A 72089-nucleotide genomic window follows, 5' to 3' on the forward strand; every position below is an offset into this window, starting at 1 on the left:
ACGGTATGCGAGGGTTCAACTCAAGGAGCTCCTTCCTTCTTTTGTGACTTATGCCAGAAATGGTTTCATCATCAGTGCAATCTACCTTTCACGATTAAGCCACCGCAAGTTAGCGCGTGCGTAAACTGCAATTGCAATATATTCCCTTTCAGTATTTGTCACGATATCGATGACGAAAGTTTCAGGTTCAACTATTTTCATCCTTCTTTTTCTGATCTAACAACTATAGAAGAAATTCGAGAAACTAATTCAGAGTACAATTTAAACACTATTGATTGTAGGTATCTAGATTGTGACGACTTTAACTTTGCTTTTTCTAATACATCTTCACACCTCTCTTTTCTTCACTTAAATATCTGCTCTTTACCGAAACATTTTGATGAGTATAATAACCTCTTAGAAACATTAAATCACGAATTCAAAGTCTTAGGAATTTCGGAATCTAGGCTTACAGATTCGTCTATCCCACACAGGCTTGTGATAGATGGCTATAAATCATTCTTTACTAATACAAAGGCGAGTGCCGGCGGCACTGCCCTCTTCATTTCTGACAAGCTAAAATCCAAACCTAGAAAAGACCTTTCTAATCTTCTCAACTCAGAAAAGGAGCTTGAATCTACTTTTTGCGAACTCTTGTTTGAGAAGCAAGAAAATGTAATTGTTGGATGTATCTATAAACATCCAACAATGAAAATCGAAACTTTTACAAACGACTTCTTCATTCCCTTCTTACAAAAAGCTAACAAGGAAAATAAGCGCCTTGTGCTTATGGGTGATTTTAATATCAACTTGCTAGAATGTGGTACCTCTCCACATGTAAATAACTTCGTAGACTCTCTTGAATCCTTTTTTCTTTTACCTAGTATTTCTCTACCTACCAGAATCACTGATAGGTCTAGGACACTCATTGATAACATTTTCTTCACTCCTTCTAAATACAAACCTTTAACAGGAAATCTTCTTTCAGGTATTTCTGACCACTTGCCTCAATTTCTGATATTTGAGAATTTTCATTTTAACTCCTGCAAGGAAACAAAATATTACAGGAGATGGAAAAATTTTGATAACAATAAATTCAAAGAATCCTTTTACAGAGTAGATTGGAATGACATCTTGCATTCTGACTCGGATAATCTAGATCTTCTTTTTAACAGCTTTTTTGATCGAATGAATACCCTAATAGATATACACGCACCTCTGCAAAAACTCACCAATAAGCAAATTAAAAAGGGAGCTAAATCTTGGATAACTAAAGGCATTAAAACCTCTATTGCTAAACGAGATCAACTCTTAAAGGCTTACACGCGAGAGAAGGACAATACTATTAAACACCAACTCCACATCAGATATAAATTTTACAGAAATCAAATTGTTAAGCTCTGTAGAAGAAGTAAGAATAACCATTATAAAAAGTACTTTCAAACAAATATAAAGAACAGTAAAAATATCTGGAAAGGCGTATACGAATTGATCGAAAGTAAAAAATGCCGTAGTAGCACAACAATATCTCTAAATATTGACGGACAAGTAACATCTGATCCTAAAGTAACAAGCGAGGAATTGAATAAATATTTTACTTCAATAGCCGATAAAATACGTCAAACTATAAATGTTAATAATGAGGAAGCGAACTTTCATCAAACTCTTGTAAATTCACCAATAAATTCTCTGTTTTTCGAGGAGATACAAGCTGAGGAAATCGTAAAAATTATCAATGCTCTTAAACCTAAGGCAAATGGACCATTCAGCATTCCACCAAAAATCTTAAAATCGGTTCTTGGTGAGGTAGCTCAACTCCTTGCTAAAATTTTCAATTTATCAATACAGACAGGCAAGTTCATAACAACTCTTAAAGTAGCAAAAGTAATACCCGTGTATAAAAATAAAGGTTCCCCATACGATCCTAACAACTTTAGACCAATTTCGCTCCTCTCTAATATTGATAAAATTTTTGAAAAATTAATTAAATTCAGAGTTGTAAATTTTCTTAACATTAACAACAGCATCTTCAAAAACCAATTTGGATTCCGTAATAAACACTCTACTTCTCACGCATTAATAAATCTAACAGAAAAAATTCGGTCAAATATTGACAAAGGGTTGTATTCTTGCGGGGTATTCATTGATCTTCAAAAAGCTTTCGATACAGTAGATCATGAAATTCTTCTATCAAAACTTCATCACTATGGCATACGTGGCGTTGCGAACCTCTGGTTTCGATCTTACCTGACTGAGAGGAAACAATATGTTTCAATTTCTGGGCATGATTCCTCAAAACGATCTATCAGACACGGAGTCCCCCAGGGCTCTGTCCTAGGGCCTCTACTTTTTCTAATATATATAAATGACATTCCTGAAGCCATTCTGAATAGCGAAACAAACCTCTTTGCTGACGACACCTGTCTTCTCTCTTCCGATTCGAATCTAAATTCACTTGAGACGAAAGTGAATTCTGACTTAATCAGACTCTCCTCTTGGCTTCGTGCCAACAAAATCTCTCTTAATACTACAAAAACTGAGGTTATCCTGTTTAGAAGTAAAAATAAACCTGTACCATATACAATGAATCTCAATCTTGATGGGCATGTCTTGAAATTTTCGAAATGTGTCAAATATCTTGGTCTTTTTCTCGATGAATGTCTAGCGTGGAATTTCCATTTTGATCATTTATCCGCAAAACTTAGAAGGTCAAATGGCATTTTATCCAAACTGCGTCACTTTGTTCCACAGACCATTCTTAAAACTTTATACTATGCTATTTTTCACTCTCATTTGTCATACGCAATAATCGTATGGGGGCAAAGTCTCACTCAAAACTCTAGAATAGGCAAACTTCAAAAAAGATGCGTGCGCATCTTGACTTTTTCAGATTTTAATGCAGAATCTGCTCCTCTTTTCATTAACCTGGATATTCCAACTTTGCCACATACTGTAACAAAGTTCAATATCCGACTCGTACATCAAACTCTCACTAATCTTTCTCCTGAAGCTGTTACGAACATTTTAAACTTCAAAACTCTGTCTCATAATTATCTTACTAGAAATAACGAACTGAAACTTTTGGAGCGCCCAAAAGCCAAAACATTAAACTATGGATTGAAATCGATTAAGTACCAATCTCTTTTAAACTGGAACCAGCTAATATTACATACTAAAATCGATCTACAACCATTATCTGGATATATGATCAAAAAAAAGATAAGCGAGTTCCTTCAAAATTGACCTCTTGCATACCAGAAAAATGAAAGTCCATATAGATATAGAAATACTCTAATTTGATTTATTAAAACAAAAGATTACTTATATAACTATATTTTTTTTTGTCGATAGTTACGTTGAGTTTTTTTTTTTTTTTTTTTTTTTTTTTTTTTTTTTTTTTTTTTTTTTACTTTGTTATTTGGAATATTGTTACTCTAATAGTTATATCAACCCCACAGAAAAAAAATCTGCGTCCAGGTAGCCATTCCATATGATTAGACGGAAACGTCTATTGGATGGACTCCTGGCCTGCCTCCCCTCCCCTAATTTATACAAACTTAAATATGTAAATTTTTAATGACATGCAGGCGAATAAATAAGTTTTGAATTTGAATTTGAATTTGAAATCTTTTGACGACAAGTCAATGAGTAGTGCTAAAAACTTTTTCTTTTCATTGTAGCTTTCTTCCAAATTTCAACCATGACTAAAAGTGGAGTTTGTGTACTCATTCCTTTTCTATACTATATCCAAATTGTCTATTGCTCAAAATGTTGTTAAAGTGGGTTGACAGGCTCGGATACAGAGGGAGGTTATAACCAATGGAGGAGAGTGCACTTTATTATCGTATTACCTTATATGGAAACTAATTACTCTCCATGATAATAAGATAGCCTACCTCCTGTATCCGACCCTGGTTGAGACTATGTATGACTTTTTCATAAATTTTGACAAAACTGGGAGAATACTAACCGGTCTGAAATTGCCTTTGTCATTTTTTGAACCTTTTCTCTCATACACAGGTGTTATATCGGCAAAATTCAATTCTTTTGGAAAAGAGTTTGACTCGAAAGACGCATTTATTGCTGCGCGTAAAAATTCGGAAAACATATCACAATATCCCTTTATTATTTTTACTGGAATGTCTGAACTCGGCTGTGATTTGGCTTTGACTAAGTCCTTAATGATTTTCCCTACTTCCCCTTTTGTTGTTGGTACAAAAGTACATAAAGTAAGCATATATCACTATGGTCAAATGTTTGGTTTACGTCAAACGAAATTTGATGCCCGTTATACACGCTTTTTTATAAGAATATCTTCTATAAGAATATCAGGGTGAAAATTGGCTAAATCGTAAGAATTCCCAAAGAATAACCTCTATCACAGAATTTGATAAGAATACAGTCATTTTGTATTTGGTTAATAGAAAAAAACTGCTTCCTTTGTTAGACTTGAATTTAAACTTTGAGGCAGAAATGTAATTTTAGCTCGAAATGTTCATTCAAAATTCCAAAACTCTCAAATTGATCATTTCCCATGTTTTTAAAAAAGTCAAGTCTAAAAAAGTAAGAATATTTAACCCTCAATTTTGGCAATTTCTTAAGAATACTTGACCTTCATCCAAAGTACACTATTCTTATTAAAAAAAGAGCGTGTGTAAATTTAAGGAGGATACTTATGATTTATCTTTGGCTTTTTGATGTTTTTTTTTCAAACAAGACCAAGTGAGCAGTAAGGTTTAGTCGTTTTTTCGGTTGTAGTAATAATTGGTTTTAGTAATATTGTTCCATAGTATGCATGTAAACGATTAGAGTTTCTTGTTTATTGTTTATGGCACAGATCGACTAATCGAGTAACATTAGTGTATCGAGTACTGTTCTAATATTTGTTTTTAACGATGACATAATCAAGCAAAATCAAAAAGTTACGTTTTTCGAGCTACCAGTTTGCTCTCAATTTTTAAATTCCAAATATAAGAAAATAACCATGTATTTTTTTGAATGCAAAATAATTGATTCTTATAGCACCACCTTATTAATTTGAGAATCTTCTTAGATTCGGAGGGGATTTAATTTAGTGAATTGCCACCAAATACCCCCCCCCCCGCACCAATTTTCTCTTGTTCAAGACCCCGTGCACCTATCGTATCAAAAAAAACTTGATATTTATAGAGCGTGAAAAATAAAAAAAAGTGAATAAAAAATTATTGTCTGGTGTATAAAAGTGAGAACAACCACTAGATTTAAATAATCACAATACAACCATAACAATCTTAACTTTAGAAAATCCTACTACTTATCTGGAAATTGCCCCAACCTGCAAAATGTATAATCGACCATTACTGAGTACAATTTTGCTGATCCTACCGACATTGAATCTTGCATGCAACTTCACCGAGATTGATCCTATCACACCAGTACACAAACCCCTTCAACTGACTATCCACACAACTGGATTTGTAACGAGAAACTTGTTGGGCGACCCGCTAAAATATTTCAAATCACTTCCAGAGAAATTGGTTTACAAAAAAGAAGCAAAACCAGGGGTTATGGATAGTATTCTTCTTTCCCTTCCGGTTGGTTTAATTTGCACAATTAACGTGTACTTGAGTGGAACTAAAAACATTTCCTTTGCTTATAACTTTGTCGAAGACTATCGTGGGGATGTCACAAAACCGATTTGCACTCGAATAAAATACACGTACGAGCTCAATCAAACTCAAGATTTTGTCTATTCTAAAGCATTTGCAGGGGATCATAGACATATCAGAACATATTATATTCTAAAATTTAAACTAGAAGATATGAAATCATCAGGCTGTTACAGAAATGTTCCTCAGTCATTTATTCTCCTAGGATTTAACCTGTTTGTAATTTGTTTTTGTGTCTTTTAACCCTCTTTAGACGTATGCCGAATCTGTTAACATTGTGGTAGGAGTAACAACGTGATGGGTTGGCAAAAGCTGGCGAGGCGATTTTGTAGTTAAAAAACTATTATTTTAAGGCCCAATAGACCTTTTCATAAATTACGCCACGAACATCACTTGCCTCGTATTGAAACAATCACCATGGTGATTATATCCCTTAAGACAATAACCCTTTAAGTGCCAATATTGTATACATCAGACATGGGCTATGTAGGAGGGCGAAACCCTCCTGTAATGCCCAGTTTGAGTTAAAAATCGTCATTTTTGGTCTAACTCGTAAGAAGCGGATTGGGCTTCATGACCAAGCAAAAAAAAAAATTCAAAAGTGAGTCTTTTCAGCGAGATTTTAAGCTAAAAAGTCAAAAAAACCGTTGATTGTTTTTTGACCATATTTGGTCAACGAGTGATCCAAGAACCTCCAAATTTGGCCCTGATTAACTTGATTTTGTCCTCCAGCGAATTAGTTTGAAGTTTTACCACTCGGCACCTTTCTATTATTTTTAGTCAGGGCCGCGCAGCGGTGATCCGGAGATATAAGCCTTTAAAGTTTGAACTAGCGATTTTCTGTCAATCCCAGTCTTTTGACGCTCCTAGAAAAATAAGCCGCCAAGAGGGAATAGTTGCTCTCTCTACTTCCCCTGATATCAGCCAGTACTAAGAATCTATGTTACCCTTTTTACTCTTTTTTACCCGAAAGTTTAATACATTTTTAAAATTAGTTTTTATATTTAAATTATATAAAAAAACAACATTCTTTTAAATTTCAATTATGAGATATTATATTCTTCTCTTTTTCTATTTCGTCCATAGTCATTTGAGAGGGCAACTAAATAAAAAATAATTTAATACCTATTTACACAGTCACAAAGTCTTAAATTTTGTCCAATTGATAAAACCTTTGAACTTTAAAAATGTGCCAAAAAAGCCAAAAATAAAAAAAAATTCTTTTTAAATTTCTTTTCCAACGGCGGGCCGGAAAATAATATTTTTGATAAATGCGTCCACTTTTTTGGAGGGATAATGAGTTAAACATAACAAAAAATTAATTCAAACAGATCCTGACTACTTTGCGCATGGCACGTGTTTAAACTAAACACCATGGCTCCGTAAGAGAAGTATTGCAGAGGAATATTGATGCAACAAGGGAAAATTAATTCTTATGACCCTAATCACTAGGGCAAAATGGGTTACGGGAATGCACCACTGGCACTGGTACCTTTTTTAACATCCACGAGTCCCAGGTAGGGTCGCAAAAACATCAAAATAGAAAAATCAGTCCCTCGTATGGTGCCTTTTTTGAAAAATTTGGGAGAAAAAGTAGAAAACTTTGGGAATTGCAGTCCCATTCAGGGTCACCTTTTTCGCAAATTTCGGCAAAATTTTTAAAAAACGAATGAGTCCCATGTAGGGTCCATTTTTCGAGCCTCAGCAGAGCACCCCCGTCGGTCGGCAAGGGTAGTACCCCCCGGGACAATCTGTGCACACAATCATCAATATTATACAAATTTAAAAGAAACATTTTGGTGTAACGGCTTATTGATCTTCCGGTTCCGTGATAAACCCAACCTCAATCGAGACATTGGTGTCACATTGTTTGGCACCACTCGAAACTTGTTGAAATGTTGTCCCTTTTGAGCAGAAGTCTCTGAGGATGCAAACAAAAGAGAAATGGATTGAATAAACAAGTTTTGTCGTCCCTTCAGTTAAAAATGCCTTATAAACCTTACTCCGTAACTCGAATTTTCCTTAACTCGAACAAATTTGTGTTCCCCATGCATGCTAACGCATTATAGATACTCTAATATCAAAGTAAAATTACTGTATAATAAATAAATGGAAAGGGCAAGTAGAAATCAACCATTATATCATCTGGTATAGCCGCTTGAAATCCTCCTGATCTTCTACCGGTAAGAAAAAATCACCGAAGGAAAAAAAACATGAAATCTATTCAAATTAGTCCTATTGAAATTATATTTTAAGGCCCCTTGCAGGTAATAACAACAGCGGTAATAAAGAATATCTTATACATACCATTTCTTTTAAGCGGTGACACATTGTCTTCTTTGTCAGATAACGGTGCTGAGCCCAAGAATTTCGAGACTTTGGTGAACGGTGTATCCTTCTTAGTTTTTGTAGAGCGCTTAATCGGACGTTTAACGGGCGAATTTTCTTTGTCCGTTTCTTCAATAGTTGCAGTGGCTGAAAAGGAAATTAAAGAATAAAATGAAAATCCATTCTTAATTTGTATTCTTTGCAACAGGATGACGTCAGAACTGTGTGACAAATAGTACCATGGATTAACCTGTCATGCTGCCCCTATTTTATAAAGGTCAGTGGTCATACCACCTATTTAACCAACCTCAACATTGACGAGTGCGGTAAATAAAGGTAAAAAAGCGCTTACTATCACAGGACTGTCCATTCTCCTTTTCAACGCTTATCGAAGATTTTGACTTCAATTTCTTTTCCATAATCTCTTCATCCTTAACACATATTTCTTCGTCCGATTCCACAACGCGTGTCCGGCGACGCCCGCTTGTTTTAGATCTCTTCCGGACAGGGTCATCTTCGGAATCTGTCGTTTTCGCAGATTTATGAGACATAAAGTCATCCTCGTCATTAGCTTGTTGTGAAGAGTCATCAGTAGTGTTTACTGGATTGTTGGCAGGTAGAGGTTGTTGTTGTAATTTTTGAGGTGAAATATTGTTTTGAATAGGCAGTGTGTCCGCAAACGCCGAGCCTTCGCTTTCAGTGCCTATAATAAGAAAATGTTGGATTCAAAATGTCAATAATTATGATGACACGCCGGCCCGTGAGAGCCGTTTGAAAAGAAAATCTTGGAAAAAGAATTGCCGCCAATAACCATGGTTGGGCGACAAAGAAAATTTGCACCTTCTAATCAACATAAGACGCTATTCAATTTGATAATTGTTTTTGACAAAATCCACATCAGCAATGATCGTTTGTAGCGACTTTAAGTGCCTGTGTTTTCTGTCATCACGTATAAAGAGAATTTTCCAAGCCATGGTAAAATTTCCATGGTAAAAGAAAAAGTGATGCCCTCCCTCAAGATTCTTACTGTACTGCACATTTTCTCGTAATATGGCACCAAATATTACCTTCAATCCAAGAATCGTGCGAAAAACAAGCAGGCTTCAGAGCTTATTTTAGGAAATGAGTGGTATAAAAACAGGGGATAAGCTGGAGTTTTTACAAGATGTTTAACTGAATGGTTATTTTCTAACAATAGGGATGACGCGTTCTTTAGAAAAAGTAATAAAATCGTTTGTCTCAACATTTAACGACCAACAGAGTCATCAAAGAACTTGTAAAAACTCCAGCTTGACCCAAAAACAGACATACCCGATTTCTTACAAGTCAGCATTTTCATAATTCTTTCTTCGCTGCTATCAACATCATCATCGTCATCGATCGTAATCACATCGCTGACGTCAGCATTATTTGCTTTATGATTAGTGTTTCCATCAGTGGGAATTTTCTTTGATTCTTGCAATGCAGCGTTTAATTCTTCTTCGTAGATGCGTTCCGCGTTGGATGTCCTGGACAAAGAAATAACGAAATATTATCACGCTTGGTAGCTTTTGGTTACTAGTTATTTCGAACAATAAAACTTTTTGTGTTATGTTATTCTCTGGCTGCAGGTCTCCTCGCTCAGCTTCAGGAGCTTTTCACCTCTTGAAATATCTATACATACCTATTGTAATAAAATTCTTTAAGAAATTGTTAGTGAAATAAGATTATTTTCGGAATAAAAGTTGACTTTCACAATAAAACCACCAAATATTTAGCAATTATAAATGATTCCATGGATGTGGAAGGGACAAATTTTTCAGTGCAAAAACGTCATTTTAGTCTACGTCTCACGAAATCTGGAGATTATTTCAGTAAACAAATAGGACCATATTATTTAATAAAATAGTAAAATCGGTACATTTCTTTTCCAAAGAATTTTTCCGAAGTAGTTGAATTAGGAAATTTGGGACCCCTGCTTTGAAGAACGTTCAGTAAAATAGGCCCTTCCAAAAAAAATCCGTTGCTAGGGGTAGGGGGATACATTATCTATAAGTTTAGGAAACAGTGGAATCTCAGACAGAGGTTTATCACGTTCCACCGATCACCCCACTTTCAAAATTCACTAAAGGGTGTCTTTGAAATGATGGTGAAATTCTCCCCGAAGCCAGCTTATTGACTGAGCACTGAACCCATGATTCATTCATTCATTATTTGCACCTAGTGATTTTCAAAAATACTGTTTATCCATTATCACCAAAGGTACCAAATTATTCGTATAGAGGTGAAGGGAAACGGACCATCAAAAATGGCAGATGGGCACAAACCTAAAAAACTCATCAAGCCACAACACCGACCGGATTTAGCAAAACCAATGGGAAAACCATATTCGTGTAAAAATTGAAAGGAAAACAATTTAATGTAACATCATCCTTTGCACCTGCACAAATTAGAAAAAAAGGCTGATAACATTCACTGTTTGAATGGAGAAAAAAAAATTGACTACTGTGATTTTAAAGAATTTTATTGATTTTCCATCCCGATGTTTTCTCGGAAGGTTTAACTTCTCAATCAAATTTTACAACAGGAAAAAGCTCCACTTATTGGAGGGATTTCAATACAATAAAACTTTAATCATAATCTAAAGGTTGTATGCACGTGTAAATGTTAATGCAGAGAAAATTTCGTTACCTCAAAGAACAAGTTGATTTGAAATGGCCCACAAACTTTACTTTTAAGATAATGAATTGAAAACAGCTTGGATTGTTGAAGAATATGTTACTATGTTTTAAGCATCCATTAAGACGTAGCAGTGAGTGAAGCAAGATCACAGGTACAAACTACATCTCACTCGCAAAAACGATGGGAGTTGAATTGATAGCCTTTAGTATTTTGTTTACTCATTATGTGCTTACATCAAGGTCGACGCTTGTATTTCAAAACATTGGTATTTATTCAGAATGTCTCAATCAGAGTCAAACCAATCGATCAGAGTTCAACTGAAACTCAACAATCATAAAAGAGGACTTCAATACTCTCACTAGCTGGATTATGGGCAATTTACGAAAGCGACTGCATTAAAATAAACTCTTCTATTAATAATCATGGTGTTTGTTACAATTCCTTGCCACGGAAAGTCACGTGACATCTTTTTCAACCAATAAGATTTAATAATTTCGAGGGTAAAACAAACACTATGGTTTAACTCACTAAAAGATTATGTTTACTGAAAACACATAATTAATATTTAGTAAGTGTTCTGTTGTACCCCAGTTCTGACGTCATGCCATGGCGAAGAATGAAGAAAAACTCCTTAAAGTTGTCGTTGAACTAATGCTTGATGAGAAATATTTCATTAGACAAAAAAACACGAAACTAGCGATAACAGTCATTGGTACATCATGGCTTATCTGCCAAACAAAATGTCAAAACGGCTGAAATCTATTGTACATGTTATACCAATCCACGAAGAAACTTTGGAAAACGAATTTAACCTGTATGCAAAATACTTCGCAAAGATCTTAAAAACCTCAGAATGGAATAACGTTTAGATGGTTTCTTTGCAAACTGACAAGTCACAAAACCCTCTGTATAATGAATATCATCAAACAAGTTTGGCGACACTCAAAAGTGAAGAGTGTTGTGTTCATTTCGAAAGCATCCATAATTTGACAGACCTGTGGCCTGGTAATAATGCAGAGATGGAAGATTGGTTGACGCAAACAAAACCAATTGTCGTATTGTACGGTCTGTCAGCTCTGCAATATCAATTTTTGAAAATCAGCTTTGAGTCATTGAACGGAAACGGTATTACAATTATTATAGCCCAAGACCTTGGCCCTCCAAACGAAATGAAATATTATCCTAACTTGAATGTCTTGTTTGACAGTAATCGAATGTATTTCGGTATACAGCTCTGCTAACGTACCCATTGATACCCCTTCCAACTCATGTTAAGATAAACAACGCAATAAGATCATACTTAACTTTTCATATGGAGATAATAACTTGCTTTCCACAACCCTATTTCAAAATGACGTTTTTAGATCTCCGACAAACTGCATCAGAGAATATTTTTGGTGGTAAAAGATTACTATGGTGGGAAACTGTAAATTATGGCTCAAAGTTATATTATTCAACAGTACGTCAGGATATGCAAATTTCGTCGAAGAAGCAAAACAGAAAATGCAACTGCCTGCCAGTGCCCTAATATAACATGTGCACCTGGTTTTTATAAAATTTATGGAAATGTAAGCAGATCACTACAAATCATTCTATGGGAATACCGAATGTCGCCCATGTACTGGAATATTTAGCATTGATAATGGATATCGAACTGCTTGTATCGACCCCTACAAAACAAAGCCTTTGCCAGTAAATGGTGAACGAATCTTTGTCATTTCAATATGTGCCATTGGTATATTAACGACGGTTCTAAATATGGTCATTTTTGCTAAAAAGAGAAACACCCCAATAGTCGCTCTTTCTGATTACAAACTGCGTCGTTAGGTCACATGACACTCCTTGTCTTGATATTTTCCGTTAGTCGCAATGACATCAGAAGCAAAGCATCATGGGTATTGTGTTGCTAAGGTGGAACTAACCAGCACTATGTATGTTTTGAATATTGGTATCGTTTTTATTCGCTCACAGAAATTACTTCAAGCATTCCTGAGTAAAGTGCGTTTAACTCCTGGACAAACCAAACGAACAGTCTATGTTCAAAGATTTATTATATTCATTTTCTTAACCTCTGTCAATGGAATTCTGGGAGTGGCAATGTTGAAAAAGCCGATAAAAGTCATTAAAATCAGGGATGCATTTGCATTAACAAAACAGTATGCTTGTAATACATACTTTCATACAAATTTCTTCATCGGCTCAACAATGGTCATTCAACTGTTATGCTCCATACAAGCCTTCCGAGGACGAAATCTACCAAGTGTAATGAATGATAGTATCATCTTGACCTACACAACATTTACTTTGAGCATCGTTTTCGGCGTTAGTTTCCCGATTGTGTATTTTCAAAAGGATATTAATAAAGATGTGTTCCAGTTTGGAGCTATTGTTATCAATACATTTATTGTCAGCTTTTTATTATACGGCCAAAAAGCTGTCCGCACGATATTGTACCCTGGGAGGAACACAAGAACTTATTTTCAAAGTCGCAGATCATCAGAGATGCGAGCAAGAGCAAAGGAAAAAATTCAGATAACAGCAGAACTATGATTTGGTTACCAAATCATAGTTCTGCTGTTATATAGGTTCACTATGAATAAAGAAATTTCTTATGCTAAACTATAAAAGATTAATTCACAGTAAGATATTTATTATGAAAACTATAATTATGTAATTATTTAAAGAAAGCCTTGAAACCCTAAGTGCAACGTTGGGGGAGGCTAAGATGAAAAAGATTTTTAACAAGTTATAAAATTAAGAAGAAAAAAAACAAGTGCTTGTAGAATTGTCCATTGATTATCATTTTCATACTAGATACATTTTCAATGTTGTAGGGTTATCCCTGTGGAAAAATTTGGTTAAAAAGTCAATTAGTGATAAACTTTGGGCTAAATCTTTTGATTGAATAAATATTTCGGAAATTACTGTTGTGAAAATGGTAAATACAGCGGCACAGTTCTTCACAAAAGTTAATTTTTTCTTCTCTTCATTTTAATCTTAATATTCCACTATTGAATATATTTTCAACAAGTTTAAAACAGCTAATTAATTCAAATGTTATCCAATCAAAAGTTACAGCCTTTTTTGTCTCCACTGCAGATTATTTTGAGACAGACTTACTTGTTTTGACTTGGTAGATTTTTTGACCCAATTTTTGTCTTCAAGACAAGCAACATCGAATACTAGGTATGTTACATTTTTTTATAACTTCTCAAAAAGCAGTGAAAACACTCAAAAGTATAAGGATAATCCATAGATTTATAAAAGCCCGAAGGGCTAGATAGAGTGCTTTTGCTGAAAAGTGTGCCGAGGTTAGTAGGAATCCTACCAAGGTCACGTGACATTAAAATACAATTTCAGCGCTTGACCAATCAGAAGCATCGAGATTTCGAAAACAATAGCAGCAATATTTTTTGTGATATTCACTTTTTTTGCTTGAAAGAGCTTAAAGCACGCCATCTAGCCCTTTGGGCTTTATAAATTAATGGGATAATCTATATGAACACAAAAGGAAAAGTTTGTTTACATTCATTAAACTTTACACAGACATTCAACTTTTACGTATAGACCAAAACCTGGAAAATGTAGTCAAAGCATTTTCCTGAAAAAGTAGCAAATTTCTGCATACTTCGAAAAAATAACAAGCTTAACTGACAGGATGACCCATTTTTAAAAACTCTGATAACGTTTTGATAACGTGTTTTGCAGATTATCTGCCAGCTTGTTTTTGTCTTATTGTCTGGACGTGTCATACACGTTTTTTTTTTTAAGAAACACACTTTTAAGAAACATGACGCTCAGAATGCCTAAGAACTAAGAAACATCTAAGAAACATACTGAGGCTGAGAATGAGAAAATAACATTTTTTAATTCGTTTTTTTTAAGAACCTTCCAACCCAGCCTTCCATGAGGCTGATTATGTTAAAAAATTTAGAAACATGTAAGAAACATTTAAGGCTCAAAAGGCCGATTTCTTAAGAAACATTGAGGCTGCTTGGTAAAACTAGTTTCTTAAAAAAAAAAAAACGTGTAGCACTATTCAAATTTTTGTCACTTGCGCGTTTGACTTATTAAACGAAAAATAGCTTGAGTATGCATGGTAGCGTACTAAAATCTCATGATTGTGCTTGCTCCATGCTTTTTGGGACTACGCCCCAAATACGCCCAGAATACGCCTTGAAATGAATTCTAACATTGCATGAGTTTTGAGGATGTTTTATTTTTATAAATCTGTTCAGAATTTTTATAGACACACTGTGTTGTTTTTAGTCTGACTAGTACAAGATGGTCATCATTTTGTCTAATCACACGATCGGTTAATTTTTCTTACTTTTTTTTCTTTTTTACTCGTAATCACATCAAAATCACACTCGTGTAATAATTTCCAAATTGCACCCGTCGTCATGTGATTACATCTACAAATTCCACTTATTTTTGCCGAAGAATCTGTCATTTGGACTTCAGCCCTGTTCTGATTGTTTTGATAAATTTGTATGAAAAGTTAAAACAATTTTTGACCCACCATAAATTATTAAACTGTGCATGTTAACAGATTGGCTAAATTTTTCAACAAATTTTAGAAGAAAACAGAAAAACAAAACAAGGAAAATTTTTTTCTCATAATTGTCACCAAGCTAAAGCTTTTCAAACTCCTAACGTATTACAATTGTTTTATCATTTATTTATCATGCTTAAAAGCTTTCCAAATGTTAACCGCACTGGCTTAACTGCAGTATTTTTCAAGTCACTTTTAATGCCCAATTATAAAATTGATGAAAAAAACAAGTGAAAAGTTTTAAAAAAATGCAAAATTTTGAAAAAATAACAAAACCAAGGAGTTTATTCAAAAATTTTGTCATTTTTCCAGGGGATATCAAACAAGAATTTTTTTGGGTTAAAAAGAGTCATTAAGCCCACTCCCTTGGAATTTTTAACGGGAACAGCCCATTTACATTGAAATACTCTAATAAATACCCTGAAAAAGAAGAAGAAATAAATTTCTGATTTGCATAGGACATAGGAAAGGTATGGGACATGTTTCAATTAACAAGGCAAATGGGGCAATGTAGTTCAAGATATAACTATTTAACTAGAATAATTTTTTTTTAAATAAGTCTTTAACCACAGTGAACCACATCATAGTTCTGATGTTGTCTGAATAGTTTCCTTTGCTCTTGCTTGCATTTCTGATAATCTGCAACTTTGAAAATACGCTTTTGTGTTTCTCCCAGGGTACAATATCATGCGGACAGCTTTTTGGCCGTATAATAAAAAGCTGACGATAAATGTATTGATAACAATAGCTCCAAACTGGAACACCTCTTTATTAACATCCTTTTGAAAATACACAATCGGGAAACTAACGCCGAAAACGATGCTCAAAGTAAATGTTGTGTAGGTCAAGATTATACCATCATTCATTACACTTGGTAGATTTCGTCCTCGGAAGGCTTGTATGGAGCATAACAGTTGAATGATCATTGTTGAGCCGATAAAGAAATTTGTATGAAAGTATGTATTACAAGCATACTGTTTTGTTAATGCAAATGCATCCCTAATTTCAATGACTTTTATCGGCGCTTTCAACATTGCCACTCCCAAAATTCCATTGACAGAGGTTAAGAAAATGAATATAATAAAGCTTTGAACATAAACTGTACGTTTAGTTTGTCCAGGAGTTAAACGCACTTTACTCAGGAATGCTTGAAGTAATTTCTGTGAGCGAATAAAAACGATACCAATATTCAAAACATACATAGTGCTGGTTAGTTCCACCTTAACAACACAATACCCATGATGCTTTGCTTCTGTTGCCATTGCGACTAACACAACGGAAAATATCAAGACAAGGAGTGTCGTGTGACCTAACGACAATTTGTAATCAGAAAGAGCGACTATCGGGGTGTTTCTCTTTTTAGCAAAAATGACCATATTTAGAACCGTCATTAATATACCAATGGCACATATTGAAATGACAAAGATTCGTTCACCATTTACTGGCAAAGGCATTGTTTTGTAGGGTTCGATACAAGCAGTTCGATATCCATTATCAATGCTAAATATTCCAGTACATGGGCGACATTCGGTATTTCCATAGGATGATTTGTAGTGATTGATAGGGCACTGTTCACATTTCCAAGAAAATCCTCTGCTTACATTTCCATAAATTTTATGAAAACCCGGTGCACATTTTATATTTGGGCATTGACTAGGCTTGAACTGCATTCCTTCTTGTATCAAAAATGGAAGCCTTACTTCTAGAAAACGTTCGTAACTTGTATCCGAGATACCATAAATTAAAAGTCCTTTATCAAAATTTAACCAAATAATTGTTCTTTCAAATGAAAAAATATTGTCTGCTGCACTTTGACGGAGAGCAGTAAACGTTTTTTGACATTTGGATTGTGAAAAACAGTCTGCAATGTGGATATGGAATATCAGGTAAGGTATTATGGCTTTACTTCCGTACCCTATGATAACATCAGAAGGTAGCGAAGATTTATAATAAGCCTGTTCCATCCCTAAAAATAGTCGATTTGTGTCAGAGAGGACGATCAGTTTGGGGAACGATCTCACAAAACCAAGACGGCTATCGATTTCGTGGGCTATAATTTGAACTCGGTTTGCTTTAAAAAAATTTATGTTGGTTTTTAAGAATTGAAGTTGGTCATTTTTTTGGCCATATAACAGTAGAACTGGTTTTGTTTGCTTCAACCAAGATGACATCTCTATGTTATTACCAGGCCACAGTTCTGTCAAATTAAAGATGCTTTTGAAATGAACGCAAAACTCTTCAATTTTGAGTGTAGCCAAACTTCTTTGATAATACTCCTGATACAGAGGGTTTTGTGACATTTCAGCTCGCAAAGAAACCAACAAAATGTTGTTCCATTGAAAAGTTTTCAAAATGGCTGATAAGTATTTCGTATAAATTTCAAACTCTTTGTCTAAAGTTTCTTTGATGTTTGCATCAAAGATTGGTATACCATGGATAATAGATTGTAAAAGTGTTGCCATTCTATGAGGTAAGTAGGTCATGATTGCGCCGATTAAAGAGGTCGCAACAGACGCATTTGGTTGTTTGGTAAAATATACCCTATCAAGCATCAGTTTATCAACAACCTCGAGAAGTTTTCCTTCGTTATTGCAAACATCGAAGTTGTAGATGCGCGAATCGATTTTTAAACCATGCGACTTGTAGATATTGGTAAGTGAGGGATTTGCGTTTTCATTAAAATCCTTCCTGACGAGGGTCGAGATTCTGTTGAACTCCGAGCGATTGGTTTGATTTTGATTGAGACATTCTGAATAAATGCCAATGTTTTGAAATACAAGCTTCGACCTTGATGCGAGTATATAATCCAAAATTATAACGAAAATTGCCAAGAATAAAGTTCTCATCTTCTGTGAGTATAGATGAATTTCTACGTCTGCAATTTCATAAAAATAATCTACGGAAAAAAATGTTTAGAATTCTAATTCAAATTGGTTCATGTTTTTTACCTTAAGCTTCTCCAGTGATTAAAACAAAACAAAGAGCTCAAATTATTCCGATATTCAGGCCTTAATTTAATAAACATTTTCAAAACAAATAATTTGAACATGAATTTCCTATATGTTTGAATAAAACTTAATCAAAAATCAAGGCAAATTTTTTCATATATTTAGCGTTTTAAGTTTTGATCATCCCAAATTATTCACTCAGTAACTATCAATCATGTTCGACAGAATGAATCAAGCAAATCAAAAGAAACTATAATTTCCAATTCAATGAAACAAGAAAACTAATCTACATGATCCATCGACCTTAATGCAAAATGACAGCTGGAAATCACCCAATCATGATAAATCAAACTGATTCAATTAATCATGGGAGGGCTCCAACAGATAATCCGATGTCGAGTTCAACAAAGTCGAACGTACGCACTGGGCTCAACTTCAGTGGCTTCAAATTATTCATAGGCCCAATTGTAGATATTCACCCAATGAACAAGTGTGCCAAATTTTAGCCAAATCCATCCATTTTTGAGGCCTGTAAGCTGCTTCAAAGTTTTAGCCTCGTTTTGGCAAAAAAACTCGTCCCCAGGCCCCAAAAATCAAATATTTTGAAAAATGAAAAAAAAAAACATCCCCAGATATTCGCCCAAGGAACAAGTCTGCCAAATTTCAGCCAAATCCGACAATTTTTGAAGTCTCCAGGCTGACCCAAAGTTTTGGCACATACACACAGACAGACAGACAGACATTCTCAGATTCTAGGTCAACTGAAGTTGAGAATTACACCCCAACAAGCTCAGTAGAAAGTACAAAAAAAACTAAAGTCTTGCTAAATACAAAAAGAAAGAAGTCGGAAAAAACTTTCTGTTTCTGGAAAAAATCTTGCTACAACACAAGCTTTAACATAGTGTTCAGAAGATAGGGTCTCTGCCCATCCCTTTATAAATCTACCCATCCCTCATTTCACAAAGATTAAGTATCCCAAGAGATACCATTTATGAGCTTTCAAGCTCATCCTTAAAAATAAAATTGAACAGTACATAAACAAAAAATATCGGTCGTTTTAAAATGACAAAACTCCTACCTCGAACTCCTTGGCTGTCGTTCTTTCGCAGTGGCTCTACTAAAACATTTTTCTGTTTGTTGATTTGGAGTCTTCTTTTCTTGTTTCTTCTTCGTTACTTTTTCACCTTTCTTAATGTTGTTTTTAGTTGCAGTGTCCTTTTCTTTAAGCTTTTTTATTGGTGGAGCAGAACATTCAAAATCGTCATCTAAAATACGAAATTAATTTTGTCAAAAGTGTATTAAAACAGAGAAAACAAAAATCTCCTGCTTTATGTGTCTAATTCTAGAGTATAATATCAAGACCGAATATTATTTGTGTTTCAGGGGGGGGGCACGATCAAAACAACAAATTATATTCATTCCTATAGCTTCCCAGGAAGTAAGTATGAAGTACTTTCCATATCAAAGGATTTTAAATGTTTCTGTTAAGAAATGTATTTACCATCAGAAGAGCTACCACTCGTTGCAAACTTGCTGTAATCTATCTTCTTGACAGACCTGTAAAAGAAACATTTTTCAAAAAGGATTGACTTCTTACAACTTGAAATATTCGTTGAAAATGGTAGGTACAACAAGAATCAGTGCTAACTAAAATTGAATGTGGGTAATTGATGATAATTTCAATAATAACAATTTGTACCTTCTAGTCATTTCAGGGAAAATTGCTCCTTCTCACATCACGGTGTCTTATTTTTGTTGTCTTTTATGTGATAAATCCTAGAAAAAATATGAAGATAATATCAAAAAATAAATAAAATTTAGAAAAAATAAATTTTTTTTATTAAGGCGAGACCAATTTAATTTGTTGTTCTACGGGCCCGACCTGGACCGACCCTATTTTTGCTAAAATCAAAAAATTAATAATATTGAATTTCCACGACAATACTTACACCCTACTTATTTGTAAGAATCAAATTTGAATAAAGCTGAAAATTAATTTAAGAAATTGAAAAATTTTAGAAAATCAAGCATACCATACATTAAAATCTTATTATGATCTTCATCAAAGATAAAAAAAAGTGAATTTTTGATCCATATATTTTTTGGAAAACATTTTCGGTACTTTAGCAACCCTGATAAATGAAAAGTTTATTCTTATTTTACCGACCGACCGACCCATATTTTGCTAACGATTTGCCCGTAGAACAACAAATTAAATTGGTCTCGCCTAAGACTATTTTTATAGACAATATTTTTCGAAATGATAATATTTTTTCCATGTGCTTTTTCATGAAATTTAAAAAAAGATTTAATGGTGGGTTGAAAGCCAAACATAATGATCAAAGATAGACCCTTGAAAAGCTAATTATAATCTCGGCATCCCTTACATGGATTTTGCCTGGAAAACTTATTACTTATTACATTATATTGATTACATTATCATCATGTCACAGTAGTAATGGTCTAAAGACACACGAAAACATGTTGAGAATTCAGACTTTTATATTTTTGAAATACAATAAAAATTAAAGATAATAAGTTAAAGGTATTACAATCTAAATTTAAATATAAATAGAAACATATAATGGATGATATAATATAAATAAATATTATGAAAATAATTGTAAGTAACCAAAAAAAAAATTGAATGAAAAGTTGATCGAAAAATAATTTAAGACGGCAATTATGTAAAATAAAAAAATGTGAAGTCGATAAATACTATGAGTGAATAAATTATTGATAATTGACATTGATAATTGAAAAAAATGCGTTTTGTAAAAATATAAAATTGCAAGATTTTAATGAATAATTAAGTTAATACTTAATGATAATTAATACTTTGACCCTCAATTTGCTTAACTTCAATGCTCTGTATTCTTCTTATAAATTGTCCCTATTTAGAAAGTTTCAAGGCTTGGTAAAGTTATGTATCTCCCATTACGAAAGAAATCATTCGAACTTTGAAGTAAGGCAGTTCGTTTTGCAAATTGTATGTTTCTTGTATTTTATTAATGGTGGAAATGTAACTTAGCCAACCCTGAAAGACATGATATGATTATTCATGATATGCACCACTGCAACGACTTTACGAAATTATGCAACTTTTCTCTTTTTGTTCCACCCAATACGTCACTTTTTCTATTGTTTACGTGACATATTGGGTGGAAAATTTGAAAAGTTCTCAGAAGACTCTCCTCCAGTGGTGCATATCATGAATTATATACTTTTGATAAAAACAAACTTGTGAGCAATAAACAGACTTACCATCTTTCTCGGAGCAAAAACAGAGCCTTCATCGCGTTTCTAGCATTATTATCTTTAAAATATATTGAAATTGAAAAAAGCAAGATCTGTACGACAACTCATAAAAAATCATTTTGTACATAAAAAATCTTCATTCAGCAGCAGGGGGTGTGTTTTTGAACACCAGTGAGTCCGATGAGGAGTCTTCTTTTTCAAAATAAATCTCAAGCAGCTTTTTACTCTATAATAATCCATACCATTGTGAACAAAAGATCTTTTACGAGACAAATCAAGCTTGTCAACTGAATCTTTAATTTTGCCAATAGTCTCATACCGATGCCTGATTTTCAGCTCTTTCGTTTCTTGATTTTCAAAATGAACAAAAACTCTTTGAATGTAATTTAACTTTGTGCTTGGAACAAAAGGCATTAACAATGGCAATATCATCATCACCAACCAAACAACTGGCCATGTTAAGAAAAACAAAGATATCAATATTTTTCGTTGTAGCATTTTGTTTCCTCATCAAAAAACAAGGATGCCAATGATTTTTTCCAATAAAACAGACTTTGATCCTTCAAATAATCGTTCTTGAAAAACAGAACAGGAGGGAAAACACCAAAATGAGCACGTAACTTCATGCTCAACTCATCAAGAGTTGGGATATCAGAAACAGAATACTCTTCAACAAGGGTGTTTTTGTTGTGGTAATACACTGTGATGGTTTTTAAAGCTTTGATACCCTTGCTCAAATATAATTCATTCGTCAGATTCTCCGACAGTCCCTTCACTGCTATATATATGCCAACCTTTTTACGCATAATCACTTTATTATACTTGTTATATTCTTGATCTGTGAAATCTTCAAAGATGTTAGCAATCTTTTTTTCCATACTACTAAGTTCTTTACCATCAGCTGTGAGAACAAAATGAGGTGCAGGAAATCCAACTTCTTTGGTGATAAACGAAAACAAATCTTCAACTGTTGAATTCAATCCAAAACTGTAATCAAATAGTGTACCATTCCCACTGATAACAGGAAGAGTATCAAAAACGAAAATGTTATTTTCTGTGCAGATTTTTTGAACCAGGGTATCTTCTGTTGGAAAGATGAAAAAATTGATTTCAAAAAACCCATCAATCAAACTATCACAATAGGATGAAAACTTGTACACCAAATGACATTCTTCCCACAAGAAGTCATCCAAATAAAAGACTTGTAATTCAATAGGAATTCCCAATTTTTCATTCACCTTTCTCTTCAACGCAAGTGTATCAATAATATCATGACCATCAAATTCAAGTAGTAGGGTATCATCAGATAAGTTTTTAAGGCGTATTCCAGGAATAGTCAGTGTGTCCGCCATTGCCCAATCATTATCTTTGTTGTCTTTAAACATTACCTGAACACTTGCACCCACATAAAACTCCCCACCCTTGAAAAAGAGATCAATTAGGAATGAATCGTCTTCTATAGGTTTCAAAGGTAATTCCTCAGTTTCGTCAAAATCTTGATGGTAAAGGAAAAACGACTCCTTGTTTATTCCATACAATTCATCAAGTTTGTTCTTGATGTCAGAAACTTTACTTCCAAGAGAAACTTGGACACTATCAAGGATAGATGGATGTGAGGTGAAGACATGGATATCAACCTCCTCAATCTCACTATTGATACCAAATTCCTTACAAATAGCATGTATTTCCAGATCATCAGAACCTTTAACAAAAAATTTCAGAGATATATCATCTTTTCCCTGTTGCAGCAATTCTGCAAATCCACTATCTGATAAAACCAGATCGTCGCATCAAAATAAGAAAGCCTTAAGTCCATTTTTGTAGTTTTGAGAAAATCAAGTTTAAAGGTTTGAAATGGCTGCCATTTTTGACCATGTTGGGCTAGCTAGCTGCTTTTTTGATATGAATATAAATGAAGAAAGATCTTTCAAGTTCTAAAGTATCAACATTGTCACTTATACCATTGCGGAGATATGAATGCTTCTTCATAGCATGTTTTTCGAGAATGGACTTAAACCTTTTTTTTCTATGTAAATTTCCTTGATTAAAACTGAAAATTTGAAAAATTTCCAGTGAAAAAGTGTCTTAACTCCAAAATGGACTTAAGACTTTCTTGCTTTAAACTTTCTTAACTTTTTTGAACTCTTTAACTAAAACCTTAATCTAAAAGGTCCTAAAGTCCAACTAAAATGACAATGGACTTAAGACTTTCTTAACTTGAGAAAATTTCAAAAATAAAAATTCTTATTTTTCAAAAAACTTAAAAATAGGCCACTTTAGGTTGGTTTTTGATGGATTTAAGCCAAAAATTTGATAAAAAATGGGGTGTAAAGCATCGGTATGGTCATAACTCAATTTTTGAAAAAATGGACTTAAGGCTTTCTTATTTTGATGCGACGAGATGATCTTTGTTAACAAGTATTTGTAAATGTTCTGGTATGCCAATCTCATCTTTGATTTGTTCCTTCAGATCTTTCAATGTTGAGATATCTTTTTTGGATAGAGCAATAGACTTTTGTTGACAAAATACTATAGTGATCGTCATCTTTTATGTATATTAGATTAATTTGATAATTTGCCTGAAATAAATGCAATGTGAAATTATATATTAATTATAACAATTTTTCAAAAAGGATAGACTTCTTGCAACTTGAAATATTCGTTGAAAATGGTAGGTACAGCAAGAATCAGTGCTAACTAAAAGTGAATGTGGATTGTTTCAATAATAACGATTTGTACCTTCTAGTCATTTCAGGGAAAATCGCATTTTCTCACATCACCGTGTTTTTTTTTTGTTTTTTTTTATATAAATCCTATAGAAAATTATGAAGATAATATAAAAAAAAAGATAAAATTAAGAAAAAATAATTTTTTTTGCTAAGACTATTTTTATAGACAATATTTTTCGAAATATTTTTTCCATGAACTTTTCCATGAAATATAATGAAGTTTAATAATAGTTTAATAAAGGTTTAATAAGGATCAACGATAGACCCTTGAAAAGCTAATTATAATCTCTGCATCCCTTACTTGGATTTTGCCTGGAAAAACTTATTACTTATTAATACATTATATTGATTATATTATCACCATGTCACAGTAGCAATGGTCTAAAGACACACGAAAACATGTTAAGAATTTAGACTTTTATATTTTTGAAATACAAAAAAAACTAAAGATAATAAGTTAAAGGTATTACAATCTAAATTTAAATATAAATAGAAATATATAATGGATAATTTAACCCTTTGAGTGCCAGGGTCCTTTTTTCTAAGTTTTTTTTAAAAAATCGCTAGTTCAAACTTTAAGGGCTTATATCTCCTGATCTAGAAGGAATTAGAAGCTCGTATATAGCTCGTTGGATAGCTTAGAGTCTCTTCTTTCTGCTGCGCGGACCTGACTGAACTGATGAAAAGGTGCCCAGTGGTAAAATTTCAAATCAATTCACTAGAAGACAGAATAAAGTAAAACAGGGCCAAATTTGGAGGTTCTTGGATCACTCGTTGACCAAAAATAGTCAAAAAACGGTCAGAATCTCAAAAAAGTGAATTTTTGTCAATTTTTTTGCATTTTTTTGACTTTTTTGCTTAAAATTTCGCTGGAAAGACTCACTTTTGAATTTTTTTTTGCTTGACCATAAAGGACAATCTAATTCCTACGAGTTCGACCAAAAATAACGATTTCTAACTCAAACTGGGCATTACAGGAGGGCTTCGCCCTCCTATATAGCCCATGTCGTATATATACGACATCGGCACTTAAAGGGTTAAAGAAATATGTTATGAAAATAATTGTAAAAGTAACTAAAAAGCCATTTGAATGAAAAATTTATCGAAAAATAATTTAAGACAGCTATTATGTAAAAGATGCATTAAATATAAGGGAGAAGTCGATAAATACCATGAATATGAATGAATTATTGATAATTGACATTGATAATTGAAAAAATTGCATTTTATAAAATTATAAAATTGCAAGATTTTAATGAATAATCAAATTAATACTTAATCTATATATTAATAGCGGTGCTTTGTGTGTCTGTGTGTCACCACTTTCGTTTTCGCTTTGTTTGTGTTTTAAAATTATGACTTTTAGTCTCTTGCTCCACAATTTTGTTCTATTGGATTCGCGCCATTTGCAAAAGATCGGATAGAGCTTGGTTTAGACTTTATTCAGCCTTTGTTTTGAAATTTAAGGCCCATCTACATTTTAGTAATTTTAATTTCTGCCCAGAGTTGCCTTTTTCTCTCTTCTTTTGTTTTAAATGTTTTCGAATGTATTTAACGATCGTATTTATTAATGACATTCGAATTCTTTTCAAAACAAAACAATTTCATTTGTGGACAACAACAGCATTCAAAGGACCATATAAAGCATGAGAAAAAATGAGTTCACTTCTTTCTCCTTATATGTTGTCTTATAAAAATATTCAAGTCGTCGTTATGTTAAAAAGTGTGTACGTCATTTTTTATGTTTAAATTCGAAAAGTTATGCCAAGGGTTTAAAAAAGCAACTTAGAATTGTCTTATTTTTTTTCGATCTGATAAAAAACAAAGAGTTACACTATTCTTTGTGACCTTCCCACTTTTTCCTGAAAAATTGTCATTTAAACTGGACGGTATATTTAACGCGAGCGAAGCAAAAAAATTAACTGCCTGCAGAGTCGTTTTAAACGATGCTCTTTCTGATAACTTTTGACTTAAACAAAACAATATGTCACGGGGGGACAGTACACGATCCAAATATGGTTAAAAGATAAGACACCCGGGAAGGTTAGAGTTAAAAGTTGTAGAGATTTCTTTTTTTTTTTTTTGATCGCTTTTTTGAGCCAGCTTCCACATCCAAAGGACTTTTAGTGCGTTCAGCTACAGCTTAACCGGCGTGCGACGCCGGGTACCGGCTAGTTATAATTAATACTTTGACCCTCAATTTTTTTAATTTCGATGCTCTGTATTCTTCTTATAAATTTTGCTTATTAACGTTTTGACGTTTTAAGTAGAAAGTTCCAAGGCTTGGTAAAGTTATGTATCTGAGCGAAAAATCTCCAATTACGAAAGAAATCATTCGAATTTTGTAGTAAGACAGTACGTCTTGCAAGTTGAATGTTTCTTTTATCATATTAATGGTGGAAATGTAACTCAGCCCATCCTGAAAGCCCTATATTATATACTTTTGAAAATAACAAGCGTAGTGTGAGCAATAAACAGACTTTCCATCATTTTGCGAACAAAAACAGAGTGCATTTATCGTGTTTCTAGCATTATTATCTTTAAAATATATTTAATTGAAAAAAGCAAAATTTGTACGATCAAGAAATCATTTTGTAAATAAAAATTTTCATTTAGCAGCAGGATGTGTGTATTTGAACACCAGTGAGTCTGATGAAGAATCTTCTTTTTCAAAATAAATCTCAAGCAACCTTTTTCCTCTATAATAATTCGTACCATTGTGAACGAAAGATCCTTTAAGAGACAAATCAAGTTTGTCAACTAAATCGTTAATTTTTCCAATCCCAAATCCAACCCTAAGTTTCAGCTCTTTCGTTGCTTGATTTTCAAAATGAACCACAACTCTTTGAAGGTAATTAACTTTGTGCTTGGAACAAAAAGCATTAACAATTGCAATATCATTATCACCAACCAAACAACTGGCCATGTCAAGACCAACAAAAATATCAATATTTTCATTGTAGCATTTTGTTTCTTCATCAAAAAAAAAGGATGCCAATGACTTTTTCCAACAAAACATATCATCCTTCATATAACCGTTCTTGAAAAACAGAACAGGAGGGAAAACACCAAAATGAGCACGTAACTTCTTGCTCAACTCATCAAGAGTTGGGATATCAGAAACGGAATACTTCTCAACAAGGGTGCTTTTGTTGTGGTAATACACTGTGATGGTTTTTAAAGCTTTGATACCCTTGCTCAAATATAATTCATTCATCAAATTCTCCGACAGTTCCTTCACTGCTATATATATGCCAACTTTTTTACGCATAATCACTTTATTATACTTGCTATATTCTCGATTTGTGAAATCTTCAAAGATGTTAGCAATCTTTTTTTCCATTCTACTAAGTTCCTGACCATCAGCTGTGAGAACAAAATGAGGTGCAGGAATTCCAACTTCTTTGTTGATAAACGAAAACAAATCTTCAACAGTTGAATTCAATCCGAAACTGTAATCAGATAGCGTACCATTCCCACTGATAACAGGCAGAGGATCAAAAACGAAAATGTTATTTTCTGTGCAGATTTTTTGAACCAGGGTATCTTCTGTTGGAAAGATGAAAAAGTTGATTTCAAAAAACCCATCAATCAAACTATCACAATAGGATGTGAACTTGTACATCAAATGACATTCTTCCCACAAGAAATCATCCAAATAAAAGACTTGTAATTCAATAGGAATTCCCAATTTTTCATTCACCTTTCTCTTCAACGCAAGTGTATCGATAATATCATGACCATCAAATTCAAGTACTACTGTATCATCAGATAAGTTTTTAAGGCGTATTCCATAAATAGTCAGTGTGTCCTGCATACTTGCCCAATCATCATCTTCGTTGTCTTTAAACATTACCTGAACACTTGCACCCGCATAAAATTCCCCATCCTTGAAAAAGAGATCAACCAAGAATGAATCGTCTTCTATAGGTTTCAAAGGTAATTCCTCAGTTTCGTCAAAATCTTGATGGTAAAGGAAAAACGACTCCTTGTTTATTCCATACTCTTCATCAAGTTGGTTCTTGATATCAGATACTTTACTTCCAAGAGAAACTTGAACACTATCAAGGATAGATTGTCGTGAGGTGAAGACATGAATATTAACCTCCTCGATCTCACTATTGATACCAAATTCCTTACAAATAGCATGTATTTCCAGATCATCAGAACCTTTAACAAAAAATTTCAGAGATATATCATCTTTTCCCTGTTGCAGCAATTCTGCAAATCCACTATCTGATAAAACCAGATGATCTTTGTTAACAAGTATTTGTAAATGTTCAGGTATGCCAATCTCATTTTTGATTTGTTCCTTCAGATCTTTCAATGTTGATACATCTTTTTTGGATAGAGCGATAGATTTTTGTTGACAAAATACTATAGTGATCGTCATCTTCTATGTATAATTAGATTATTTTGATAATTTGCCTGAAATAAATGCAATGTGAATTTAAGTTCACATCAGGTTTTTTTAATTAGAGGAGGGGAGTGACATGTGCCAACTCACAAACTGATTTTCTGATTTTTGGTAAAAAGTATTTTTATATTCCATATTTGGAAAATATTTCCGATTTTCTGATTCCTGAAAATCATAAAAACGAAGCTAAGATCAAAGGTGAACAATGCTTTAAAGGTAATTAATAACAAATCCTTTACCAGGAAACTTCTTATATGATTCCAAAAAGTCAAAAAAGAAACAGCTAGATCATAAAGTTAAAAAAAACGAACAAAATCATTGACAATTAGCACTTTATCCTGGTCAACTATGATGTAATGCTGTATTACTTCAAATAAATGCCTGCTTCTTTTTAATACCCCCCCCCTCAAACAAGCACCCTATTTGAAAAAATACCTTACCTCTAAGAGGGGGTTTATTTGAAAGAAGTAGCTGCAAGGTAGAGTTATATGGAGAAAAAAATACGGCATGTGTAATTTCCTGTACCTAAAATCCACATCTCCTTCAAAAATTCTTTAAAAAAGGAGCGTTAACAAATAAATACAACATTGTTTAGCAGCTTTATTAGTTGGAACAATATGTATTGTAATAGTATTGACAAGTACAGTAATATCAATAACGTTTGTCCACTACAAAGCTCACTTCCTTATAATTTAGTCTTCCTCTTTAGAGATGCAAACATGTCATCAAACTGCTTCAGCATCTCAATCAACCATTAAAGAAACTTTTCATTTTTCAAAAAATGTGTCATCTGATGCATGGCTGTTCTCAGGGAGGGCCTACATTTGGAAGGGGGGGGGCTAAAACCACAGTCGGAGCCATGCATCTCACATATTTTGGGAACATGTTTTTTAATAAGAACATCCACAATTTTTAAATCAGATGTTTTTAAAACTTTATCCACCATGAAAAAAGTTTTCATCTTTTCAAAATTGTGTCTCCCTCACATATTTAACTAAGCGTTCTTTTTATAAGAACATCTAAATTTTTTGAAGCTTTCAGGGGATTTTAACTTCTTGAGCTTTAGCCTAAGAATGTTATGAAAATTTTTTCATTTTCACCATTTTGTAAGTATTTTTGTGTCATTTCCTAAGAAAATGGATTTTTAGAAAGTAGAATTTCCCACAAAATGAACCATTTTTACAAAGTTCATTTATTTAAGATGGCCCAACTCCTCTTAAAATCACACAACAATACAATTTGGCTAACATCATTTTTTCAAGTCTGACATAGCATGACATAGCAACAAGCTGACTGTAATGTTTGATGAAGTCTGAAAGTCACTGTTGTGTTTATATTTTATGTCAGTCAACGACAACCAGATGATGTTTATCTTAGACCCGTACGCGAACCTTATTGTATTTAGAATTTATCCAAGGTTCTAGAAGAGATATTCAAGATGCATCACGAACGCATGTGTGTCTTCTTCATTTCTGAACACAGCATTTTAGCGCTGCTAGAGCAGGATTTTGCTGCTAATTTTTCATTATATTGTCATACGATCCAGATTGGATGTTATTACTTCTTCGAGATGGCAAAAGCAATTGATATTTCTGCTCCAAAAGGATTCAACACACATGGGGACCCTACAAGTTTGGGTGGAAGCTGGAAAAAATTGGAAGCAAAGTTTGAAGTTTACCTGATTGCTGCTGGTATAAACGATGATAACCAAAAGAAAGCTTTATTACCTGTTATTACTTCATTGTGCTGGTGAAGCCATGATAGAACTCCACAATAATTTACCAGAGGCTGAGAATTTACCTAACAACCCAACAGAATATGTAAAAACTGTTAGCAAATTGGATAACCATTTTATACCAAGACAAAACAAACGATATGAGCGTCACATATAACGACTCCACCAACTTGCTACGACATATGAGTTTCATGATTTGCAGGATGGAATTGTCAAGCAAGTCATTGAACGGTGCAACTCAAAGAAATTGAAAAAACGATTACTAAAGGAACGTGATTTAACCATTGATAAACTGTTAGAATTTGCCCTAGTTATAGAAACATCAATCCGTAAAATATGAAAGTACCAATCCTCGTCAACAGAATCCCATTGAGGCTGATTGAGGCAGAATCTGATGAAGATAACGACAACGTCAACAGAATATCCTATCATCGACCACCACGATATCCAGTAGAATATCGAGAATACCACCCACCAAAAAGCTAACCTGTTATCGATGTGGAAATGATCATCTGGCCTCTGAATGCAAAATCGATAAGGACGAAACCTGTTTCAATTGTGGGAAGAAAGGACACTTTGAAAACAGTGTGCCAATCTAAACCAAATTCAAGCCGCTCAGATAATCCACCATCCGTTACATTACAGTCAATGACTCATCCTCTGATGACGAGTTCGTGTTGGCAATCAACAGCTCAACCAATTCAACAAAACAACGCAATCGAATTTTTCCGATCCAAATGAATCAAATGATAGTGTTGAAATGTTGATTGATAGTGGAAGTGACTTATAAACATTATCAGTCAAGGTACACTCACAGAAATGGGGTTTGACCCTAAACGTTTCCCATATAAGGGCCAAGCCAAGTCGTTCAAACCTCCATTATCGCTGAAAGAATGTTTTTATGCCAAGATTCGGGCTGGGAACTCTGAAACAAATGTCCGGTTCATCATCAATCCGCACCAATCAGTTACAATCCTTGGATATGACTCGTCAGTTGCACTGAATCTTCTTAGTATTGGACCTGATCCTGCAAGTTAAGTTAAGACTTGTTGGCCGGGGTTGGGTTGTGATGTGAAAGAATTCATTAATTCATGCCATGGTTGTCAAGTCGTTGGCCCGTTGCCCAAACCAACTCTGGTAATTACAACAAAAATTCCGGATGAGTCGTGGTTATTGCTCGGTTGTGACCTTGTTACAGGGTGGCCACTCAAAAAAACAAGTCAAATTCCAGGACTTTTCAAGGACTTTTCCAGGATGTTTTTAAACTTTTCCAGGACTTTTTATCCTAAAAGAAAAGCATTTTCTCTCGGAACTGAGCTATGTATGTGAAAAATATTAACGTAAAAATGAGGTGCAAAGTTTTTTCTAACTTGCTCCAAAGGAACGAAATAGAGAATGGGCCAATTTGATTTTAACCAAGAAGACAAGAAGCCCAGAGGGCATGAAGGCCCAGCGAATAAAAATATGAACTGAACAAGACTTAAGTAACAGAGAGGATTTGAACCTAAACTCGCCTATCTCTTATAAGCAACAATGAGAAATAAATCAAAATATTTTGTTTTGTTCCTAGCACGTGAACAACTGAACTGTTCACTGAACTGTTCACATGATAGAGAAATGTAAAAACAACTTTTTTTGCAGAATGCTAATGAAAGGGCCACTACGCTAAAGCTAACTGGGCCAATAAAGAAGATTTGCATAGACAATCACATAGCTTTAAAAAGAATCTTACAAATTGTCTTACTTGTTGAGAATATTTTTAGGCGACAAAGATTTTGTAAAGTGAGAGTTAACCGTACATTACTCTTGTATTTTTGTTTTTAAAGTAACCAATTCGGATTTCGAATTACTTTTCGAGCGAAAAAAATAGGGTTATATGTTTTAAATTGCATACAGCTAATTGGTCATGAGGCGCACAGTTAGATTACCATTCGAAACTGCAAGACTGTCAAAAAAAATAGCAAAACTAGATTTCAAAAAAATTACCAATATCTTATTGCGAGCAAAGCGAGCATGAAAAATTTGAAAAATTATTTCACCAAAATTGATTTCAGGGCGCAGTTTAAGACGCACAAAGTCCAACTTTTAATAACATTTAACAAAAAAGTTTTGGCGCCCCTTTCCCTTTTTCCACCCAAAAAGCCAATTTAAACAATTTTAGTGGTGCATCATCGTTTTCATCAACAATTGGAAAATATCACTTTTTTAGAAACAGAAACATAGGATTATCTCTTTGAAACGCAACAAGATAATATTTTCGAAGATAGGACGTGATATTCTGAAAACTTTTAATGGGTGTATTCATAAAGCTGGTGTTTTATAAGTGTCTCATATGAACCAGTTTTTAGACGATAATGCTTTTGGCTTTTAGCCAAACTACTCTTGGGTACCTAATAAGTGTACCCCTCGCTAATTAATTTTTTGAAAAGTTTTCCACCCATGACATTCTTATTCCACCCCACCCCCTGCTAATTAAGTTTTGGGAAAATGTTTTTGATAGTTCCATCTTTTGCCCTAATCCTTCTGTATTAGCCTGCTTTTCCAAAGTTTTCCACCCAGGGCATTTTAATTCCAACCTCCCTGATTAGATTTTGAGATTTTTTCCAACCACTTAATTCCAAACCCCGTCCATTGGTACCCGAGAGTATGCCATTATGTTTGACGATTTTGACAATATTTATGACTTCTGTAAACACAGATATTAGAATACAGAAAATAAAAGCAATAGATATCTGATCAGAATACAAATTCCTTCACGCTTGATCGCTTATAGAGAAAGGTTAAATTCCAGGACTAACAAGGAAAAATATTCCAGGACTTTTCCAGGACTTTAATCAATTTTCTGACTTTCCAGGACGCTTTTCCAGGACTAAAACAAAATCCAGGACTTTCAAGGACTTTCCAGGACTTTCCAGGACTAGTGGCCACCCTGAATTGTTAGACCATTCCCAACAGGTGAAAACCTTCGTTTGTGTTGACTATTATTCAAAATATCCAGAAGTTGAATTGCTTCACAACGTTTCTTCAAAGTCTATCGCAACAAAGTTGAGAAAGTTATTTTATAGATATGGTGCGCCCAATTGCATTCTTACTAATAATGGGCCACAATTTCGAAAGCACACTGTATTTCGAAAAATTGTTGAAAAAATTTAACGTGGAGCACAGTAAAGTCACACCATATCATTCAATGGCCTATGGCGAGGTTGAACGCTTTAACCGTAACCTTAAAAAGACCATCCAGGCCTCAATTGCTGAAGGAGAAACTTGCGGCAAACACTGGACAATTTTCTTCTATCTTACCGCACAACACCTCGTTCCACAACTGGAAAAACCCTGGCTGAGCTTATGTTTGGGAGAACAATCCGTGACAAAATCCCAACAACAAGAAAACCATCTCCGTCTAAAAACCCAGTCATTCAACGCAACCAGAACAAGAAGAGCCTTGCCAAGAATCATTACGATATCAAACACAAAGCCAAACCACATGATTTCAAAATTGGAAATTAAGTTGTAACGACAAATGTTTGCAGCAAGAGGAACAAAACCACATCCAATGGAACACTAAACCATGAACTATTGTCGAAATTAAAGGTAACAGTTTGATCATTCAACAAGGCGCAAAACAAATTATGCTCTCAGCCAACCAGTCAAAGCAATACAAACGTCCAGTATTGCAAACCCATCATCCATTAGCTGCAACAACTGACAATAGCTCATCCGATGATGACTACTTTTCCTACCCAGTTTGAATTCAAACAGAAGAGTATCCCAACGAAAATAGGAATGAGGCAGTCGATAGTTCCTCATCTGATGAGATAATTCCATACAATGAGGAAGAAATTGAAGAACCTTTCTTTGTTCCAAGACCACAACGCAATAGACAGGTTCCGAAATGACTAACTGATTATGAACTTACATGAACTTTTTATGGGTTTATTCATATTACAAAACTTTCAGAGAACTTGAAGTGTTGATATTTGTTGAAGCTACTATAAAGTTTCTTTCCATGAGAGGAGAGATTGAAATGACAGCTTCATTCTAGTTTTTATTTTTAAACCTCTAACTACTAACTATTTGTAGTGGGGGAGAGATGTTGTTTTTATATTTGACTTATGTCAGTCAACCAGATGATGTTTATCTTAGACCCGTACGCGAACCGTATTGTATTTAGAATTTATCGAAGGTTCTAGAAGAGATATTCAAGATGGCGTCACAAACGCATGTGTGTCTTCTTCATTTCTGAACACAACAGTCACAGATAATTCATTTTTAAGTTAAGGTAGAGTTGCTAATTCGGCAAAAAAATATTAACAATTTTTAATATTTAAATCAAAATATCTCAATATCTGACATTAGAAACTTAACAAAAACCTTAACCAGCTGACAATTTAATAAACCATAGTACAAAGGATAGTTCGAAAATATACAGTAGTTGTTTGAGAGTAAAGAATGATATATGAGTGAAGGTAGAGAGTCTAAAATCACCATATTTCACTTCGCTAATGCCTGGAAGAGCTTGGGATTCAAACACAGTCCAAGTGAAAGTATGTGATCGAAACCTTCACACTACTAATCGGCAGAATCGTCATTTTAGGTGTCCCCCAAGTAACTGTCCTCGGGCCACTACTATTCTTAATCTATATAAATGGCATGCCACTTGGACGTTGGAGTAAAATCGAAAATTGCACTGTTTGCCGATGATGCATAATCTTTATCCCTCAATACACACACAGGAAGACTGCAAACAACTTCAAAAAGACCTAGACGAATTGGTAAAATGGGAAAACAAATGGTCCATGGAGTTTCACCCAGACAAATGCTTTAACCTCAGAGTCACCAACAAACGAAAAATTCATGATAAAACCTATGAAATCCATGGTCAACAGCTCAAAACTGTTAACAAAGCTAAATATCTCGGTGTCGTAATCTCTATATCTCTCTTGGAAGAATCACATTGATCTTGCCACTTCCAAAGCAGATAACACCCGAATATTCTTTCAGAGGAACCTATCAATGGCAGACAAAGAAACACGTCTGAAGTGTTATAAAACTTTTATCAGACCAACGGTGGAATATGCCAACACTGTATGGGATCCCACTGATAACCAATCCCTTACCCAGAAAATCGAAATGATTCAGAGAAAATCTATCCGCTGGATCTGTAGGGAATGGAGTTCAGAAGTCAGCCAAAACGATCTAAGGAAATCACTTAAACTCGAAACACAAAGGAGATCCAAATCGAAATTGAAAATTTTATTTGATATTTTGTCAGGGAACAAATTTGTTGACAGCAGCATCCACCCAGCTAGACAGCGTTGTACAAATGTGAAATATCAGCCCATTCAGGGCAGGATTAAAAGCTATTCAAACTCATTCTATTCTTTCCATTTGCCATCAAAATATGGAACAAATTACCAAATAGAACTGCAAATTTGAAAACTGAAAAAGAATTCAAAAACTCTGTTGATAGCTTAGTATTCTATCTAGTGTAAACTTAAATTTGCACTCGTTTTTCCACTCATACTTATGTTCTTTTGCTACATTATCCTCTAGCGATCAGCTGGACTCATGTTCACCTCAATTCTAGTATGCAGGGGGGTCCATGTACAAAACAGCGGCATGTATCAGTACTTGTAGCAAATTTCGATTTTAAACACCCACCCCTATAGTACAAAATGTACAAAATACTATCCAGCAAACTCCCCAAAACACCCCAACACCTCCTATATTTTACAATATACTATCCAGCAAACTCCCAAATACACCCTGACACCCCCTGTATAATACAATATACTATCAAGCAAACTGCCAAATATACCCCAACACCCCCCTTACATAGTACAATATACTATCCAGAAAACTACCAAACATACACCTACACCCCATCATAAAATAAAAATTTTAAGCCAAAAAACTTGAAACTTTGGGGCAAGTTTTTTATTCTTCCCATAAAAAAAATTTCAAAAAATGTTCTCGAAAAATTGACAAAAACAATTGAGAATTTAAAAAAATTTTTGACAAAAATCTAAAATATGAATCACAATTTGATTTGATTTTGGCTTCTTAGTACACAAATACTAAGCAGAAAATCCGAAATTTGACCCTGACACCCCCTGTATAGTAGTACACGTATACTAAACTAGGGTGGACAGGCCAAAATTTTCCCCTCAATTTTTAGAAACCAAACTAATTTTATTTGAAAGTCCTTACCTTTGTGAGAAAAACGAGGGGTCATTTATTAGAATTGGTTAAGTATTCCCAAAGTTATTCCATTTTCAAAACACAAAAAAATCACCTTTTCAAAGAATCACCTCCTTACACCACGCCAGCAAGAAATAATTTTCAGAAGCACCAAAATCGCGCCAAAAATGGCGGATGAAATTTAGTCTTCCGTGTGGCGGGGTGTGGGGCAGCGGCGGATCTGAGGGGGTTCAAATGGTTCAGCTGAACCACCCCAACCCTTTTAGTACATAAAAAAAACAAAGACCCTTTCTTCAAGTAAAATTTAGTTTTCTGATCGGAACTGATTTTTCTTTTTGGTCATATCTCAATATTATTTTACCAGGGGTTGTATGCATGTGGCGTGCATTTCCGTGGTGTGCGCGACAAACTTAGCTTTTTCCGCGCTAAAAAATCTTTAGGTTATGTGTGTACGGCGTAGCTAGCTTTTCCGCGCTGTAAAAAATCTTTGTTATGACTTTTTTTTATATCTAGCTGTGTTCTGTGCTAGGAAAATCTTTGATTTTGAACCTGGTTCAGAAAATGCATCCAGTGAAATGGCAAATTTGAGGTGGTTCAAGGAAATTTCTCGAAAATACGAGACCGACCGTTTTGAGCGTAAAAGATTCTCCTACAAAAATAACTTTCAGTCGCATGTCGTCGCCGGCAAAATATTGAAATGATTTGAAGGGTAGCCATTCGTACGGCAAACGACCTCACTTCTTTGCAAGCGTTCTTTTTGAGGACATTTTTGGTTCACTTTAATCAGTAAATTTGAGAATCACACAACAATATCAAGCAATGTATGATGATTTTGACAAAGACTCTGTGTGATGGAATTTTCATCTGCTTTTGTTTGATGTGGTGAAGAGAGACAAAAGAAAAAGACTTTCATTCTGAGGAAACATTTTTGTTTTGGTTTATCTTTAGAAGAAAAGCATTCATACCAACAAAAACAAAACTTAAATCAATTTTGCTTGATAAATGAAGTTTGGAATTTGTTTATGGGAAAGGACTTATTTGTGAATATTTAGTGGAAGTTTATCGTGTCTTGAATATAATCACGAATTTACGTTTGGCTCTTCTCCCATCATCGGGCATCGGGAATATCACGGGGAAAAATCTACCTAGCTACATATGGATCACAAGATTTGCGATTGGCTACGTTTCGAGAGATTCTTCTCCCATCATTGGACATTGATGAATTTCACATGGAAAAAAAGCTAGCTAGCTTTATTTTTGAAAACTATTATAGAAAAACAAAACAAAATTTGTTTTATAACAGAGACTGGAAGAAAGGTTAGGGAACAACATTTTAGCAATTTGATTGAATTTGGTTGAAGAATGAAATTTCTGGAAAGGTGAACCTTCATGCATGCTTCAAGATAATGTGATGCGAGGAACTATTTTTGTGTTTTCGTCATGTCATAAGAAGAAAGAGTTCATACCACTTAATACTTGTAAAACAAAACTAAGATTACTTTTACGTGATCAGTATGAAAATATGGTGTACTTTTATACAAAAAGAGACATTGGTGACCTCTGAAAAAATTACCACTTGTGCTTAATTGTAGGTGGACATTTTGCAATTTTTTTGGAAAAAATCACCAATTAGCATTTTTGTATGACCTCTATTTTATCAAATTGTCCTAATAAAGTGCCAAACTTCATTTTCCTTGAGTTTTTTGGGGAAAACACCCCAAAATCAGTTAATAATGACCCCCATGTTATAATTTTCTCTGAGAGTACTGCCCCTGAATCTTTCCACCCCTACAAGTAAGCATAAAAAGATACGATTGAATGCAGAATTTTTGAAATGATATATAACAACAATCTCTACCAAAAGAATTATAACAATATACTCCATACAATTGTGAAAGTTGAAAAAAGTTATGGGGGGATTCTCTTTTTGGAAAGAGAAAGCAAGAAGTTCTTGCGGCAGAGTTTCTCTAAAAATTTCCCGTGTTTCATATATAATGGTTATGAGCACAGGATTATGATATATTGTATATTCAACAGTATTAATAAATGATTGTTCTTCATTCGTTCTAGTAAATGTATCAAGTGTTCTGAGGGATAAGAACTAAGGAACCATCCACTTAGCTATATGTTATAAACCTTAGTCATTAGTGATAAGCCACTGGACTAATTAGCTATTGGTGGATTAAGATATCAATGGTGCATACCTTCTTCGAAGCCCAACCTAACGGCCGAAACCCATTTTACCGGTCGAAACCCATGTTGGAAATGGAAGGGGGATTTTTTAGCGGCCGAAACCCAACGCAGGTGAGTAAACAAACTCACAGTTGAATGATTCTTTTGTTTTGATCCAAACTTTCTTTTTTGTCGACTTTTTTCTTTTTTTGCTGACTTTTTTTCTTTTTTTCCTGACTTTTTTTCTTTTTTTGATTTTAAGACTTTTTCTTTTTTTTGTTAATTTTTTTTTTTTTTGAAAACTTTTTTTCTTTTTTTGCGGACTTTTTTTCTTTTTTTAACAACTTTTTTTCTTTTTTGTCGATTTTTTTTCTTTTTTTGCTGACTTGTTTTCTTTTTTTGATTTGAAGACTTTTTTTCTTTTTTTGTCAACTTTTTTTCTTTTTTTGAAAACTTTTTTTTTTTTTTGCGGACTTTTTTTTCTTTTTTGTAAAAAACCCCGGGGTTTAAAAATGGTATGGTTTGTTATGTTTTAGTGTCTAGATCTCGAGATAATTCATATCTAACCTAAGGCATTGAGTTTAAAGCCCGAAGGGCTAGAGGAGAATCTCTAACCTTTCTCAGGCAAGAAAAAAGTGAAACCTTAAAAAATGCGCCGTATTTTTGACGACAGATTGAATCTAGCAATTCCTTTGTTTACGGTTGATATTTTTTTCGAAATTTAGCGGTAAATTTTAGTTTCAATCTGTCATTTGTGTAAAAACCAGGCGAGCCGCTCAAGGCCGCGCAACTTGGTAGGATTTGTTGGCTTCAAATCCTACCAAGGAGATTTGATTCTAGCCCTTTGGGCTTTTACTTCATTGATCTAAGGTTGTATATATACTGAAAAACTGCTGACTCAAATGAAAATATCGATAATTTTCAATACTTAAACCAAAGTATCTGTCGAGATTTAGACATCGAAAGTTAACAAACAATACCAATTATGGATACCAATAAATTAGAGCTATCCAGCCGCCAGCTGTGAGAAAGATTTTTCCTAAAAAAATGCTCCCAGCAAAATGCTGACGTCATCGGAAAACGCCAAAAACGTCCATTTTCGCCTTCAAAATCCCATTTCTCGGCACCATTTGGTCAAAACTTAACAAATAAGCCCATTTTCTTTATCTACTTTTCACACTTAATCCGTTGGTAGCCTCAGATATTTGATTTTCAGACTTCAAAAAAAACGTTAGTTAAGAGGGGACTCTTGATAAGTTCTATTGATTAACTAAAAATCGATTCACTCGAAAACTGCAGGAGATTCGAAGGGCAATTTTTTCTTGTCAATTCTTTTTTGTCAATTCTACACTTTATTAGGAGCATAATATCAAAAATTTGCCCTCATCAACTAAAAGAAAGCAGTCTCGAGAAGAAAAGTTAAATTGAAAAAAAGAAAAAAGTCCGCAAAAAAAGAAAAAAAGTCGACAAAAAAAGAAAGTTTGGATGTCCCCTCTCGGCTTCCGTATTATACCCCACGCATAGCACGTATTCACTACTAAGGAAATGGTTGATTTGATATAATGGGTTTATGGGTATCTTGTATGGAATTCCCGTCCGAGAAGAACCCCAATAAAAATACAATCAGTGACAAAATACTTGGCACAAAAGGGAAATTCACCGGGTAGTTTTGAAACCACAATCGATTTGTAAGTGCTCTAAAGTAGGTTGGAAGGGTAGAGTTTTAACTCTGAGTTTTAACATGAGACTTAAGAGGTAAGACTCAGGACCTTAGGATCTGAGGAATGGTCCAGTAGGCCCGGGGGGGGCACTTGGGCAAAAATGGATGATGGGTATGTGCGGACGGTAAGGGTCGGTTTTTTCACCTTTCAAAGTCTCTCTAATGGTCGGAAAAATCAGAAAGTTTTAAATTAGTCTCTCTAAGGGTCGGAAAATTCAAGATTTTAAGAAAATTTTTTGATTTTCAGAGAAAAAATTTTAATAAAGTCTCTCTAAGGGTATGACTTTTTTCAAAAATCGAAAAAAAGATTTCAAAAAGTCTCTCTAAGGGTCACCTTTTCAGCAAAAATCAGTATCTCTAAGGGTCGGTTTTCGGAGGTCCTGTCCGCACATACCCCTCATTCGCCAACCCTAGTACCCCCCGGGCCAGTAGGGCTTGAAATATAGCCTAGAAACCAATAAATCCCTCCCAGATCGAAATAATCGATGAAATCAAGTTGAGGGCCTGAAATTGACATTCTCGCTCGAACTTAGCCAAAAGTGCAAATACTCGAGTGACTTAGGGCAAGTCTCAAAAACCTAACAGTTTCCCCTAAGTTTTCGCTACCAATAGCAGCCAGATTCAGAGATCCACTTAGGGCTCTAAAGTACCTTTATACCTTAAGGTTTCAGGGCCCGGTTGTTACGTAATTAAATATTAACCTAAAAATTAATTATTAAAGAAATTGTAATCATGACGTCATAATTTGATCGAATTTAGTGACGTCATGAATCGTATAATCGCTATAATATAAAAAATACATGTCAAATCTATCCCAAATTTGAACCAAAGATGCATCTAACTGAAATGTAACTTTTTGAAAAAAAAAATTTAGAAAAATTTAATGACGTCAGCAAAAAATTGCATTTTTCAATTTTTTGCATTTTTTGCTGACGTCATCAAAATTTTCAAAAAAATTTTAATTGAAAAGCTCGGCACCATTAAGATGCGTCTTTGGTCCAAATTTGACAAAGATTTGACATGTACTTATAGAGTTAGAGCTAATTTACGATTTATGACGTCATAATTTGATGACGTCACAATTCACACTTTCTTTAATAATTAATTTTTAGGTTAATATTTAATTACGTAACACCGGGTCCTGAAACTTGAAGGTATAGGTCATCTAAAAATCCATAAGTGAATCCCTGAGAATGGGTGCTATTGGTCGCGGATTCGGGATTTGTGATTTTTAAAAATCTAGACACGCCCTAACTCACCCGAGTATATTATGGCACGGATTGTAGAAAACATCTGGGTAAGTTGGGACAGAAATGTCGTAGACGATCAGCATCCTCTATGGCCCCCCAGCGGTTTACGTGAATGCGTGAATGGGCATTTTCGGTTGTGTGAATGCGTGAAAATTGGAAAAAAGTGCGTGAATGCGTGGAATTGAAAAAACTTGCGTCGTGAACGTGAAAATTCACTTTTTGATTGCATGAATGCGTGAATCTGGGCTATTTTGTGCGTGAATACGTGAATTTTCTCTTTTTTCCACCGATCAGTTTTGCGGAGTTTCCAATGTTTCCCCGATTTTTTCCAAAAATTTTCCGATTTCCTGACAGCGAGGAAAATTTGCGTGAATGTGTGAATTTCGAAAAAAAAAATTGCATGATTGCGTGAGGGTCCACTGGGGGGGGGGGCTCCCCAATGCATAGATTTATAAAGCCCGAAGGAGGGCTAGATACTCGGGGGGGAGGGGGCGACCTCGTCCCCGTGTATTCCAGGCTTTAGAGTATTTACGTTAATGATAGACGCTAGATAATAGCGCTATCTAAGTAATAAAAAGCTGATAATACACACAGGGAATGAGGTTTGGGGGGGGGCACTCATATGATCTGGCCTCCGTCATGTGCCGCGCTTAAGGGTGGGGTTTTTCAGCATCCCAAAATGCATTGTAAGGGTGTGTTTCTGTGAGATTGCACTGCAAGGGTGGAATTTTAAAACAAATTCAAAATAATTGTTAAAAAGAAAGGTTTTTACTTCTACGTTCTAGTTTGTTTGAAAAAGTTTCTATTGTCTGATAATTACAGCTGACAAGAATAATTTTCTCAGTTTTTCTTTCATAAACAGAAAATTTCCCAAGCTTCTTCCTTCACGTAGATTTACATGCTGGGTAAACCAACAGAAAATGCACTGAAAGGGTACCTTTTCAGCCATATTGAACTGCATTGTAAGCAAGGGTACGATTTTGAAAAGCAGATTTTGCATGGCACGCACATACTGTCGATTCGAAATCGAGTGCCCCCTGGGGCTAAATATCGGGGGCCTGCGGAGTTCCCAAGTTATTTTTTCCCGAGTTATTTTTTTCCGGGTTATTTTTCCGAGTTATTTTACATATGACGTCATAATTTCAGTTTGTGACGTCATTGTGACTTCGTCACAAAAATGATAACCCGAGGTTTTTTTTAGCTTTTAACTTTTAGAGTTATTTGCTGTTTTTTAACTCGGTTTTCTTTCGTGCCTTTAACTTATCGAGTTATTTGATAAATTTTAACTCGTTTTTTTTTCGTGACTCAAAGTTTTCGAGTTATATTTACATTATATTCGATTTATGGAAAATTCGACTGGTTGTTTATATGGGTCACCTGAAGGGACAGATTTGTGTTAAATATATCAACAAATAACTCGAAAAGTTAAAGGCACGAAAAAAACCCGAGTTAAAAAATGACAAATAACTCGAAAAGCTAAAGACATGAAGAAAAAAAAACAAGTTAAAAAATACCAAATAACTCGAAAAGTTAAAGGCACGAAAAAAAAACCGAGTTAAAATTTATCAAATAACTCGCAAAGTTAAAAGCCTGAAAAAAACTCGAGTTATGATTTTTGTCGTGACGTCATAAAAACTAGAATTTAAAAGAAAAAAATAACTCGGGAAAAAATAACTCGATAATTTCAGGCCCCTAAATATCGTGCTTTTGCTGAAAAGTGTGCCGAGGTTACTTAGGAAATACTACCTAAGTCACGTGACGTTACAATAGAAGTTCAGCGCTTGACCAATCAGAACCTTCGTGGTTTTCAAAAACCATAGCAACAATTGTTTTTCCAATATTCAGTTTTTTTTTTCTTAGAAGAGCTTTAAGCACGCTCTAGCCCTTCGGGCTTTATAAATCTATGCCCTATGCCTATGTGTATCAAAACATATCAGGTTTCAGAGGATGTGTGTAGCCTAAATCCCCCGGGGGGCACTCATATGGTCTCGTCACTTTTTCTTATCTAAGTTCATTTTTAACCTTACATTGCACTTTGGGAAGCTTGGAAAAAGGACCCTAAATGGCCGCACGTACGGTCGCTCGTTTACCTGGAATGCTTCTCCCGGGGCTTTTTCTCTCTGCCTAATCTCTTTTTAGTTCCTTTGGATGAATTCCCGGGGAGGGGGTACTTAGGCAAAAATGTGTGCTGGGTATGGGCAGACAATAAGAGTCGGTTTTTTCACCTTCCAAAGTCTCTTCTAAGGGTTACAAAAATCAGAAAATTTAAAAGTAGTATCTCTAAGGCTCAGAAAATTCACGACTTTAAGGAAATCTTTCTGATTTCAACACAACAAGAGAAAAAATTGTAAAAAAGTCTCTCTAAGGGGCGCTTTTTCACTAAAAATTTGGTCTCTCTCTCGTGGTCGGTTTTTGGAGGTAACGTCACGCATACCCCTCATTTGCCAACCCTAATACCGCCCGAAAGATAATGCGAAGTCTGCTTTTCTCGTATTACTTCAACCCGGTTTTTCATGTAGTATTCAAAACTAGCTCGATAATAACAACTCGGTATGACTCGCGGTAAAAATATTTACCGTACTTACCGTTAACAATCCAAATATTCGCTCAACAATCCAACGTACCAAAATGACGGTACTGCCATGCCACTTTGAAAAAAGGAGAATATACCAAATCAGTTTTATTTATGAATTGAGCGGATAAATTTGGAGTAAAAGCCTCGAAGCCTCCCAAAGTTCGGCTTTTTTTCTCAATATTTGACCAAAAAATGTCAAATTTTTAATAATAATAGTTGGCCGATATAAATCCAACCCAACAAAATGTAGTAACAGCGTTAGTCTTTGTAATGCAAAATGATTTCTGGAATGAACACTGAGAAAAACTCAATTTTGTACAAACAAAACTACGATATCCTTACTGCACCATCCACAGTTTCAACGAACCATTTTAAAGTGGGATAAACCAAACTAATAAGATAATGTCTAAAAATCTCGTATAAAACACTCATTTATAAACATAGAAAATATATGCACCATCGTTTCAAATAAAACACTCATTTATGAACATAGAAAATATTGCACCATCATGTCGTCAAACTATAATCTGTAAAATCTGACTATTGTTGGGAAAAATCAAAATATAATAGCCGCATTCTTTTTCACCGTTCAACATATTATTGGAAGACAAAATATGCTAGTTATTAAGGCCGAGGTAAACGATTCCAACATTTCATCCAACATAGAAATTGAAATGTTGGATGAATTTTGGAAAGGTGTTGGATCTCCTTAAAATCGTTTCGTCGCAATGTCCAACATCATTTTTATCCAACATGGGTGTTCATTCATTCTTTTTTTAATTCATTCTTTTCAAATTAAAAATGGCGAGGATTTTTATACCCAGTGTAACCAGTGTCACTACTGCTGTTCATGCGGACAAAAATTATAGTCTAACAATTGGACCCTTAATGCAGAGAAAATTCTGGCGAAATATCGACTCTTATGGTGCAATTTCCTGAAATTTATTTATCTATTTCAAGGCAAAAAATGGTCAAATTTTCTAAAATTTTACAGTGCATTTTGGGAAGCCTGAAAAAACGTACCTTTAAAGGGTCACACCTCTACGATCGCTTAATTTCAGCCCTCCTCCTTGGTTTATTTTCCGAAAAAAAACAAAAACATTCGAACTAGTAGCTCCTATACCATCTTTTTAAATCTGTTACGAGATTTTTCGAATTTTTGACAAAAAAAACATTCGATTCTATTTCTAATGACGTCATTCCCTTTCAAATGTTGGATGTGAGCTGAGTAAACGAATCCAACATGATCCAACACGAAAAGAAGAAGTAAATGTTGGACTTACCTCGGCCTTTACTATTACTATCCAGCTGATATTTTCCACTTTCCTCTACATTTCTTTATAAGAACAATTTCATAAGAACAATGAGGCTTAAAATCACCAAAAAATAAGAATGAATTAAGAACAATGCTGAGCCTGAACAGAACAAGATAAGAACAGGATAAGAACAATTTGAGGCTCAAAAGGGCAAAAAATAAGAACAAAAATTTAGTGGTTCTTATGAAAAGAAAGTGTATTACACATTTTCTAAATCTTGCATCACCGTGTCAAACTAAACTGGTTGGATTGGTGTTGGATATGTACATTTCCTTTAACCTTTCAAAGTCTTTGAATATGTTCATAACTTTTTCTTAATATAATACAATTGTGGCTATTTTTTGTAACATCTGTATGTAAACATCACTTGCGGAAAATTTTGCCCAAATGGAAGTAAAATCGAATGTTACAAATTTTTGTATTTCATAAATATACCAAGTATATAAATAATATCTAATGGAAGTTTGTTATGCACTGTTGAACACAATGGTCAATTTTTTAAGCAGAAGAGGGGTACTGCCATCGGCACAAAAGGGACCCCTTAATATGCTATTATCCCGGCGGGAGAGGAGTAATGTAGTTGCAAGCTGATGGGTATGTGCCGCCCGACTTTCGACCCTCGGACCCGTGGTAGACATTTAACTCTGAGTTTTAACATGCAACTTAAGACTTACGACCTTAGGATCTCAGGATTTAAAAGCTCAAATTTGCTCGAATAAGGCTTGGAACATAGCCTAGAAGACGCCAAACCCCTCTAAAATCAAAATATTCAACGAAAGAAAGTGGAAGTGCTAAAATATCAATTCTCACCCGAACTTCAAATTCTAAAAAACGTTAAAATACACTAAAATGTCAATACATTTCGATCATAATTGTAGCACTGTGGCTAAAAAACGAGGATATATTGACAAACTAGTCCGTAAAAAAATTCTGAAAACGATCATTTTGAACACAATGGTCAATTTTTTAAGCAGAAGAGGGGTACTGCCATCGGCACAAAAGGGACCCCTTAATATGCTATTATCCCGGCGGGAGAGGAGTAATGTAGTTGCAAGCTGATGGGTATGTGCCGCCCGACTTTCGACCCTCGGACCCGTGGTAGACATTTAACTCTGAGTTTTAACATGCAACTTAAGACTTACGACCTTAGGATCTCAGGATTTAAAAGCTCAAATTTGCTCGAATAAGGCTTGGAACATAGCCTAGAAGACGCCAAACCCCTCTAAAATCAAAATATTCAACGAAAGAAAGTGGAAGTGCTAAAATATCAATTCTCACCCGAACTTCAAATTCTAAAAAACGTTAAAATACACTAAAATGTCAATACATTTCGATCATAATTGTAGCACTGTGGCTAAAAAACGAGGATATATTGACAAACTAGTCCGTAAAAAAATTCTGAAGGCCAGAGAACCGGAGCAAGATGATTTGCTCTTTAGAGAGCAGAACAAAAAAAAAGCTCGTGGACATAAGCTAGTTTTCAATCTAACTTGTCATCCTGCCTTTGCCAGCATTAAGAAGGTTTTGCGAGACATTCATGTACTCCTCACAGCGGCGAATAAAGAACATCGCAAGGTGTTTTCTGACGTGCCTATCGTTAGCTTTAAGAGAGAAAAAAGTTCGATCCAAACTCTCTAAACCAAAGAAAGCAGGAGGTCAATCTGAAGCATGTCAGAAAACACGCTGCTTGATCTGTGAGAAGGGGGTGTCTTTATCAAATATTATTACCCTATTTATTCTCCCCAGCGTAATTTATTTTTGTTTATTACAATTGTCCATTACACCGTCATTTTAACGCCTTTCAAAATTTTATTCTCCGATGAACTTTTTAATTGTCAATAGACCTACAATTTTTTCCCTTGTGTATATACACGGTTTCCGGAAAAAATATCGAGTTCGAACATGATTCTCAGTAGAAGGTTGTTGCATGTGTTTAACATAATGTAAGAAGATACCAACACAGCAATTGTTTTTACAACAGTCATTACGATAAAAATAATTAACTTTCTTAACAATTTTCTAAAGTTAAATGTTAAAGCTATTGAGAATTATTTTTTGTAAAAGTTATTCATAAAAGATATCTCGTGACAATTAATATGACACAGAGAGAAACTTTGATAAACATGGCAAATTTAGTGAAACACGCACAAGAACTTTCTTTCTATAGAAGTGGTACGACTCGATACTTTTTTTTCGGGACACCCTGTAGAGATTGTCAAATGAATCCATTTTTATACTGAAAAATATTCATGAAAGAAAGATGTTGTATTTTTACTGACGAAGTTGTTATTTCTACAGTCTCACATACACGAAGAAAATTGGTTTTTATTTGACAAGATACCAAGTATATATTAACAATTCGTTAAACGCCTACTAATTTCAAAGTATTTTTCAACAAGCTGTTTCAGATTTTTTCTCCAAGCAAGATCGTTTTTACGATATAAACGAAAAGAATGAGCTATTGTTAATGAAATATCGTATTCAGACCAAAACAATGGGCTCGATTCAAATCGATATTGAGGTGGTCGATAATATTCAGGTAATTCTTCGATTTGGTCAATTGAAACGAATGATTGAACGATATTTATCGGAGCTGTATGCTGCTCAAGTTGGTTTAAGTGCGCGCCGTACGATAACAGCGGGAAATGCCCGGTAAACCGTTTCGGGATATAAAAAAAGCGAGATGGGCGAATCAGACAAACTGATGTACCATCATTTGATTTTGATTGTTGGAATTTTGACCAAAGTTGTTTGAACTGTGGTGAGTTTGAAAATCGTTGTAAGAATGTTATGTAATTTTGACAGCTAGTTTGATGTGAGCGGTGCGCGGTTCTGCTTTTTTGCAAATCGGTATCTGGTTTTAACATCCATATTTTGCTGGTATCAAATTTGAGTAGATTCCACCAGTTGATAAGTAAATCATAATTACTGTAGAAATAACCTGAACGAAAAGAAAGTAAGAAATTATTTGATAACGATTTCTAGATCTGATGTTAAAAACAAGCATTCTGAATGTGGAATCCAATGACTTTGAAGAAAATCTGGTTCTATGAGATTGATGGTTATATTGCCAAAGTGCTGGATAATAAGGTATGAAGAAAATTTAAGAATCGATAGGCAATATTTCAGAGTTTTCGACACCAAAATTATTACACGCTTTTTTTAACAAGAATATCTTCTATCAGGGTGAAAATTGGCCAAATTGTAAGAATACCCTAAGAATACTCTCTAGGGTGAGTTTCACATAATTTGATAAGAAGACAGTCAATTTGTATTTGGTTAACAGCAAAAAACTGCTTTCTTTGATAGACTTGAATTTAAACTTTGAGGCAGAAATGTAATTTTAGATCCAAATGTTCATTCAAAAGTCCAAAACTCTCAAATTGATCATTTCTTATGTCCAAAAAAGTAAGAATACGTTAATATGAATACTTCACCCTCAATTTTGGCAATTTCTTAAGAATACTTGACCCTCATCCAAAGTACACTATTCTTATAAAAAAAACGTGTACCAGAAGTCTTTTAAACTATCGAATTTGATGAAGCCATGAGATTGCACCACAACATTTTTCAAATCCATATATCTAGTATTTATTTATGCCCAGCTGGCACATAACGTTGTTTTAACGTTCATCTAACGTTATATGGACGTTGTGAACGTTAAATAAACGTTGAAACAACGTTGTGTGCCAGCTGGGTGATATGAAAAAGCATGACGAAAAATCAAAAGATTTTATAATTCAAGTCTATTATATATAATATCCCAATAACATTAATAAAGGTTTTGTTTTTAAATAAGAGTCATATCGTTTGCTTACTCATCATCAATTCTAATTTACAAACTTTTTGATGTTGAATTGACACGGATGTGGTGCAAGATTGGAAAAGAGGTCAAAAGATTTTTTGCTTATATCAGCACACAATATAACAATAGGCAGACACTGTCCTGATATGAAACAAGTGTCTGATATGGAAACAGTTATGTAAAAACAAAACATTAACATTCATCCAAAATTTTGGATGTTCTTATAAAAAAACGTGTATTAGCCAATGTGCAGAAAAAAACACAGAATTTCGAGCAGAATTTCAGTGGAAAGACATTTTTATTGAATGACTCTATCTAACCTGAGTATTTGGGAAATTTCTCAATAGCTTTCCCAAGACATGCATAACCAAATTTGCCCCTTTCACTTTCGAATTCAATATCCGGCACAAAACGGCCAGAATGAGCGTCAGGCTCTGGTCCGCAAATTACCACTTTGCCAAAAATGTTTTCGTACAAACTACGAATAAATGTTATATCTTTATAATAAGGTTCGTCGAAATGTATCACCAATAAATATTCTTGAAACCGATTCTTTAAACAATCTGTTTTTGCCAATGTCAAAATTGATCGAACATCTGAATCTAAAGTGTCACGTGACCGAAAAATAGCAAATAAACAAACAAGAATAAAACATAATACAATGCATTGATATATTGGAGGTTTGGTCTTGGATGATTGAAGAAAAACCTTGTATTTCAATGAATATCTTATTGGTTTATCACTGAGGTCTACCATCTTTGATAACACATAAAAATCATAACATCAACAACACACGTCGCTTTGAATCAAAACTTTCTAGTTTTGTTGCAATATTTTTGTTAATTGTAAGTACAAATTAGAGATGACGTTTTAATGAGACTGAATTAATTGGTGAATTTAAACGAATTGGCGTAATTAGGGTTTGTAGAAAGAGGTGATATGCTATCATTTGTTATCGGAAAAGAAGTTGGAACGTAGCTTCAGCTAGAATCTAAAAAAAAGTAATTTTTGGCTATATTTGCTGCGAAGTTAAAAAAGCACCTTCTGTTGTCAAATTCAAGGAATATTTGGGGAATACTTGAACCAATTTTTGTTTGAAAAATTGTCATTTTTATTCAAAAAGTTCGTGAAAGTTTATGTTCGCGAAAAATACATTTTCTTCAAATTAGGAAAAGTAAAATATCAATATGACTACACCATAGTGATACACTTTAGATTGCACTTTTTCCATATTTCCAAAGAGTTGTAAACATAAAATGTATACACACATGAAAATCAAATAGATGAGGAAGCAATGTTTATGAAATAGAATAGGTAGTACCATTATCATCAGATTTTTAATGAATATTGACACCGATGCAGGCCAATTCCAAGTGAAAAGCATACCGTGGCGAATCTAAAAATAGACATCAATTTTTCTGTTTGACCGAAATTCAATCCCGTCAACCTTTGCGTTAAGCGCGCTTGCATGCAATTTACACTCAATTCAAAAGAAAAAGTAATAACTTTTACAACTTTTTAATTAAAACGAAAAGGATTGTGGGATTAAATTTCGGTCGAACGAGAGAAGTAATAATCATTACGTTTGCACAACGAAGCGCTATTCATTTCAATTTGCACTCCTACAAGATAAGGGTCAGTAGACCCCCCTTTCTCAGTGGAAACTAGACACCTCTTTCTCAGTAGAAATTAAACACCCCTGTCTCTGTTACACTGTGAAGATTATTGCCCCCGCAACGAGCGTCAGCGAGTGAGGAGGCACTCATAGCTTCAGGCGCAAGGATTGTTGGACTGGAATCTCGGATTTTTGTTTTGTTGTTGTTGTTGTCGCGCAAGCCTATCCGTAGTTAGTCTTTTCCGTGAATGTTCGGTATTGTTTGTTTTTTTCCAGGACAGCTTTTATTTTTTACGTCAAGCGCCGCGGGCATCTTACACTGCTTTTTAGCCCGGGTTTTGATCTCTTCCTATCCGCTTATATATAAAATTTGTCCGATTTGTTAACATTCAGGAAAGGAAGAAGATGTAGATGCATGGAAATTTCTGGAAGAATTTAAAAACAAGCAGTCTCTCCTGCTGCAGTAAAGACGCATTATTTGTGACTTTGAGATACTTTATGATTTTGTACAAATTTTATTTTATTGATTTGAACTTACATTTATTACTTCCAAGTTCTTAAGTGATTACAATAATGTGAACGAATTGATGTTTAATTTTTACCACAGAACAATAATGAACGACATGAACAATGATTAAAATGATAATATAGTAGAACAATGAATGAATATGGACAAAAGTGATTATTGTTGGAAATTGAATTGGCAACAAAATTCCGCTGTAACTAAATAATTCAACAATCGTCATTCAGCATACTCTACTCCCAACAAGAATACATAAAGATCCTGTATTATAGTACTTTGACAGTAAGTACATTTTTTTTTTCATTTTTAAGTGTGCTTTTATAGATCTATTATGCAGTTTTATGTTTACACTTACCAGGCACTATTTGGGAAATTATTATCGGAAATTGAAACCTTTTGTGTACTATTTTGAGGAAATTTCAGTACACTCATTATATAGAATCTAATTTCATGTTTCTTGTTCCATTTAAGCTTATTTTATGAATGTGGATTCGTTTACCCTGACAACGCAATATTTACCTCGTTACTACTACTATTACCACGTTACGTCATGATTTTCCATCCTTTTACACGATATTGCTGTTACAACTGTAAGATAACTGGCATATCTTTTTAATGTAGACCATTTTGTCCATGAGATCCCTTATCATGCCGTTGGAAAAAGTCCTGAATGTACGCTATTTCCTGTTAATACCTGCTTCCTGCTCATCAATATTGCCTCGCCCCTGATACTATTACCACGTTACGTCCTATCATCTTCCATCCTTTACACGACGCTGTTACAGCTTTAGATTACTGGTAAATCCATTTAATGTAAACAATTTTGGATCACGATATCCTTTGTTTTAAACCCTTGGAAAAACTCCTAAGTACGTTGTTACCTGTCAATTTTTGGTTCCTGCTCGTTATGTTTCTGGCTCATCGCATTTCTTATGCTGTTTGGTTCTACCATGTTTAATCTATATTTCAAACTGGTTGAAATAAATAGTTGCATGTCTTTTGACTGGTTTAGTATCTGTAATTGATTCTACCTGGACACTTTTCCCAATGAATGTTTTAAGATTCGTATTTTATTCTTTGTAAAAAGTAATTCACATTTTTAGAAAAAAAATATGTTTCATTTATGTTAGCTTATTCATTGATATCTTAAAGAAAATGCTGTTGAGAAGAATCATTCTAACTATTCCAAATCATTTCCAAACTTTTGCTATAAAGCATTAAAAAGCCTTAATTAGCATTAATTAGTTTTTACAAGCATTTATACTAGCGGGTGGCAGTTAGTGAAAGCTATGGCTAGTTTAGCCAGTGAGGCTAAAATGAATGAGTCAAATCGAATGCAAATGGGGATGAAAAATCGCCGTTGAAATTCTAAATTCTTTTGCTTACAACTGCGTTAATCGACAGTGAAGATGAATTCTTTACTTAATATTCACGTGTAAAAAAATCTAAAACATGAAACTTGAAGGCAAATATAGAACAAACCTGTTTATTGTTAAGTAAATGTTTATGAAATAGAATCTATCTATTTTTCACCTAAGACAATGTTTTCATAGTTGAACTTATAAAGATGATGCAAAAACTCATTGAAATTGGGTATAAAAACAGTAACAAATTTTAAATACTTCATCACACATTTTGAAGTTTATAACCTAGTCAAAAGGTCAATATTCTGCAATCATGAGAACTTTAATTATCTTAGCATGTCTCGTCCTTGCTTTGGCATACGCTGGTGAGTAGATAAATTAGAATTTCTACCTAGGGTTTCATGCTATATCTAAAGCTTTTGGGTAGTGAGATCAAGTCTTTACTATTGATGGTTTTTTATCCATAAGTACAAAGTCAATTTCCAAATTTTAGCACAAAATTTAATTTTATTTTTTTCTGTTTTTTTTTTAGATGACTCAAAGAAAGACGTAAGTTATGATTTACATTTTCTTTCATATTCAATAGATTAAAATCTTTTACCAATAGAAAATTTGTGCTAGCATCCAAATGATCTCCAATTACCTTTGTAAATAAGTACGTGATTGATAAAACCGGAAAAATGATTATCATAGTGGACCAGCGAGAAGTAGGTTTGCTAAATTTCCGAAGAAATAAGATACAAGCAATTAGATACTTTCTTTGATACATCTCTAGCTATGTCCTGTGAACCCGCTGGCACCCTTTGACGCTTTAACGCATACTACAGACATGGAGACTGGATGTTCTTAGGTCAAGGATACAATATAGGGTCACTTTATCAAGTAATACGATATTTTCTCTTTTTTTTCAGTGCACAAAGGTTTATAAAGACTGTGTTGCTAAATTACCCAACCCAAAAGACAGAAGGGGAAGAATGAAATGTGGTGGTCTCTACTTGAAATGCAAATACCTTCCAACACAAATGAAATGCGTTTACAAGGTGAGTAAACCTATACCACCAAGCTTGTCACCAGCGTATTATAAGGTTCTTCCATATTTACTGTCGGCGCTGGATGGTACGTAAATTAAGCCTGGAATGGAATTTTCCAGAAAAAAACTTTACCCCCTGAAGATATTGATTTTTCGAAGTATCGATATCCTACTTTAATAGTAAAGACACCTGGATATCCACTCTTAAAAATATGCTCAACCCCCTGGATATCCTCTCTTATAAAGATGTTTACCCCTGGATATCGTATTTTTTACTTGAAAAGACATTTTACCCCTGGATATCCGCTCCCTTATAGATATTTAACCCCCTGGAAATCCACTTTAAAAAAATCGTTAACCCTCTGGATATTCGATATCCTCAACAGGGAGCACGGACTATTTCTGGAAAGCCCAATACACGAGGACGAGCTAGCACAAAACACCAAAACAACGTCCAGTTAACAACGATAAGATTAAAAAACTATTGTTTGAATGTCTTAGTGATCAAAGAAAGTCATATAAAAATGATTTTTGAGTGTTGAACTTTGAGCTGAGATTATCCAAGGTTACAATCGAGGATTGAAAATTCCAGTTACTCAATAATAGACCAATGCAGTTTTACTCGGTCAACTTGTTTTTACCTGTTTGAAAGACTTATCCCTATACTGGAGAAATCCTTTTAGTGGTAAAAATACCTTAAAATTTGAAAATTTCTTAAAATTAACAAGATTTAGGATTCTACTGATTGCCATTGTTTTCTTTTTTTCGCAGTGCTTTGCCTACACACGTGCCTGTATGAAGAAAGCTACCGATATGGCTGGAAAGAAAGCTTGTGGAATGAAAGGAAAAGCTTGTCTTGCTAAATGTTAAATTTTGTCACCATCTTTTGTAATTTTTCTTCGTTTCAATAAGAAAAAATGAAAGTTATTTAAAATGTTGTCTTATAAGCACCGAAATTCCTAGGATTTTTGTTAAAAATTTCAGATACATCCGGTGATAATAATTATCCAGTGAAAAAGTGCATTTACTTTAGCTTTTACACTTTTTGAAACCTTAATTGCAAAAATAGTTCACGCATACTTTGTTTTTCTTATTAATATTTTAGGATCAAGTCCGGTTGGACTGGTCGCTGGTTGGATTCTTGACTAGTTTTTGAAACTGGTCAAGAATCCACCCGGGACTTATTTTACTGACCCGATTTCGTAAAATCTTACAAAAAACCTGGTCAAGAACCCACCCCTCAGCTGGTCAAGAATCTGACTTTCTGGTCAAGAATTTACCCGCGAACTGGTCAAGGACCTGCCCCCCAACTGGTCAAGAATCCACCCGACCTGGTCAAGAACCGGCCCCCCAACTGGTCAAGAATCCACTCGAACTGGTCAAGAACCGGCCCCTCAACTGGTCAACTATCCACCCGAACTGGTCAAGGACCTGCCCCCCAACTGGTCAAGAATCCACCCGACCTGGTCAAGAACCGGCCCCCAACTGGTCAAGAATCCACTCGAACTGGTCAAGAACCGGCCCCTCAACTGGTCAACTATCCACCCGAACTGGTCAAGGACCGGCCCCCCAACTGGTCAAGAATCCACTCGAACTGGTCAAGAACCGGCCCCTCAACTGGTCAACTATCCACCCGAACTGGTCAAGGACCTGCCCCCCAACTGGTCAAGAATCCACCCGACCTGGTCAAGAACCGACCCCCCAACTGGTCAACTATCCACCCGAACTGGTCAAGGACCTGCCCCCCCATCTGGTCAAGAATCCACCCGACCTGGTCAAGAACCGGCCCCACAACTGGTCAAGAATCCACCCGACCTGGTCAAGAACCGGCCCCCCAACTAGTCAAGAATCCATGCATGTCTTGATGAAACTGAATTTTGCAAATCAGCACAATTGATTTGTTTCAAGGGAATTATTTTTGCGAAATTAGATTTCCCCACTTGTAGAATAATCTCAAAAGCCCGTTTTCATGTCCTACTAATCTCAAGAAAATCAGAAAACTGCCTTTCTTAAGAATTAGTTCGCGTCGATGAAAACAACTTTTTTGTGGGAATTCAAGTTCGTGAATTTAAGGGTCGTTCGCGAAAATCGCGAACAAATTGGAAGCGCTCAGCTTCTGGTAAAGACATTTGTTGTTTTCTAATTTGTAAACTCAAAGAAAATAACTTTATTTATCATCTTAAGCTGGGAGCTCCGAGTTGGATATTTGAAAAAATTATGAACTTGTTCAAACATTGTTTCAAACATATTTTTGGATTTTTTTGTTGAAAAGATACAATTTTTGACTCCGCAAACTGTCAAACATCAATTTCAAACATGAAACGTGACGATGTTTGAAGAACAATGTTTGACGGTTTGCTCCCAGCTTTAATCAATATATTTTTTGACGTAGTTGGGTAAGAAGCTTAGTGTGGAAGTTATATATTCAAAAGTTGACGTCACTCAACAAATATGATGACAAAAGAGTATCTTCTTTTTGATGTTATGTCACAAAATACTGTAACGTGCTAAAGCACTGGGCTCAACTTCACTGTACGTGTGAAAGTGGAAAACCCATTCATGATATGCACCATTGCAATGTCTTCCACGGACCAAACAGCTGATTGGTTGAAAGTGACGTATTGACTGATTTTACGTCACTTACAACCAATGAGCTAATGGGTCCATGATGTAATGTCAGAAGACATTGTAGTGGTGCATATCATGAATTGTAAACACTTTTTTAAAACAGGGCGACGGTCACTCGGGATAAGCGAAACCTCATTGTAAACCCAGGGTGACAGGCGCCCGAGATTAAGAATGGTCCAATTGTACAGGGTGATGGTTAAGAATTTTCAATGCCTTTTTTTAATCTCGCGAAAAAGGCTTGCTTTCTCAAAATTCTCAAAGGTTTTGACTTTTTCCCCTCTCAGAGTGGAAAGAATCTAGCCCATGTCATGCCTAATCAAGCCGTCCATAAAGAAAAAAGTGATTAAAGGGATACGGTTCGAGGTTAAGGACAAAATAAATCGAGAGGACAACATATTGATTTTAAAAATCCATTGTATATTTCTCTTGAATTGAAATGGTTAAAGTTTGGTGACTGGAAAAAAACAAGTGATAAGAATAAAGAACTCTCATTTACGCCGCATTTTCTTTAAGAATAAGCAAAAAAAAGTATTACATCGCTCGTGATTTCAAATACAGCAATGGTGTGTAAACAAACGTAAAAGTATTTTATCAAACATCAATTCGTTGTCAATTTTCTGATCAAGATTATGATAATGAATTCACTATTCGGAATCTCTTTCGTACTCTTTTATTTAAACGTAAAAGATATCACGGATCAGATATCACTTTATGTCTTAACTGTTGTTTTCTTTTCCGCAAAAAATTAAACTACATAGTATAGCATACAAGTTAAACAAAAGAATAGGGCAAGTCCATGGCCAGTTGTCAAGTTTGAGGGTAGTCATGATTAATTCCTGCAATAATGTTATCCAGAGGCTGATCAAGACCATACCAATCTCTAAAAGAAGGCGAGAGGAAATCAATAATTTTTCGTCAATTCAAGATACCCTTTGGTATGAGTACAGTATGTATCATCCGAAGAAAAACTCCGATTACAAAAAATTTCTATCACCGAGCTGCAAAGTTTTAAGCTGTAAAAAATCAACCTGACCTAGCAAGAGTAGCCTTGCAACCGAGAAAACCCAAACTGAAAGAATAAAAAAACAATTGCGTCTAGAGAGGGTGGGGGGACTTAAAAGCCGAGAATTGGAATAACAATGTCCCGGAAATAAATTGGAAGAATGAGCTAATACTAACACAGTAGAATCAGCAAAATTTCGAATAATCCCCTTTTTGCGGTCATATGAGTCAAGACACAGGTAAATATCGAGGGGTAAATCACTGGAAAAAATTAATTCACTTTTCCGAAAATCCCAAAAATCCTAAAATATCACAAAAATCCCCAAAAATCTCAAAATCCTAGAATAATGAAAAAAATCTCAAAGAATACCTCCTCGGTCAATGTAATGAACAATAGGTAACTTACCTCCACATGAACTCATCCATGTAGCTTTGGAGGTCTGCGCGCCTGATTCCCTTCATTGCCTTGATCTTAAGCTTGAAACGGTTCCAATAGGATTCAATATTCTAAAATTAACAATTTAAAAAATTCATGTTTTTTCTGACAAGGGATGACAAAGAATGACAGATAAGATTTGTCCCATTACTGAGGAAAATTGTACAAATTTTGATCAGAAAATCTAAGTGGACGTTATAAACACCCTGAGCTGAATTGGATGAATACGTCTTTGATACTAAAAGTGTGCTGGAAAACACCATAAGGGGACTAATTTTTAAAGGTGTTAACAATGAAAATTGATTTTCTAAAATAAAAAGAAATCGTAGCACTAAAGTTTTGCGAAAATCAGAGTATTTCACATTTTGCAATATCAAAATTACCTGAGTGTGAGCTCCTGTCAGTGGATCAACAAAATGGTTCGTGTGATTGACCGTTTCGTGACCAACACAATTTTGAACAAATTGTGGCAGGTTAATATAGGCACGCCACTGATCGCTGTGAATTATCGAGTTGGCGTTTAGAACTTGATTGATTATTGCTGTTAACGTCCTGCGGTTTCTATTAGGTACGATCGCCATATATCCCTTAGCAGGAACAAACCTCGTGTCTGCTAAACCAAAGACCCATACTGGAGCTTGTGCAACACGGCCAACTCCTCCCTAAAACAAGATACTTTCATAAATGACGAGTCAATGAAAAGTTAAACTCAAAATTTCTAATTCGTAATAAGTCATGAACGAATCCAAATTATAAACCTTTTTACGCCCTTGGTCGTGTACGTAGAACACTTACTGTGTCCAAGAAAGGAGTTGTTGCAATTTTTATTGCGGCAGGTAATTAACCAAAATCAATGAAGCATGGTTACGCACCTCCAAGTACACTAAACCTATGAAATTTCAAGTGAAGACTTACTCTTTGCCTGTGATGAAATTGGCTTTCGTCAATTTGAACCACGAAATGAGCACCGCCGCCACCGACCCTGATTGGGTTGCGCTGGAGGTAGTACATACACACCTCCCGTAACAGTTGATACATGGCAATGACATGGTCTTTCTTCACATTAACAATTGCAGTGGTCCGTGCGCAACTGATCTTTTCTGACCATAAGTACATTATGAAGAACAGATTAGATAAGCTGACTCGCCTCCAGTTAGAAAATATTGTCCCCTCTCGTAACCTTAATGTTTTTCTACAAGGACGGTTGCATCTCCTAAAAAATGTTAAAAAGTTTCAATCAAATCCTATTTCTAACACCTCATTTATAACTACCTTAAGGGAACTACAGACAGAACGACCAGCTAAATTGTCGAATTTGCAGTCGCCCTCCCCCCTCCAAAAAAAAAACGAAATAACGAAAATTCTCCCTTTTGTATGAGGTCTTTCAGTGTACTTAAAGACAGTATGTGTACTTCATGACAAATTTTCGAAATTTACACCCACCCACCAAAGGGTCACGATTTCCAGATATTTAGACCAAAATTTGGTGAAAATTAAACCAAAATTTGGGAAAAAGTCTAACTACCGACACTTTTTAGTCCGACAATAAAATAGTCCGAATCTATAAAATAAATCAACAAAGTGGAAGTCTTTTTTACCGACGTGACTTTTGTCCGAAAACGCAAGATTTTGAATGAGGGTCGAATGTTGAATAAGGTTTTTTATAAGCAACTCCTATTTTCGGGCTTGCTTGGAGGTTGCTTAGCGTTCTAGTTCAACTTCTGAAAAATATGTTTTGACCACCACCTATATTTATGCTTACTGTATTGGGTGCGTCAAGGCAAGGGCTATTGTTTGCCATGGTTAAGTTATCTAAAAAGCTTATATAATATAAAAATTAGCTAATTTGAGGGCCGGTATCCTCTTCAACTTTAAATGTAGTTACTCATAAAAAATGAGCTTCCTTTTCGGTGATTCATATTTCGGTTTCTATATTTTTTTTGACTCGTTGTCGGAATACTGACGCATTTTTCAAATCCAACGTCGGACATTTTTACTGTCGGACTAGAAAGTGTCGGACTACTGACGACCTCCCAAAATTTCAAGATATTTTTCTCAAAAATCTACAGGTAAAATTTTAAAGTTGATCGACCGTCAGTCTGAAGAATCTTTCAAAAAAGGCTCTGATAAATGGTTGAAAAGACATCATTATTTTTTGAATTAACCTGAAAAAAGATTCCACCCTAAGGGTGGCAAAAACCACACCACCTAAAATCCTCCACCCCCTCTAGTCTAGTAGAAACTTTATGACCACACATAGGACCCGGGGGGTACTAGGGTGACGAGGTGACGGGTATGTACCGCCCGACTTTCGACCCTCGGACCCTTAGCGGGAATGAAAAGGTCACAAAAAAAGGCACTCTTAAGGGTGGCACATACCCGTACCCTTCACATGCCGAAGTACCCCCCCCCCCGGGCCATACTCTTGTCTCCCGAATAGACGAGGGGTAGGAAAATTTTCTAAATTCTAATAAGCGGGGGTGGAATAAGAGGGGGGTAATTTGAAGAAAATTTTTTTTCTAACTGGTATCAATTTCAACAACAACAAAAGAAACTTTAACAAATGAACACGTAAAATAAGAACCAATACTAATAAAAAAGAAAATTTTAACAAGTTTAAGGTCTATCTACACTGTAATAAAATATTGAAATATTCGAATTTAATTAGCGGGTGGGGGGGGGGTCTTAATAAGAGCTGGGGGGTGGATTTTTTTATCTCTTAACAATTAGCGGTGGGGGCGTCTATTCGGGAGACAAGAGTAGGGTTGGTCGGGCCAGTACCGGGTGCACCAAAAAAAGTATACAGGTTTGTCGAGATATTATGAGCTTCAGGATTTAAATTCTTTGTTTATTTTTTTTTTTATCGTATAGATGATGCTCTAACTTGAATTTTGAGCTATCATACATTAAATTTGAAAAAAGTAGTTCAGAAGTTATTTGAAAGAAACTGACTTTTTTTCCATTTCAAAATTTCAAAAAATCATTAAAAACAGCGAGCAAACTTTTCTCTTGACACTTACCTTTTTACAAAAATACCAGAAAATGCAACTGTGTTCATCAAAATGCGTTACGGAATTCAAAAATATGTTAAAACAAGCTATTCCCAATATTTTTGGAAAAGCTGAAAAAAAGTTTTGGAAATCTTCAAGAGAGGTTTTGATGTTATTTGTGTGCCCGGGGGGGGGGGGGTACTACCCTTGTCGACCGACGAGGGTGCTCCGCTGAGGTTCAAAAAATGGACCCTACGTGGGACTCGAAATTTAAATCCTGAAGCTCACAATATCTCGACAAACCTGTATACTTTTTTTTCGTGCATCCGGTAGAATAACAAATTTAATTTGTTCAGTAAAAAAAATTACCATCGGTATCCATCAGGGCACGTGTGTAATTCCATATGCATCGGATTTTGGCACGTTGGGCAATCTTTCCGAACGGAGATCAACCCTCTTGCTTGCATAAAATGAATTATCGCTGCCTTGTCAGGCCCAAAAAGCAAATTTCCCCATTGTTGTAAAAACCCTCGTTGTAATCGTCGTGCGGCTGCCGCCATTTTAAAAAAGAACTTTCCCTATAAACACTCAAACACTGATATGTTGTTACCAATCACGAGTGTTATGCGCTCAAAGTGCAGAATATAAAGAAAGGTTATTGTCCTTGTGTATCAAAACATCGAGAGAAAAAAGATGCGATTTTGAAAAATTTTTCTTCTCTTCACCTTTTGATCTTTTTCATCGATGGAGGAGCAAAAAATATTAATAGTACAATTACGTGCTTTTCACATAAGAACAAAGTTTTATAAAAACATTTTAAGGCTTTGCACCCAGAGATATTATGATCATTGAAGAAAGTTTCTAGGGCTTTGTGGATTGTAGAGCATGGGATTTATAATAAAGTTACACCTACTCACAAGTTGTTAAAAAGAAGAATATTTCAAAACATTTTTAGGCTCAAGAACATTCAAAGGCTTCAAAAATAAAAAAGTTCTTATAAAAACGTGTATTTTAACAACAATAGAAGAAAGGACAGCACTACACACCCTATATTATACACAGTTTTCACGTGACTTCTATAGGCTTTAAATATTGGGGTTTCCTCGGAGTCGGAGTCTATTCGTAATGGCGGGAAAGAAAAATTTTTGTTGATTTTTTTTTCATACTGCATGTGCGGAAAAAATCCAAATTTTTATTTACACAACAAACAATGGACCTATTATAAAAATCCTCTACAAGCAGCTAAAGTAAAATTATAGTGAAAAATATATTAAGAACATTTTAAGGCTTTGCAATCTTGAGAACAATTTAATTTCATAGGAAATGAACGAGACAAAATACTCAGAAAATGCTGAACATGAGAACATTTTAAACCTAAAAGGGTTTTGGGAGCTTTTTGACGTTTGCATAAAAAAAAACTCAAAAAGAACACGTGTGAAAAAATATAAAAGGCATCTTTTTCTTTCAAAAACAGACAAAAATGATAACATACAGATATGAATGGCTCTTTCCTAAATATAAAGATCACGTTCGTAATTTGTTTGTTTTTCGTATTAAAAAAAAAGAATTACAATACAATAAGACAGTCAGTCAGTCTATTTTTTTCTTTTCATGCATGAACCATAGCTATTTCACATAAATGAAAACACAAGATAAGACGCTCAGATGTTATGTCATTGAAGGAATTCACCTTCATAATGTCTCCCCAGCGAAACAATAAACCTTTCACCAAAATGTACTGGTTGAGGCTGGAAAAACCTAAAGTTGTACTCGCCCAGATAACCTCCTACTTTACTACACTGGATGCCATACTTTTTGCGAATCCACTCCTTTGCATGTCGTTCTGGTTCTGCATCTCCCTGATACAGAGCGACATCACCAGAGAAAGCCACGTTGGCTGGAAGGTTGTATTGTTCAGTTGAAAAAACAGTGCTTCCAGGGAGCACAGGAAGAATCCGACCTTCTGGATTATTATATCTTCCTCCTGTGTTGTGGAGGAGATAGCCACGCTCTCTTCCCTGCTCCTTTATAATAAGGATGTCACACAGATCTCTTTCACACACTTTTAAAATGTCAATACGTAGATGTCGTCCAGGACCACCGATGGCCGGAGGGTTGGTTTCTAAAAAGGCCTGGCACTGCTCCCTCAAACCTTTAATCATCTCGATGACGGTTGTCCTTGATGGTGGCACGTTGTTAGCAATGTCCTGTAATGACAAATATTGGGATCATATTATATTTGTCATACTTAGATACGAGGGGTTAAGTACTGAACGACAATGCAATTCGTAAAGCCTTCAAAAAATCACAAAAAAAATCACGAAAAAATCAAAGAAGAAAATGAAAAACCCCTAAAACCGGACAAGTAAGATAATAAAAAAATCACAGTTTGATCTTTTAGGTGATTTTCTTGGAATATTATTCCAATTTTATTCCACGTTAAACTTGGTCCATTGAAAATTTAAAACAAAAGGATCGCGATAATCGAACCACAGGAAGACTGTCAAGGCCCCAATCAAAAGAAGTGTTACTAACCTTTACTTTTTCCTCTTGACTCCATAGATCTATGACTTTTATCCAACTAAGAAGATCCACATTAGATTGTTCAAAGAACGACTTTGTCTTGACGGAATAGTTGTTGGAACAATCGCTACATCTCCTGTAATAATGAGAAACCAGTTGATTAGAATTTAATTATTTAGAAATTATTTGTCTTTTAATTCGCAGATTAGTGGGGATTAGCACTTTTTATTTCAAGCTAAACCTTTTTTATTAATCATTCTTTTGAAACATAACGCCCTAATTATCAACCCAGATGAGCGTTTCAAGTTTCAATGATAACCCCAATCATTAATCAATTTTTTACTTACGAAACTACAAACAAAGCCCAAAAGGGTAAAAACGGTAACAATTGTGAACTTACCAGCGTTTATGGTTAAAGGACAATTGCATGTCGACATCATACTCATGTTTCCTTCTATTTTTGCACTTTCGTGACCTTGCCAAAAGTCCTCTTTGGATGAGCTCGTAAGTTAAAATTGCTTCGTCTTCGATTTGTGCTATCTGTCCGAACTCCATCTCGCAAATGACTTTCTTTTGGACAGTTTCGTGTGCTCTTTTATACCATTCGCTCATTCATTCATTTTAAAAAGTGCGAAACGGTACCATGAGAAAAAGAAAAAACATGTGCAAAATTTTCTTTATTTCGTTCGTTTTAGTTTTTTCATTTATCACCATTCATTCATTCATTCATTCATTCAGATTCAAAATGCAAAATTTTTTTTCTTCTTCTTGGAAATATCTTTTTGAGGTCACATCAGATTGATTACTTAAGGGTAGCCTAAGATAAATATGACGGTTACCCTATAGTATTAATTAGGGCCAAGAAGGCTAATTAATTAGTCATTAAGCCTAAAATAACGATTTTCTTTGGTGGTGTACCCCAAAAAGACAAAAAGCGTCCATTTTCCAATGTTAAGGTTTCAAATTGTTCTTCAAATGATTTTTAAGAAAAAAATTATCCTAGATTTAATATATCAATGGGCGTGCGTAATTAGGCTACTTAGGCCTAATTAACGCCAATTTTGACATTATTTCTGCCATGTCTTGGTTCGGTCCCCAAAAGACTAATATATAAATAACATTTATTAATTAAACCTAACTATATGGTATTCTAATAACTTAAAAATGAGTTAACTATCAACTATAACCTCGTTAGCCCTAATGAAGGCTAATAATGAGGTAATTAGGGTATTTTTTAAGGTTTTTTTCGCTTCTCATGGCCTTCTTTGAGGTTACTGAAAGTAATCATTTTCAAAAGTAATTAAAAATTTATGGAAATAATTAGCTATATTTAAGCTTTATTAGAGCTAATTATGCCTTGTTTGCAAACGGAATAATTATTAACATTAAATCTACATAATACGTACATGTATTCCCAAATAGGCACTTATCAATCTTAAAACAAAAACGCGAACATTCACAAACAATAATTACATGTGGAATAATATTGAGAACCTTAGCAATGATCTTTGAAAACGAGGCCTACAATGCTTTTATGCATCTCGAAAGGAGTGTATTGGGAGGAGCCAAAACCCGGGGAGGGGTACTAAGTTAAAAACGGGTGCTGGGTATGTGCGATTTTTTCACCTTTCAAAGTCTCTCTAAGGGTTATAAAAATCAGAAAATTTCAAAGTAGTCTCTCTAAGGGTCATTTTCCGGAGGTCCCGTCCACACATACCCCTCATCTGCTAACCCTAGTATCCCCCTGGAGCCAAAACTATAGTGGCTAAGGAGGGCGCAACAATGGTTTGCGTTGACGCGAAAATTTTCTCAATTTCGATCCCATAATTGCTGATGACCCTATTTCGAGTTTTCAAAGAAAATAATTAGCCTCTGACAACCAAGTGTAAAACTTTTATCGCCCATGTGTCAAACTAATCTTTATCAAAAGAACCAAAGATGAAGAGCAAGATTTATCATAGCCCGAAGGAAGAAAAGTGAAGTAAGTTCTTGGTAGGATTTCCTTACCAATGAAGTCACGTGACAACAAGCAATTTCGCCGGCTTAAGAGAGATACAAAATAACGTTTTCAGCGATTTGCGGCCTACTTTTCTTGATCTCGTACTTCTGTCCATCGGCACGAAATTTAAAAAGTGGAACGAACATAGCCTTATTAATGTCTATCAGATTAATCAGTATACATCTTTTCTATTGACCTGACCAAGTGTAATTTTGTAATTGAAATAAGAATCTTTCTAAAAAATCTGTGTCAAAAAAGGTGTGCACTGTTTTTATTTTCAGCTATAACTTTCGAATTTTCGAATCATTTTTGTATAATAAAATATTAGGTATCGCTGGAAAGATATTTAAATCTACCGTGGAATCCACTGCCCGATTAAAATACGTATATTCTCGCAGAAAGCTTTGACCTCTGATACTCAGGGTATTCAAAATTCGTCCAAGAAAGTGAAGAAAAACGAAGAAGAATATTTACTACTTTTGATAGAGAGGTGCTATCAATCGAAAGCTGAATAATACGTGAGTCCAAAAATAGCTCGCTTCACTCGCACTAGCTTCTTCCAAATTTTTTTATTGCCCCGCAGGGGCTTTTGTTGCTTCACGTAGTGGGCTTGTTCGCCAGAAAAATATTCATGTTCATGTTGTTTCTTTCGATTCTGAGCGGGCCGCCGCGGTTAAAGAATGCTCGCGCGCATCTATCGTTTTATCTATTTTGTTGCGACTTGTATTGATTCTCACGTTTTAGTTCTTACAAAGTAAACAATGGATGGCGCATAAAATGAACATTTTTATTTTTCTTGTAAGCACCTACTTTATAAGCATCAAATCGATAACTCTTTATAAACAGCCGTATACTTTTCGGTAATTAGTTCTTACAAAGTAAACAATGGATGGCGCATAATATGAGCACATTTATTTTTTCTTATAAGCATTTAGTTTATAAGATTCATATCAATAACTCTTGATCAACAGCTTTATACTTTTTGGTATAGTTCTTACAAAGTAAACAAGGGACAGTGCACAATATGAGCATGTTTATTGTTCTTATAAGCATCTAGTTTATAAGAATCAGATCAATAACTCTTAATAGAGCCATATACTTTTCGGTGATTAGTTTTTACGAAGTAAACGGAGATATCAAGATGTTTTACTGTGTGTGCTAAGCTGTACACCTCGTTTCTTTTTTGTCAGCCAATCAGAGAGAAGAAAAACATTTGACTTTGGTGTTTTTTTTTCTTGTGTAAAAATATTTTCTACCACAATGGTTTCAAAGGAACGAGCTCAGCGAATAGAAATTTCTAGCTGTGCGCTTATTGGATGGCGCTCCAATAAAACGATCTGGTGGAATGCGGCCTTCAAACGTTCATTCTCGATTATGAATGCGTTCGCGGGGCATTCATAGCGACAGCTACTTGCTAGTCAAGAGATAGTATCAAATTTATCTCTTTTTCCTTAAGGATTTGGGCCATCATGGCAGTCAGTTTTTAAATATTTTCAAAGGGCCTCCTTTTCATACATCAACCATAAATTCAAAAATCTGATTCAATAAATAATCCTAATATCATTTGGCCCATCCAGAAAAATATTCCCACAACGCCAATGTTTAGATCCAATTGAAATTTACTAACGAATTTCCTTAAGAAACTCTCAAAAATAGTAGCCCGTTAAGGTCTACTATTCGGCATTCTATCACTCGATAAGAGCCAGTTTTCGATGAAAGTTTGAGGTCCCTTGACGATTTTCCGTTCTCTTAATCAATTTTCCAGCGCTTAATAAGCTTAATTCAATGTAATAAGTAAGGATGTGATAGGGCAATGCAATAAAAGCTTCCAGGGGGTAATATAGGGTAGCCAGATGAAAGATGTACGAGGACGGGAAACCAAGTTTTAGTGAAAAAATGACCCTTGATAAAACTCTTTCTGAAAATTGTTCTTCGATTTTCGAAAATTTCCTACTCTTAAATAAACTTTTTGCAATTTTTCTCAAGAAATGAAACAAAATTCCTAAAAATCATAAATTTTTCGACCTTACAAAGACACTACTTTAAAATTTTCAGATTTTGGTAACGTTTGAGAGACTTTGGTTGATGAAAAACCCGACCTTTATCGTTCACACATACCCAGCACCCATTTTTGCCTAAGTACCCCCTCCGAGGGAAGTGTACCTGAAAAATAGGGAAAATTTGATCGGTATCGGTATTCGAACAAAAAATTTACAACAGTTGATTGGTGCAAGTAACGTATTAGTAAAAAAAAATTACATAATTTCATGAAGTCATTGCAGTGGTGCATAATTTTTGATAAATAACGAGATTGCTCACGGGAATTTTTTGACCCGCATTCCGCGCAATCGTGTTTAATCGCCCGCGCGTGTACGCTCTGCGAATTCTGTCTGCTGTGTATGGGTACTGTATGCAAGAAAAAGCTCCTCTCCTCAGTCTTTTGAGACTCTAATGAGATCGGAGACCTAACTCCCCCAGATGAAAATTCTAATTTTACAGGCACTAGCAGGGTTTACAGCCCGTTTGCAGCAGTCCCAGTAAAAAGTCCTGTAAATCCCCTGAGAATCGTTGATCGGCTCCCGCATGTTGGAATGATCTAAAATCATTTGTTTAAGAAGTTAATACCTTGACAGGGTAAATAAAATTATACAGGTCATGGCAAATAAAGATATTGTATATTTTATCATTGTCCATTTGTCGTTGCATCTTTAGTGGCCGAGTGGTTAAGGTGTTGATCTGGAAGGTTTGTGAAGGCCATTTTCGAGACTTCGAATCCTATACGGTGCGTTGGAGTTTGCGTTATTTTGTCAGCATTGACCAAACTTTTTCTGGTTTTATGAGCTCTTATTAATATTTTTGAAAATCCCCGTTATATTTTTAAGAAAAAAAATTCTAAGTGGTGTCACCTCAGTGCAGTTTGACTCAAATCGTCAAGTACAGTATTTCACCACAAGTGAAAAAAAAGCAGCTAAAAAATGATTGACAAGTCTAAAAAATGATTGACATGTGCGGGTTTTCTCACGCGGGTTAAAAATTCTCGTGAGCAATCTCGTTATTTATCAGAATGTGTGCATATCCTGAATTCGTGATATGATATGTACCATTGCAATGTCTTCTGTAGACATTACATCATAAATGCACTCAGCAGCTGATTGGTTTTAAGTGACGTAAAATAAGCTGCCAATCAGTTATTGGGTCCGTGGAAGATATTGTGATGGTGCATATCATGAATCAGCCTGATTCATTTTTTCACTTCGTTCTTGGTACGAGCTACAACTAAGTGACGAACATAATGGTTTTCGGAAAGATAGGGGAACAACTGAAGGAATTTACACAATCAAACGGATCCAACAGATTACTGATCGGAAAAGAGAGCCCCTATTTATCATTTTCGTCGACCTGAAAGTAGCATTCGACCACATCCCTCGTGACTGGCATTTCGAGTCGATTCGTTTGCGATTCGATAACCGTCAATCACCCACATTATTCAACATTCTTGAAAAACTTTATAAAAATAAGTCTGACTTACGAAGATGCAAATAAAAAGTTTCAAACCTCATCTGGTGTTCGACAAGGAGGACCAGAAAGTCCCTTCTTGTTCCATCTTTATATTGACTTTGTCATGAGACTCTTCAAAGAAAAATCAAATGATATCAACTTTTTCAAACACAAATATTGCATCGACTTGAAAAGTCTCACCCGAACCGTTGTACCCAATACGAAATAGTCTTCTACTTTAATCGGATTAATTTTCGCGAGATTAAATTAAGCGATTTCGCGAATTGTTGCCATTTTCGCGAAATTAAAACTCGCGAACACGCGTGAGATTCCTGATTTGTGAAATTAAATCCACCACAAAACTTTTAAAATTGTATTTTTGGCGGAGAAACTAGTTCCAAGTCTCGATTTATGGCAAAAAATGGCTATTTTCAGCTGTTTTCTGGCTTATTCGCGAAATTAAATCCACGCGAAATATTTCAAAACTCTGATAATCAGCCATGACGAGCCCAATACCGGAAATTCAGAAGTCAATAATCGTATTCAATTGGCATCTGCAAAATTCAACGAAATGTCAAACCTCCTTCAAAATCAGCGAATCAACCTTCCCACCCGAATCAACTTCCTCAATAGTTTTGTGAAAAGTCGACTTTCGTACGCGTGTCAAAACTGGAACCTAACAAAAAATCTATTTGAAAGATTGAATGTTAGTTATCGTTCTTTTCTTTGGCGAATGATACGTAATGGTCAAAAGTTTGTAAATCCTACTGAAAAAGATTATCGAAAAATTATATCTAATCAACGTCTACACGAAATTTGTCATACACGTGACTTAGAATTCTTCATACGAGATCAACAATAGAAATATATGCCGCATGTTATTCGAATGAACGCGGATATTCAATCAAAGTCAAGGGTGGGCGCCCTTTATTAACGATCTAGGCTGCAAACAAAACGTAAATTACAAAGTGGTTAAAACGTAAACTATTGCACATATTGAAAGTGCATATAGAAAAAAGAGCAAACATAAAAATCAATTATGAATTGTAAAATTCACTCCTCAAGGCTTTCTAACAGATTTTAGTTCCCAAAAAGTCCCGATTACAGGTAAATAGCCAAAGTCTCACAGTCCCTGTGTTAGGGGACTGAATACTTTTTGATCATTTCACTTTAGCTAAACTGAACCATTTTTTGGTTTACGACGATTTCAGAGATTAAAAATTAAATTAAGAGTTTAAGAATTTCAATAGAAAAAAGCTAAACTTTCGACACTATCAATATCATCTCAACACCAACAATAAAGGAAAATCGCAGAATATCGTTTAACAGCAAAGCCGACTTTCCTTGACCAGGTCGGGTGGATTCTTGACTAGTTGGGGGGCCGGTTCTTGACCAGGTCGGGTGGATAGTTGACCAGTTGGGGGGCCGGTTCTTGACCAGGTCGGGTGGATTCTTGACCAGTTTGGGGGCAGGTCCTTGACCAGTTCGGGTGGATAGTTGACCAGTTGGGGGGTCGGTTCTTGACCAGGTCGGGTGGATTCTTGACCAGTTGGGGGGCAGGTCCTTGACCAATTCGGGTGGATAGTTGACCAGTTGGGGGGCCGGTTCTTGACCAGGTCGGGTGGATTCTTGACTAGTTGGGGGGTCGGTTCTTGACCAGTTCGAGTGGATTCTTGACCAGTTGGGGGGCAGGTCCTTGACCAGTTCGGGTGGATAGTTGACCAGTTGAGGGGCCGGTTCTTGACCAGGTCGGGTGGATTCTTGACTAGTTGGGGGGCCGGTTCTTGACCAGGTCGGGTGGATAGTTGACCAGTTGGGGGGCCGGTTCTTGACCAGGTCGGGTGGATTCTTGACCAGTTGGGGGGCAGGTCCTTGACCAGTTCGGGTGGATAGTTGACCAGTTGAGGGGCCGGTTCTTGACCAGTTCGAGTGGATTCTTGACCAGTTGGGGGGCCGGTTCTTGACCAGGTCGGGTGGATTCTTGACCAGTTGGGGGGCAGGTCCTTGACCAGTTCGCGGGTAAATTCTTGACCAGAAAGTCAGATTCTTGACCAGCTGAGGGGTGGGTTCTTGACCAGGTTTTTTGTAAGATTTTACGAAATCGGGTCAGTAAAATAAGTCCCGGGTGGATTCTTGACCAGTTTCAAAAACTAGTCAAGAATCCAACCAGCGACCAGTCCAACCGGACTTGATCCATATTTTAGATAGAGATTAGGGTTTCCTTTTGAGATAGATGTATGTTAAAGAGCCAACCCGGTTCATAGTGTTATTTGAAAATCTCTACTTCTAAACGAGTTATGTATAGCCCAAAGTTAAAAGGCAGCTGTGTGAGTATATGGTATTATCGATCAAGTCTGAATAGCGAAATAATGAATTTAAGAAACCTTTTCCCAACTTCTAGGAGATCAATAAAGATTTCAGATTACGCATCAATACTTTAATGGCCACAAAACAAATTTAAGTAATTGCTCCGGCCTAGGAGCCTTAAATTCTCTCTCGTCCGACGACGACGACGCTCAAGACATTTTTTGTTTGTTTATCTAATCCGATGATCTATTCCGATTTAATAAAAACGGATTACCTGATTCAAATAACACTGTGATTTGATTGGCCGAAAGTATTTAAGAAAAAGATGGCTGCCGAAAGTGGACTACCTAGTTGACTGTGTAGCAAATACTGGCAAATCTCAGTGAAAAATTGATCATTTTCATCATTATTCATGATGTTTTGGACATGATTTATGAGAAGTTTGATGCGTACTGGCTCTTTAACAATGTGGAAAGACTTTGGAGAAATTTTGGCCATGAATCGTCAGCTGATCGAGTGCTTAAAAAATCTTGCATATGGCTAGCTAACACCATAAAAAAATTCTGTTGGTAACTTGACAATGAAACTTTCAAACATACATCCATTGGAATTTAAAAGAGAATACTAAAATTACTACATTACAGTGAAAATTTGAAAACGATCTGAGTAGTTTTTGTGGTGTTATGTTTATGGCTGAAATTGATCCTGTTTTGTATTCATCATTACATTATTATTGTTGACTGGCGACCGTTCCTTTTGATTCTTCAAACCCGATACATATTTTTTACAAACATATCACTATGAGAATTCAATAAAGGATACTAAAACACAATTCCTGTGTAAATTTGAACAAGAATGGAGAAATTTTCACAGTTTT

At 35.0% G+C, this 72089-nt stretch overlaps 4 protein-coding genes across 5 annotated transcripts; all 4 read right to left on the bottom strand.

Moving 5' to 3' along the window:
• Positions 1-6579: 6579 nt before the first annotated feature.
• Positions 6580-24175, bottom strand: LOC136809889 (uncharacterized protein DDB_G0280579-like). Of its 2 annotated transcripts, none has more exons than XM_067066450.1 (7): positions 24117-24175; positions 19621-19676; positions 19198-19384; positions 9267-9463; positions 8308-8658; positions 7935-8102; positions 6580-7548 (listed from the first exon to the last, which is right to left on the bottom strand). In XM_067066450.1, exons 1-7 carry the CDS (start codon positions 24125-24127, stop codon positions 7400-7402), a joined length of 1119 nt encoding a protein of 372 aa, XP_066922551.1. In that variant the 5' UTR covers positions 24128-24175; the 3' UTR covers positions 6580-7399. The 2 variants fall into 2 exon arrangements, with proteins under 2 accessions (XP_066922551.1, XP_066922550.1); XM_067066449.1 differs by lacking the exon at positions 24117-24175 and adding an exon at positions 19819-19899 and having other exon boundaries at positions 6581-7548.
• Positions 24176-47583: 23408 nt separating this feature from the next.
• LOC136809890 (uncharacterized) lies at positions 47584-50090 on the bottom strand. The gene is made up of 2 exons (XM_067066451.1): positions 49618-50090; positions 47584-48433 (listed from the first exon to the last, which is right to left on the bottom strand). Exons 1-2 carry the CDS (start codon positions 50051-50053, stop codon positions 47844-47846), a joined length of 1026 nt encoding a protein of 341 aa, XP_066922552.1. The 5' UTR covers positions 50054-50090; the 3' UTR covers positions 47584-47843.
• Positions 50091-57161: 7071 nt separating this feature from the next.
• Positions 57162-61481, bottom strand: LOC136809932 (uncharacterized). Its single transcript, XM_067066499.1, has 5 exons — positions 61255-61481; positions 58811-59108; positions 58279-58557; positions 57866-57966; positions 57162-57337 (listed from the first exon to the last, which is right to left on the bottom strand). Exons 1-5 carry the CDS (start codon positions 61443-61445, stop codon positions 57265-57267), a joined length of 942 nt encoding a protein of 313 aa, XP_066922600.1. The 5' UTR covers positions 61446-61481; the 3' UTR covers positions 57162-57264.
• A 911-nt stretch (positions 61482-62392) lies between these two features.
• LOC136809933 (uncharacterized) lies at positions 62393-64104 on the bottom strand. Its single transcript, XM_067066500.1, has 3 exons — positions 63809-64104; positions 63421-63544; positions 62393-63092 (listed from the first exon to the last, which is right to left on the bottom strand). Exons 1-3 carry the CDS (start codon positions 64018-64020, stop codon positions 62559-62561), a joined length of 870 nt encoding a protein of 289 aa, XP_066922601.1. The 5' UTR covers positions 64021-64104; the 3' UTR covers positions 62393-62558.
• Between the last annotated feature and the right edge of the window lie 7985 nt (positions 64105-72089).

The sequence above is a fragment of the Clytia hemisphaerica genome, unplaced genomic scaffold (assembly GCF_902728285.1).
Source record: "Clytia hemisphaerica strain Z4C2 unplaced genomic scaffold, Clytia hemisphaerica genome assembly, whole genome shotgun sequence".
Classification (NCBI taxonomy): domain Eukaryota; kingdom Metazoa; phylum Cnidaria; class Hydrozoa; order Leptothecata; family Clytiidae; genus Clytia; species Clytia hemisphaerica.

Bases quoted from the DNA above. Each gene is read 5' to 3' on its own strand.
- LOC136809889 (XM_067066450.1), bottom strand. The intron at 19,385-19,620 runs GTAAATACATTT...TTCGTATTTTAG, and splicing joins GAGTGGTAGCTCTTCTGATG to ATGACGATTTTGAATGTTCT. The intron at 8,659-9,266 runs GTATGTCTGTTT...TTCTTATTATAG, and splicing joins GCTGACTTGTAAGAAATCGG to GCACTGAAAGCGAAGGCTCG.
- LOC136809890 (XM_067066451.1), bottom strand. From the start codon at position 50,053: ATGGTAGACCTCAGTGATAAACCAATAAGATATTCATTGAAATACAAG. The intron at 48,434-49,617 runs GTTAGATAGAGT...CTTTTCGTTCAG, and splicing joins GAAATTTCCCAAATACTCAG to GTTATTTCTACAGTAATTAT.
- LOC136809933 (XM_067066500.1), bottom strand. From the start codon at position 64,020: ATGAGCGAATGGTATAAAAGAGCACACGAAACTGTCCAAAAGAAAGTC. The intron at 63,545-63,808 runs GTAAGTTCACAA...TCATTATTACAG, and splicing joins TCCTTTAACCATAAACGCTG to GAGATGTAGCGATTGTTCCA. The intron at 63,093-63,420 runs GTTAGTAACACT...TTGTCATTACAG, and splicing joins GTCAAGAGGAAAAAGTAAAG to GACATTGCTAACAACGTGCC.
- LOC136809932 (XM_067066499.1), bottom strand. From the start codon at position 61,445: ATGGCGGCAGCCGCACGACGATTACAACGAGGGTTTTTACAACAATGG. The intron at 58,558-58,810 runs GTAAGTCTTCAC...ATCTTGTTTTAG, and splicing joins AATTTCATCACAGGCAAAGA to GGAGGAGTTGGCCGTGTTGC. The intron at 57,967-58,278 runs GTAATTTTGATA...TGTTAATTTTAG, and splicing joins TGACAGGAGCTCACACTCAG to AATATTGAATCCTATTGGAA.